Below are 69,963 nucleotides of genomic sequence, written 5' to 3'. Positions count from 1 at the left end.
TTCCTGGGCTGCAACACCAACACCGTCAGAGAGGTGGACGGTGGGACCAAGGAGGGGTTAGATTGGTTATTAGGGAAAATTCCTTCCCCAAAACAGTGGTCAAGCCCTAGCACACGCTGCCTGGGGCAGTGGTGGAGTCCCCATTCCTGGAGGGATTTAACACACATGTAGATCTGGCACTTGCGTTAGCGGTGGGCTTGGCAGTGCTAGAGGAATGGTTGGACTGAATGGTCTTGGAGGACTTTTCCAACCTTAAAAATTCTATGACTCTATGAAAAGTACTTGCAGGGAACCTTCTGGTCCAGTGATGATGTTTCGGGGTGTTTTCCATCCAGCACTCCTGTCCTTGTTGGAGACTAGCCATGCCAAGGAACTCTTTTGGTTTTCACTAGTGGAAAGAGTCACACCTGTGCCCTGGGGACACCCAGACATGTGGAAAGCACTTTCTGCTCCTGGAAATTTCAGGCTAAGCCCTAGACCAGTTGTATTGCTTAATACCAAAGCAGTTTTACTGCAGAGAGTCACAGGTGTTTGCTTGTGGCTTATTATGACAAGGAAGGCTCATCCTCCGGATTTATGAGCAAGTCGGCTCCTTGGAAGAGCTGAGTTAAGCAATGCTCAGCTAGGTAAGAAATATTTATGTCCTGCTTTGTGGTGGTTATGTCACTTGCTTTTTGTCTTTCTACTTTCTTAATTAAGGACAGAACAATAACTACTTATGGAGGGCTAAAAATCTTCTGCTTAAATAAGAGAGGAATCATAGATTTCTACTCAGGACGAACTGGAAGAGATGCATCTCCTTGCTGAGTGTAGATAAAATAGAATCTGTGACTTAAAATCACTGAATCACAGAACAATTTAGGTTGGAAAATTCTCTAAGTTCATAGAGTCCACCCATTCCACCAGTACTGCCAAGGTCACCACTAACCCATGTCCCCAAGTGCCACATCCACATGTCTGTTAAATCCCTCCAGGAACAGGGACTCCGCCACTGCCCTGGGCAGCCTGTTCCAGGGCTTGACAACTCTTCTGGGGAATAATTTTTTGCTAGTTTCCAGCTTAAACTTGCCCTGGCACAACTTGCAGCCTTTTCCTCTGATCCTGTCTCTTGTTCCCTGTGAGAACAGACTGACCATCTCCTAGCTCCATCCTCCTGACAGAAGTTGTATAGAGCAAGAAGGTGTCCATCCCCCCTCAGCCTCCTCTTTCCTGTTTTAGGGAAGATCAGTCTCTGAACTCGCTAACCAGTACGTGACATGCCCAAACACTGAGCCCTGATCTCTATATCTTATATCCTGATACCTTAGTCGGTCTTATTTCCTAACAACTCAGGCATTCACAAACTTATGGGCCATGATAAAGCTCCAACTACATTCCCCTTGGCTTTTCCCTTTCAGTTATATATAGTTTCATTTATTTAATCTCCTATGGTTTGCATTTAGTCTGGGAATATCAGGTTCCTTTAAGCCCTCAATAAGTCATCTCTGTAATACCTCTGTCAGTGGCCATTGTGACTCAGTGGAGCAATGTCTCTCTCAGAGTATGAGGAACCTGTAAGCTCAGAGTCATGGAACTTTGGGTTTTTCAAGTCACCAGGCTTTGCGAGTCAGCATGGTAGGGCATGCCCATGAGACTTCACAGGCTGCACATGGACACTGGCCACGATCCAGGATCAGCACTAAAAAAGTGTAACACAGAGGATCTGCAGGAAGAAATGCAAGGAACAATGCAGTGGCTCATACAGGATGCCAGGATACTTCATAGTTGGCAGGAGCAGCTGGCCATAGCTACCTGTGGACTTCCTTGTTGTAGCGGGTTGAGTTCGAAACCGGGCGGAAACACCAATTAAATGTAGTGGTTTTGGTTCAAAATATTCATTACTTATTTATTTTCCTTCTGTGAGATAAGAATTAGGAGAAAAGCAAAGCAGGCACAAACCTTAAACAGTTGCAGTACAATGAAAGAGTTTTATTACTAATAGAATTAAAAGTAAAGAGAAAATAACAAAACAAAATTAAAGCAAATCCCCCCCCCCCTTTCCAGCACTTCTCTCCTTTTACCCAACTCACACAAAGGATAACAGAACATGGGATGTTAGTCAGTGTTCCAGTTCTTGAAAAGTCTCTCTCTTATGCTTAAGGAAAAAAGGGTTTTCCTTCAGTTGCACATGGTTCCCAAACTGCCACTAACAGCAGATCCGCCCGGAAACAATCAATCTGCTGTGTGTAGAACATCTCTCCCATGAAAAATCTCACAGTTCCTTCACACTACAAAACATGGGCCATCACATGGGGTTATTCATCTTTTTAAGGATAAGTTATTTTGGCCTGCACACAAAGGCTTTTCTTCACCACAAGTCTCTAACAGCCTCTTACTACTTCTATATAGCCTGGCATAGGCACTCTTCACAATCTTCACAGGCACACGAAGATACTCCATCCCCCCATGTTCTTCAAATGGATTAAAGAGACAAACAGTTTGTGGTATTACAGTTTCTTACCACGGCATGTAAGAAGGTTTCTTTTAAGCTGCGTGCCAGAATCGCGGCACCGCCCTCTTTTCTCCCGTCGCCATTTCCAGCTCCGTCCCACGTGACTCACTTCTCTTTCTCTCTGGCTCTGAAGCCGCCATGTTGAAGGGTGCTCTTGTTCAGGCTTTACGGTGGGGAAAGCCTCGGTCCCTCTGTGCTGCTTGGCTGCGTGGTGTCCTCTTCAGTTCAGCACGAAGTGTGCTGGCTGCAGACAGGAGGCTCTGCCAGCTCCCGTTGACTCCGCTGGCTCCGCATGGAGAGGAGAGGGACCCGCCTGTCCCCAGAAGCTGCGCTGGATGGGTTTAGCTGTGAGCAGTCTATGGCTGGTTTTAGCTGCCTGCGGCTCTCGGACAGTCCCCCCCAAGCGACCCAGGGTCCGTGCCGCGGCATTGGGAAAGGGGGAAAGGGGCAGTGGCTCCGGCCCGGCCCAGCGGGGCCGGGAGGCTCGGAGCCCCCCCACCTCCCAGCAAGCGAGCTCCGACAAAAAGGGGAAGTCCCACCTTTCTGTGCGGTTTAAATATGTAAATTGTGAGAAGCGTAATTGGTCTTAAAGACTGTCCATCAACTCAGGGTCAACCCAATACACTTGTTGAAATCCCACCACTTATAGATCCTATGGAACTTAGTGCTCCAGCAGAAAAGCTATAAGCACTCTTCAGATCACTGCTCCTCTCTTCCAATCATAGACAATCCCCTTTTATTTACCCTAAAGCCTCTCAGTCATTCATATGTACTCCTAGAGTTAATTTACCCTCCAATGGGAAAAATTGTCAGAAGGAAACTGAATGTACCATCTTGGTAGTTGCCCAGTGGATTCTCTGAGTTCTATTCCTTCCTGACCCATCACTCCTTCAGTAGTAAGGTTCTCCTCCTTTGTACTACCCCAAACCTATGTGATACCATTGCACCAAGCTTGGTCTTTGTCCCTCTCCAGCTCTGAGTGAGAGCGTGGGTGTGAGAGAAGCTCATGTCTGCCGGGTGGGAATTTTGGTTTGGGGTTTTTTTTAATGCAAATTATTTCAAATTTTACTCCCCCTTCTACCTGGTACAAAATCACTTCTTCTGAAATCTGGCTGTGTTATGCCAGTGATTTTCATTAAAGAATTTCATGTCCTTTAGAACACTTGATTTATTGGTCAAATTTTCTTTTTATGGATTTCAATTATTCTCTTTATGCAGCACTCTGATATGGAATTGCTTTGGCTCCTGTCCCATTTGGCCTCAAAACACTCTCACAACATACACGAATCGTAAGCAAAATTGGCAAGGAAGACAAGAACACCCCAGGGCAGAACCTTGTGAACCCACCAGGCAGAAGCTGTGCATGATTATAAAATGATTTAAGATGTGGGAGGCTGTGAATACAAATATTGCTGCTAGCAAGACTTTTTCTTGCTTCCTTCCAGTCCCGTGAGATACTTTTCTCTCTCACGGAAGATATTTGTAGAGTTCTATAAACTATGAACACCTGCGACCTTGCAAAGCCTTGTTTATAGTACAGTAGAAAAATATTTTGACAACGGTGTTTCAGGATTTCAGCCAATCACCCCAAGGGATGGCTGATCCTTTGACCAATTAGACTATGAAGAAAAAAGTATATAAAAGAGTTGTAAAATAATTAAATAAATCAATCTTGCTGCACAATTCCTGCCTGTTGGATCTCTCTTCTCCTCCCTACCACTGAGGGACACCGTGATAGGAGGCTACTAAAACTCCCCTTTAAATTGTCACCTGCAGCGTTGTCATGTTTCTCTTGTCTCTGGTGATAGATATTAGGAATGGGAGCAATTGGTGCCAAGACATCTCCTGCAGAGTGGAGCGAGTGCCTGGAACAGCCAGAGTGAATAGAACTTTCCTGCATCTCACTGGAGTAGTGTGGAGCTGAACAACCTGCTGCAAGTGTGGTTTGACTCTGGCTTTGGAGATGGAGTCTCACCTACCTTTAGCCTGTGGAGGGCTGTGAGCCCTTGATGCAGGAGCCCTCTGCACTCCCTTGGAGAGAGGCCTGAGGCCCAAAAGAATCTCCCCAGAGATAAGCAACCTTTCTCTGGGTCACGGTGACAAAAAGAGCCACTCCCAACATGCCTTGCTTCTTTACGGTAATAGCCTGTACCCTGTTGGCTAATTGGTTTCTACCCCACCCTCTGCCTTCCCCATATAACCTCTGCTTCTACTCCTGAAGAGAGGGAGGTCTTGTCTCTGGCCTCCCCTTCACAGGGGCTGCTGGACAATAAAGGCTACCTCTGTGGAACTGCCATAAGAGGCTCCTGTCTCTCTGTCCCCAAGTTTTGCCTGGGTGATTTCACAAAGAGCCGAATCAAAAAGAGCTGATATCACTTGTAGCAGAGAAGTTGCTACACTTGCTGAAATAACCTGTCACCCAGGGAAGTTGCTAAAGCCCCTGGAAAAGCCTTTCCCTGGTGAGACACTTTCTCTAGGAAGGTCGCAACACACCGGGTTGTCCACCACCGGACCCCAAGCTGATATTAGCCCATGAAGCAGATGCCCAGGGTCCCTCTATAATGGGGGAAAAAGGCTTCTAAGGAGATGTGGGGCTCCTACGTGATTTTTTTCTCCATTTTCACTTCATTTCAGCTTTTATCAGTGACCTCCTGAGAGCAATGGGATGAGCTGCCATCCCCTTCCTCTAACTCTCGTCAGTGATTAACAAGGAGTTAGGTGCCTACCTTTGAGATGGCTACCACTGTATGGGGTGTTTTCCCTAAATAAACTCACTGTCCATTCCTATAAGGTCATGAGCTTTGCCATGCCATTCTCACAATGCTATAGCATTATTTCCTAAAAGAATGGATGGATATGTGTGTACAGGGTGTGGGGGAGAATATGTACAGCAGCATGTGATGAGATGTCAGCTGGTGGTCTGAGAAAAGAAGCCAATCCACCTTTGTCATCAGATTGTCATGCAGAAAAAAGCTCTTGCAGCATAAACATCTGCTCACATCATCATTGCCAGTCATCTTGCTCTTCATGCCATCACAAAATGCAGGAGAAACTGTCAAAACTGTCCCTGGATGGTCTCCAATAGCTTGACTGAAAGGTGCCCTGGCTTCATGTGAGGACGCCAGGAGAAGAAGGTTGATCAGGTACCTTATTAATCAGCTTCCAAAACATCCCAGTTATTGCACAGGAGATGCTTGGAGCTATTCCTTGCCTCCACACCAGTGGATCCCAGCATGGAGAGGACAGGGAACCACTGCTCTGCTCAAAGTCAGTAATGATTTTGGGTGCTGCAAAATACTGGTATTGCTCCGGTTTGTACTGCACCATGGTGCCTTTAGCATCATCATACTATCACAGACTGGTTTGGGTTGGAAGAGACCTTAAAGCTCATCCAGCCATGTGGAGGGACACTTTTGACTAGACCAGGTTACTCCAAGCCCTGTCCAACACTTCCAGGGATGGATTAGCCACAGCTTCTCTGGGGAATCTGTGACAGTGCCTCACCACCCTCAGAGGGAGGAATTTCTTCCTAATAATAAACTTTTTGGCAGGATTGTGCCCCAGACTGATACAATCTGATGCTGTATGACACCAATGTCCTTGGCCAGCCCCCTTGTCCCACGATGTGGCATCACACTTGGCCACGCCGTTTTCCCAGAGGTGGCTGGAGAAGAAATTCCTCCTTCCTGCCATGGTGGCTGTAATTTAAAAACAGAAATATTTTTATTTAACTTCCATCCTCTCTCAGAGAGGTTTGCAGCCAGCACATCAATTACACTGATTAGAACTAATGGATTTTACTTGATGATGTGTAGGTACAAAAATGCTGCTAGCAAGGATTTTCTTGCTATTTTCTAAGCCCATGAGAGACTTTTCGCTCTCACAGAAGATGTAGCAGAGTTATGTAAACAACCAAATACCTGCAGCCTTGAAAAGTCTTGTTTATAGTACAGTAGAAAAGTATTTTGACAATGGATGTTTTAGGATTTTAGCCAATCACCCCAAGGGGTGGCTGATCCTTTGTCCAATTAGACTATGGAGAAAAAAGTCTATAAAAGAGTTTGTAAAATAATTAAATAAATCAATCTGGCTGCACAATTCCTGCCTGCTGGATCTTCTCTCCTCTCCTCCCTATGGCTGCAGAACATGGTAATATACCCTAGGGTTGCAATAATAATAATGCTTTTCCATTGTTGATTCCTGAATGTGAATGAGCAGCCATGCTTCAAGATACAGATAACCATATATTTCACCGAGATGCTAAGCAATTTTTTTTAACGCTGCAGCTTCTGACACCATCCAGCTCTGCATGGTATCTGCAGAGCAGCAAAATCTCCTGATGCTGCAAAACCTCACAAGGCAGTTTTGTCCATGACTTTTGTTATAAATAAAGATGATTAATGCATGACTGAGCATTTCCATGTGGCATGAGCCCAGGCCTGCTGCATATGAGGGACACTCAAAAAGAGGCTCAAAAGCCCTTCGTGCGCATGCCAATCCTCAGTCCCCAAATAGGTGCAAGATGCTGTGCAAATCCCTGTGTGATGGCACTGCTGAATGCAGAGCTAGGACATGGATTAGCTCCAGACTGGGAGCTGCTGCAATGGATTCATGCAGGCTTGCACCCTCCAGCAACACACTAATATCTCAGAATCACAGAAACACAGAATGGTCTGGGTTGGAAGGGACATCAAAGATCATCTTATTCCACTCCCCTACGATGGGCAGGGACACCTTCCACTAGACCAGGTTGCTCCAAGCCCTGGCCAACCTGGCCTTGAACACTTCCAGGGATGGGGCAGCCACAGCTTCTCTGGGCAACCTGTGCCAAGGCCTCAGCACCCTCACAAGGAAGAATTTCTCCCTGATATCCCTTCTAACCCTGCTCTTTAGTAGTGGGAAGCCATTATCTTTTGTTCTGTCACTCCAGGTCCTTGTCCAAAGTCCCTCTCCAGCTCCCTTAGAGCCTCTTTAGGGACTGGCAGGGGCTCTAAGGTCTCCCCAGAGCCTTCTCTTGTCCAGTCTGAATACCCTCAGCTCTCCCAGCCTGTCTCCAGAACAGATGGGCTTCAGCCCTGTGATCATCTGAGTGGCCTCCTCTGGACTCATTGCAACAGGTCCACATCATTCTTCCCACAAAACTTCCCTGTTATATTAAGAACAACTCATTTCACTAACAGCTCTCAGTGCAACAAATTCTGAAACAGCAACACAGATGTACTTCGAAAGGTTTTCTGCAGGACAGTCCACAAACATGTGTGGGGCCTCTGTGGGCAACAGTTCTCAGACCAAGATGGGGTTCACATTCTCAAAAATCACCATGGCAGCTTTCAGATAAATGAAATTACTGAGAGTATTTAAAAAGAAACACAATCTTGAACTTCACCAGCCAGCAAGCTTGATCCCATTGCAATCTTTTGATTGCACATCTTCCTTGCAGACCTTGGGTCACCATCATAAGGTCATTCTTTTCCAATTTTCCTTGTTCCTGTTTCCATACATATATTACTTTTTTTTGTTATACCGTAGTCCATTCAATGCACAAGCTGTTTGCCATTAACCTGTAGTGTGCATGGAAACACAGAGCTGGGGTCTGACAACAGCAGTTTTGGGATGACTCTACCATCTTTGCTGCTTGAAAACAACCAGGGGGTGTTGGTTGAGAGTAGGTAAACATGAGCCCAGGTGTGCCCAGACAGGCAAGAGGCCAAGGGCACTTCGCCTGTGTCAGCAATGGTGTGTCCAAAAGGACCAGTGACACTTTACCGTGCCATAAATCAAGTCCCTCCGGATGGGAAAGAATTTACTGAAAGTCTTTGCAAGGAGTTTCAAAGATAAGCTGAGACTTTTCCTTTAGTTTCAATGCTTGCAGATGGTTGTTTATTAAGTCTTATCAGAGGAACAGAGCCACTAGCGTGACCCCGGTACAGCATAGAAGGAAGAAAAGTAGGAGTGAGTCTAATTATCAAGATTTACACAGCCTTTTAAAGATATTTTAACCAATAGTTACTAAAAACCTACATTATTTTCACTTTCCTGCCAATTATTCAGTAACATGGCTAGGAACTGCGGAATTTTCTATCCAATCATTCCAAACTACTTTTACTGCAGAACATGGAGTAGTAGAAGAAGAAAAAGAAGGTTTAGAAAACAACAACAATTCTCCATTTTGATATTTTTTACTCTTATCTATGTACTACAAAGAGAAGGCCAAAACCTCTAAAATTTTCACCCTGTGACAATCTTACATAGTAGTCTATCACCTAATTCACACCACCATATTTTCTAGTTCTTTTCTGACTGTTGGTCATTTTTTCCAAGGTTTGAAGCTAAAACAGTGTTGTTCAGGTGGGAAGAACCCTTAAAAACAGGCAGAGAAATATTCTCGGCACTCTGGGTTCCCACAGACCAGGGCAGTGACCATCCCCCTGTGCTGGACCCTGCTGAGGCATCTTCAGTCCTGGGGGCAGTTCTGGGCTCCTCACTCTGATAAGTACATTGAGGGGCTGGACCATGTCCAAAGAAGAGAACAGAGCTGGAGAAGGGTCTGGAACATGAGGAGCAGCTGAGGGATATGGGGGTGGTTCAACCTGGAGAAAAGGAGGCTCAGGGGAACCTTCTCACTTTCTTCAACTCCTGTGGCAGGACTTCCCCCCTACCACAGAAGAGCTTATCTGCTCTGTCCATCAGCTGGTGCGATAACTCCGGACATTCTCCCCCTCACATGAATTGATGAGCTAACCCAGGCCAGCTTGCCTAGTGTTGGGGTTTTAGTTTAGTCTTAGTTTTTTCCTGTTAAAGGAATTTTCTCCCATATGCATGCTGCTAGGGGACAAATAGCTGTACTTAAGAAAAGCAAAAAGGGGAGTGGGGCGGGCCTGGCTACTCCTTTGTCTACACCTGGGTGTGGGGTCAGTTCGCTCTGAGCGTCCGGAGAGAGAAGCTGCAGAGAAAGGAGCTGCTGCTTCTTTCTTTTTGGCCGTTCTTTCTTCCTGCTGGAAACAACGCCGGGACCCCAAAAGCCGCTTTCCCTGCCCTGCTGGAGACCGAGCTGTGGCTGCCCTGCTCCGCTGCTGCTTCGAGCTTTCGCTACGCTGTAGCCCTGCTCGCCCTGCCTGCCTGGGCCTCCATGGGTTTTTCCCATCTGGATACATCTCGTCTGCCACCCGGGATTTGCGTTCGTCCCTGCCGCTCCAGCCTGCCGCTCCAGCCTGCCGTTCTAGCCTGCCATTCCAGCCTGCTGCTCCAGCCTGCCGTTCCAGCCTGCCGTTCCAGCCTGCTGTTCTTGAGAGTCCGGGATCGGCTGCCCAGGGGTTTGTGAAGCCTTTGTTCCATCCTTCCCCGGGATCCCCGGAGCACCGGTGCCGTGTGCTTCCCGAGCTCGCTCCGGAGCGCCCCCTGCAGCCGCGGAGGAACCATCGCACCTGCCCTGCTCACCGGGAGCCGCCAGCGCCCCTGCCGGCTGCAAGTGGAACTGCACCCGAGGGGAAAGGGCCTGACAGCCGAGAAGGCTGGGACTGGGTTTGTGATTGTTTGCTGTTACTGCCATAGTTGTTGTTGTTTTGTTTGACTGGTTATATACATATATATAGAGAGACAGTAAAGAACTGTTATTCCTATTTCCCACATCTTTGCCTAAAGGCCCTTGATTTCAAAATATAATAACTTGGAGGGAAAAGGGGTTATATCTGCCACTTCAAGGGGGGCCTCTGCCTTCCTTAGCAGACACCTGTCTTTCAAAACCAAGACACCTAGCTGGTGAGTTATTTCTCTCACTGGCACCAGGGGTGGAATTCCCAATAAACAACTGGCCTTGAGAACAAGATGTGAGGAGATAAGCTGGAATTCCTAACTGAGAGATACTTCACTTTACTATAAAAGAGGCAGAAGCCTCCTACACACACCTTGGAAATGTGTAGGACTTCTTCTCCAAGTATGGAGGCAAATTCCATGGATACTTTCCCAAAAACTGAAGGAAAGAATTCTATGTGTACTCCATCATCAGTATGGAAAGTTACATTGAATCCTAATCTGTACTATTTCTTATCTAGCTGTAATATAGGTACCTTTTTATCGTGCACTGTATTTTATCTACTAGTAGTTCTTTTTGTTTTTTCCTGTGTAGTAGGTAGTCTGTTTAAAGTCTTATGTCTGTTAATTTTGTGTCTATTCAATAAATAATTCATTTTGCAATAGACCTAATCCGCCATTATTAAGAACTTGCGAACGAGAGCGATCTGGGGTGCAGACCGCCCCAAACAGAGTTACTGCCAGAAATCTTAGTCAAAGGCAGGACTTGTCTAAGCTTGTCTCCATTCGTAACAGTGCCTTGGAAGGAGGCTGGAGCCAGGAGGAGGTTGGGCTCTGCTCCCAGGTAACAAGAGACAGAACAAGAGGAAATGGCCTCAAGTTGCACCAGGGGAGGTTTAGATTGGATACTCTTCACGGACAGGGTTGTCAAGCCCTGGTAAAGACTGCACAAGGCAGTGGTGAAGTCCCCATCCTCGGAGGAATTTAAAAGCCATGTATATGTGGCATTTGGGACATGTTTACTGGTGGCCTTGGCAGTGCTGACGGAATGGTTGGACTCAGTGATCTTAGGGGACTTTTCCCACCTCTGTGATTCTGTGATTCTATTTCAAAACCCAGCCTAAGCAGAGATGAGCACATCTATCGTGGATGCACAGGAGCACACTGCGGACCTTCAAAGCTGATACACAGTGCATTGATGCCCCAGAACACTATGGCTTGGGTCCCAACTTGGGAAATACTGAGGAGCTTCCTAAATCTTTAATTATAATCCTCACTTTTAATAGCACTGGATGTAATAGCAGGAATGATATAAATCTGGAAGACAAAGCAATGTCTGTGTATAGGCATCTCTAGTTGATATTTATTTATTTTCTTTCCAAAGGCGGCTCTTTGAACCATCCATCCCCAGCACTGAGTGCTCCAATACCATCCATAAAATGAGTTTCCACAATTTGCCTACAGGTAAGAATGAAATTAAGCCATTCCAGGCAAAGTCAAGCAAAGAAAAAAACCAAACCCAAGCCCAAAATCCTCAGGGCCTAAGAATCAGTAAGGGGATGCAAAGCGTTGTACTAGAGAAACAATCCCCACAGGGATGCTCCTGCCTGTCACTGCACTCCCAGCAGCTGCAGTCACTGATGAGGGGGAAATGCTTTTTCTCTTTGTAATTCAGCATTTGGGTGTGTGGATTTCACTGGTTTTATTGGAGTTCTGCTCCTGGTAGAAATGCTGGCAGTGCCTCAAGGCTGACAAAGACTGGAGGGCTTCAAGTGTGGATGCGATTTGAGTGCAAATGGACTTTATTGGCATCAGGGAATAAAAAGAAAGATGCAGGGAAGAATGGAGGGGTTGAGGGAGTGATGGAGGGACAGTGGGAGAATGGGATGGAGGGATGAAGGGATGGAAATAGAGAGGGATGGAGGGATGAATGGAAAGATGGAGGTATGGAGTGATAGAGCGATGGAGGAATGAAGGGAATGGAGAAACAGAGGGAGGAATGGAGAGAGGGAGGAATGGAGGGATTGATGGCAGGATGGAGGAATGGAGGGATGGAGGAAGGGATGAAGGAAGGGTTGGAGGGCTGGCATGATGGGGAGAAGGTGGAGGCAAGGCTAGAAAGGAGGGTGGGATTTGGGGCTGTGAATCCACCCTGGGAATCAGATTTCAGAGGAAGCTGTCAGCAGGAGATAGCTGGGGGGTGTTTTGGTTTGGGTTTGCAACTGAAAAAGAGGTAAAAGGAAAGAATAAAACGTATATGCGTGTATGTGTGTGTGTGTGTGTGGCTGCACATACCTGTGCATACAGATGGGCAGCTCGCATATGTGTACATGTGCGACCAAGTATCTGTGCATGAGTGTATGCACATGGGAACACACATGCATTTCTATGTATGTGTGCATATGCGTGCATCTGGTCACGTGCACATGTGTACAGCATGTGCACATTTGTGAGATTGGATGTGTGTGGGCATCTGTGTGTATGTGCACATGTGTGCATGCATGTGCTTTTAGGCATGTGCTTGTGCATTCAAATGTGCATATGCAGCAGTGCACATATGTGGACAGACACGTCTAGCTGTGTGTGTGTTCATATGTGTGTGCATGTTCATATTTATGTCTGTGTGCATGTATGTGCTTGCACATGTGAATGCAGGTGTGCACATTGTGCATGTGTGAGCACGGGGGTGCATTTTCACAGTTGTTCATGTGCATATTTGCACGTGTCTACGGGGGTGAGTGCATGTGTACAGGTTTGAGTATATACGCAGGTGTGTAGATTTGTTTGCACGTGTGTGCAGTTGTGTGTGTACACATGTGTGCACATTTGTGTGTACAAATGTCTGTGTGCACTGCATGTACACTTACATGAGAACCTGTATTTGTGAATGTGATTTCTGTGTTTTTGCATGTCCATGTGTCTGTGTGCAAATGTGTGTATTTGTGTGTGAGTTCACATGTGTGTGCATGTGCACATATGCCTGTGCAGGTGTGTGTACAGAAGTGTGTCTTGCCTGTGTGTTTGCATTCCTGTGCATGCATGTGTGTAGGTGTGAGTGTGCACCCCTCTGTGTGAATGTACACGTGCACGTGTGCAAGTGTGTCTGCTCACGTCTTTCCATGTGCATGAACACAAGCATGGACATGGGCATGTGCATGGGCACGTGTTGCACGTGTGTGGCTGAGCATGTGTGTGCATGCAAATGTGCATGTCTTGTATACATGTGTGCAGGTGCGTGTGACCATGCATTCATGTGCATGAACACATGAGCACCTTGCACATATGTGTGCAGGTATGTGACCAAGCATTTGTGTGTGTGCACACACGCATGGGCATTCCTTGCATGTTTGTGCTCTGGTATGTGTCCATGGAGTTGTGTGCACACATACATGGGCACATCTCCACATGCGTGTGCAAGTGTGTGTGACTGTGCAGGTGTATGTGTGCACCCAAACGTGTGCATCTCTCATGTATGTGTGCAGGTGTGTGTGACCACATATGCATGTGTTTGCACACATGGGCACCTTGCACATATGTGTACAGGTGTGTGACCAAGCATGGAGATGTGTTGATACATGCATGTATGTGACTTGCCCATGTGTGTACAGGTGTGTGACCATGCATGTGTGCACCCACACAGAAGTGTGTGCTGGGTTTGCATGTCTGGCATATGTGTGTGCAGGTGTGTGATTGTGCACGTGTGTGTGTCCAGGTGTGTATGAAGTATGCAGGTCTGTCCACACATGGGCCACATGGGTGTGTCTTCTCGTGTGTGTTCAGGTGTGCAGCTGTGCAGGTCTGTGGCAGTGCAGGTGTGTGCACACACACATGGTCATGTCTTACATATGTATGTGCAGGTGTACATGTGTGTGTAGGCCTGGGATCAAGCGTATGTGTGCACACATGTCTGAGTGCGTTTCACGTGTGTTTGCAAGTGTGTGTGGCCGTGCAGGTCTGTGCACACACATAGCCATGTCTCACGTGTGTGTGCAGCTGTGTGGCTGTGCAGGTGTGGGCACACACATAGCCATGTATCACACGTGTGTGTAGGTGCATTGATGTGCAGATGTGTTGCGCGTGTGCGTGCCTTGCCCCTGTGCGTGTGCAAGCCCCGCCCCCACGCCCCGCCCACCTGGGGCGGGGCGGAGCGCTGAGCTCGGTGCGGAGAGCAGTGCGGTGTTCGGAGCGCGGAGCGGTCGTTCCCGGCGCGGGGCCGCCATGGCGTGGCCCTGCATCACCCGTGCGTGCTGCATCGCCCGCTTCTGGAACCAGCTGGACAAGGCGGACATCGCCGTCCCCCTCGTTTTCACCAAATACTCGGAGGCCACCGAGCATCCCGCCGCCCCCGCGCCCCCGCCGCGCCCCGCGGCCCCCATCGAGACCCAGCCCGGCGGCGAGGCGGCGGCGGGGGCCGCAGGGGGTGAGCCGGCTCCCGGTCCCGCCCGGCCCGGCCCGGCCCCGCACGCCTCTCCCCCGGCCGACTCGGTCATGCGGCACGACTACAAGCCTTGGAAGGTGCAGCGGCCGGAGCCGAGCTGCAAGCCCAAGAGTGAGTACCAGCCCTCGGACACTCCCTTCGAGAAGGAGACGCAGTACCAGAAGGATTTCCGTGCCTGGCCTATCCCCAAGAGGGGCGATCATCCCTGGATCCCCAAACCGGGACCTTCCCCCGTCCTGGCCCCGGACCGCGATCCCCCGGAGAAACCGGCTCAGGAGAAGCGGCGGAAGGTGCACCTCGCTCCCGAAAAGAAGGAGGAACACCCCGAGGTGGAGGATGAGCATCCCAAAACAGTGCGGCCTGGGGATGGGAGAGAGAAGGGTCGGAAGAAGGTGGAGGAGGCGGGTGGGCAGCCGGCGGAGCCGAGTAGAGGCCGGGCGGCTGCCGATGCTGTCAACAGGCAGATCAAAGAGGAGGTGGCGGCGGGGGTCAGTTCGTCCTACAGGTGAGAGGGCATCTCCCCCTGCCTCCCATCCATCTAGATCCCCAACCTGCCGGCCCCTTGCCAGCTCTTATCCAGTCCCCCTTTGCGCATCCCCAGAGGAGCATCCCACCTTGGGAGTGAGGCTGTGAAACATTCCAGGGGGGCTTGCAGATTTCCTGCCGGGGGGGAGGTATCCTTAAATTCCTCATTTCTCTGAGGATCGATGATGGGGCAGTAGGTACTGTGCAGGTAGTGAATACATGAACACTTTTTGTCGGGGGTTTGGCAGCAGGTTTGAGTTTCTCTGTGTCCCCCTCCCTCCACTGCATTCCAAAATTCAGACACCCACCACCTTGGATTTCCACACGGGTGATGTTTGGGGTCACCTCCTTAGGATGTGCAAGTCGCCTCTGGTCCTTTCCAAGCACATCCTTGGCTGCCATGCTGCAACCAACCCCCCGGCATCGCAGGGGTCCCATGCACGAGTGGGGTGCCCCACACACAGGAGCGTCCCAGGAAGCATCCCAGGCTGGCCCACCCTCAAGACAAAGCATCCCGGGGGTGGGGGATGTGCCAGGATGAGGAACACGCATCCTAGGCCGCTTGGGTGGGGCAGCCTTCAGATGCTGCCATGTTTTAACGCAGCACAGCAGGGGATGACACATCCTTCTGTCCCCCCCCCCCCCCCCCCCCCCACCTCCCCAACCAACTAGAAATGGATGCCTTTATTTCAGCTCAGCAGTAGACCTTGTTTGGGATTCAGAGCATGAAACTCATTGCAGTGAGCTGCTGCTGTTTTTTCTCTCCGTGTCAAGGGGTTCAATGTGTTGGGAATGCAAAAACAAAAGTGATGGGGTGGTTGTCCTGCATGTACGTTTGCAAGGAGGGTTTGCTGCAGTTGTGTTTTCCAGCACTTTCTTTGGCAGAGCCCACCGCTGCTGAGACCAAAGTGGAGGTGGCAGAGAGCAAAGCTGGGGGTTGCGGTGACAAAAGTGTGATGGCAGCCTTTTTGCTTTTCCCTATAGCTGTGTGAATGCTGAGGTGTTCATGGCTTTGAATGATTTATTTTCCTCGTTGGGGAGATTTAGAGGTGACACCTGGCCATCAAACAGGTAGTACATTCATGCATATTTAAGATGAAGCTGGGACTTGACTCCTCTGTTCCACTGGTGGCACAGCAAAGCTGACAGTCATCTGCTTTCCCCCCTTCCTGAGTGGGAAACAGTTGAAGCAGTAAGATCTTGATTTTTGCTGTCATTTGGCATCAGCTCTAGCTCTCACTGGCTGATGCTGGAGGCTCAGGTGCATCCAGGTGTGATGGTGGTGCTTGGCTGAGACACAAGAAAATGGCCAGGGATTTTTGGGGGCTCTGTTTTGCAGGGGTGGAGAGTGTGGGGAAAGGGGTTTCCAGGAGTAACATAGCCCTTAAATCTGCTGTGATCTGAGAGACTCAGCTTTTTGTCTGCTCACTTTGCAAGGTCTGTGTTCATGCTGGAGATGGCAGAGCTAAAGCAGAAAGCTCTCCTGGAACTGGAGAGCCCTTGTGTTGCTTCTCTTCCGCTGCTACAAAAGATAATTAGACTTACTTGCATATTTAAATACAGATAGCTCAGCTTCCTATCCCTCCAGTCTGCTCCAACAAATTCCTAAGGCACTGGGCTAGGATTCCTCCCCAAGGCTGGGTCAGCTGGGATGTTAAACCTAAGGAGAGCTAGAAGGATTCAGCTTTCTTTGTGTTGCTTGTTGGCTTTCACGATACTCTTAGGGCTTTTCTTTCCACTTGGGAAAGTGTTCTCCCACTTCCATGTTTTTCTTCCCTTGCCGCATATTGCAGGAGAAATGTTTGCTCTGACGCTCAGCCCTAAAACATAAGCACCTCTTCATTAATGCATAAGTGATGTTTTGGCTAATTGTTCTCTTTTCTGTTCCAATTAGGCATCTTATAAGTGTTGTTTATTGTTTGGGTTCTTTTTAAAAACCAAATTCTCCAAATCTTTATTACTGCCAAGAACCTGGCTGCTGACATACTGAGTGGGTATTGAACATCTCCAAGGATGGAGACTCCACAGTGTATTGGGACAACCTTGTGGGCCGTGCAGCAGCCCAAAATTACCTCCTAATGACTTCTTGCTAGAGAGGAGCAAGGACGGCTCACATGGGGCTTTTCTTCCTTGTGCATGGATGAAGGCTCCCCATCAGCAGAGAGTCAGGGGGAGATTTCCTTACAGTCCTCTGCCACTGCTGCAAATCAGTGTCTCCAAGGTTGGGAAACAATTCCTTGGTGAAATCAAAAGAGCAGACCAGCAATAGTTTTTAAGCTCGCTCTGTCCCACTGGGTATTATTTCCATGTGAGGAATACCTGAGAGCATGGGATAGAGTAAGCAACTCACCCAAGGTCATGGGGGAAGTCCATGCTAAAGGGACTTTTTAACCTCTGTATACTAAGACAGATAAGTATCACAAAGACCATGTGCCTGTGATCTCCTCCCAGGTCTGCCCAGAGTTAGAGAGCAGAGGTGGTACCAGATGGTAATGTCCATGGAAGATGGAGGTTCCTCCCAGCCAGATGGATGAATGATTTGTTTGTATTAGCATTTGAGCCAGAAGCCTTCGGTGAGGCCAGAGTGGCAGGACTGTGGATGTCTGCCAGAGACTGCCTGTGCCCAGGGATCCTACAGAATAAATAGGATTTATTTCCAATATTTCTAGTATTTCTTTATCTTATTCATAGTATTTACATTATTTATATTGATATATTTATTAACAATAATTTATTAACTATTCACTTATACATGGGATTTATTTATGTACTTATTCCCACTGCTTTCACTGGGTGTGGCTTGGCGTGACACAGGTTCCAGCACTGAGGGACTTCTTGTCTCATTTTCCCTCCCCAGCACATGAGCTGCCCAAGTTTACAGGTAACCAAGGCAGGTTACATCTCCTTCACCCCCCCTCTTCCCTGTGGTCCTGCTTCTCAGGGTGGTCCATGGACCCTGAGGGACCAAGGACCAGAGAATCCTTCAGTCAGGTCAGCTTGAAAAGCTGCTGGTGGTGGATGGAGCTGTTTCTTGTTCAATTTGTGATGTGGTGGCATCATTGAGGGCTTTATCTGTATTGGGTAAGGGGATTTCTGCCCCTGAACTTCTGGACAGGATGGGCAGAGCACTTCTCCCTGCTACACCAAAGGCTGGACTTGACCCTGGGGGTTTGGGACCAGAGAGAGCAGGCGACAAAATGTGCAGACAGTGGCATTTGCTGGTGGATGTGAAACAATTAGAAGCACATTTGGCAAAAATAAAAGAAGGAATGAATGAATGCTTTCCCTTTTTATTTGGAAATTGTGGAAAAATGCCAGAATTAGTTGTTTCTTGGGTGTTTTTCCCCCCCTTCTCCTTTGTCTTACATTCTGCCTTCTCTTGTTACCTTTATTCCCTGAAGAAAAAAGATACAAAAGGGAAAGGAACCACTTACCCCCCTTTGTAAGGTGTCCAAATGAGTACTAAGAAAATGCATTTACCCCTGAGAAGTAATATTGCGAAACCAGATTTTTTTTTTACCAAACCAATTATTTTTTCCATCCCACCAACTTCCTTTCCTAGCAGAGGAAACAAAACAATAAAGGCTTCAATGGAAAATTTTGGACTGCCTCTTGTATTAATGAATTGCCTGTTGCTAATGTTCTGTCATTCATCTCAAACCCTGGAGGTACTAAAGATGTGGAGCAAATGAAGATTTGTAGTAGCTATAGAGATGAATGAGTCAGCACTGGAGACTTGCTGTGTGGTTTTCAGAGATACAGCAGAGATAATTTAGGGAGGGATGCCCACACAGGAAGGCTGGACCAAGATACACACGGGCAGGAAATTCATACTTCTCCTTGTTCTGGAGACAGGCTGGGAGAGCTGGGGATGTTCAGACTGGACAAGAGAAGGCTCTGGGGATACCTTTAGGCCGGTGTCTAAAGGAGCTGCAAGAGCCAGAGAGGGACTTTGAGCAAGGGCCTGGAGGGGCAGAACAAGGGGGAATGGCTTCCCACTGCCAGAGGGCTGGGTTAGATGGGATATCGGGTAGAAATTCTTCTCTGTGAGGGTGCTGAGGCCCTAGCACAGGTTGCCCAGAGAAGCTGTGGCTGCCTCATCCCTCGAAGTGTTCAAGGCCAGGTTGGCCACGGCTTGGAGCAACCTGGTCTAGTGGAAGGTGTCTCTGCCAATGGCAGGGGGTCAGAACAAGATGAGCTTTAAGGTCCCTTCCAACCCAAGCCGTTCTGTGTTTCTGTGATTTTATCTAACCTATTCTTGAAAATCTCCAGTGGAGGACATTTCCCATCTTGGTGAGAATGCTAATAGCACTGCTTATGCTGTAAGATGGGAAATTTTCCATTGCCTTCTGAAATTTCTGATCAGATCTGTAGGCTATGTCTGTACTAGTAAATTAGAGTCCCAGGACATGTTTCTGGGTGTGGAAACATCATGTTCACTCTAGTGCTTGGAACTGTCTCTAGCCCTCTTCTCACACTGAGTTTGGTAGCACCCACTCCCAAGCTAAGAACTTATCCCTACAAGCAGTTTGGATGCAACCACCTTGGTTTTAGAGGTTAAAGAGGTTTAATAGCATGACTGAGGGCTATCCCAGACTCCACTGCCAGAGAACATTCCTTGGGAGATACCATTCTCCAAATCCTTGTTGTTTCAGCTATGAGAGCGTTTATTAAAGTAACCGCGTAGGCAGATGGGTCCGATTTTCTTCTCAGGTGGAAGGAAAGGGGCAGAATGTTTTCTCTATCCAGAAAAGGCTGTTCAGAGAGGTGTTTGGCAGCTTTGGCTAAGGCTGAGCTCTGTCTCAGGGGTCACTTGATGCATACCTTTAGTAGCAGGAGGAGACAAGACGTCTGCTGAGACGACAGGGACTGGCTGCCCGAGTAACTAATGACCCTGGTGTTCACTAAGACACAAAGAGCATGGAGATGGATGATGCAGGCTGTGTTGGTTTTGCATGGCCTAGTTTTTGGTAGTGGGGGGGAGGGTGGAAGCCACAGAGGTGGCTTCTGTGAGAAGCTGCTAGAAACTTCCACTGTGTCTGGCAGAGCCAATCCCTGATGGCTCTGAAGATGGACATGCTGCTGGCCAAGGTTGGGCCAGTTAGAGATGGTGGTAACGCCTCTGTGATAATGTATTTAAGAAGAAGACCAAAAACAAAGTGGGGCACAGTTTTTTTCTAGCCAGAGAAGAGGAGGAGGTGAGAACATGTGAGGGAAACATGGAGACACCAAGGTCAGTGGAGAATAAGGGGGAGGAGGTGCTGCAGGTGCCAGAGACGAGATTCCTCTGCAGGCCGTGGTGATGACCATGGTGAAGCAGCTGTCCCCCTGCAGCACATGAGGATCCGCGGGGGATGCAGAGATCCACCCACAGCCCGTGGGGGAGGTGCCCATGCCAGAGCAGGTGGATGCCTGGAGGAGGCTGTGATCCACTGGGAGACTGGGTGGAGAGAGAGAGGGCCCCTGCTTCCAGGCTGGAGCAGCCTGTCCTTGGAGGACTGCACCCCGTGGAAGAGTGACCAACACCGCAGCAGTTTTGGGAGGACTGTCTGCCCATGGGAGGGACTCCCGTTGCAGCAGTTCTGGGAGGACTGCTGCTCGTGAGATTGGAACCATGCTGGAAAATTTCATGGAGAACTGTCTCCTGTGGAAAGGGACTCCATGGCATAGCAGGGGAAGGACTTCTCTCCCTGAGCAGTGGAAGAAGATCTTGGGTGATGAACTGACCAAAGCCCCCACCCCCCATCTCCCTGCACTGTCGGTGGGAAGGAGGGAGGGGTTGGGGAAAAAAGGTGTTTATAAGGGCTATTTTACTTCTCATTATCCCCCTCTGGCTTTGTTATTAATAAATTCACTTTGTACTTCTAAGTTGAGCCTGTTTTGCCCTTGGAGTGTTTTCTCCCAGACCTTACCTCAACTCATGAACCCTTTAATTTTTTTTCTCTCCTCTGCCCAGTTGTAGCAGGGGAGGGTGAGTGAGTAGTTGTTGTGGGTGCCTGGCATTTGGCCAGTGTCAAACGACAACATGCAGGCAGAGAGCTATTCTACCATGCTCTTGATTTCCTCTGGATATAGTCCATCAGCTGAGAAAGACTGGTGGTGTCTCCAAGCTTGGGACACTGGGGGGTAGGTAGCTCCAAGCTGGAGTATGTGGCAGTGTATTCCCTGCAATCAGTTTAAGGTGGACAACATCCAGCCCCAAAAGCCAACGGGGAGGTTCTCAGCAGTGTAGGCAAGACTGAATTTTGCTGCTTTGACTGTGTGCAAGCTGGAACTGGTCTGTGCATGCCTTAGGACTGGGTGGAGCAGGAGGAAGCGGTGGAAGTGGCATTCAGGTGATGGAGTCAACATACTTGAGAACCTGTTCATCTGCTTTTGCTCAGCTGGGTCACCTCAGAGAGACCTTTAGGCACATAGGGCTGAATGGGACCCTCTGAACCTTGAAGTGCAATTATCTGGTTTGTTATTTAGTCTTTATGAGTAACACCCAAGGCTCTGTCTCAGAAATGCAGAATTTTTAGCTGCATTATGCCAGCAGGAAGGCTGTGCCAAGACCTCAGTCTTTGATAATTTGCAACTCATTTCCAGTCTGGATCAATGGAGAGGTTGTAGTTTGCTGTTTTATTTGGTTTATTTCTCTCTTTTTTTTTTTTTTCTGTTTTATTGGCATACTTAGTGACTTTCTCCTGTCCAAATGTCACTGCTCAGTGTCTCCAAGTACAGTATCCACATTGTTTGGCTCTGTAGCTAGGAAGTAAAAATTTTTACTTCCTGGGTATCAGCCTTTTCTCTCTATCTCTTCCTAGATGAAATCTGTTTCTTAAACGGAGATGCAGACTATTGCCCTTTGGAGATGAGGTCCCCATTTCTACTGAAGACTCATGAGCCATATTTGTGGGCATCATGGATTCATTATGGATCCCTCATTTACTCTTTGATAACAAGGATGTCCATACTGTTCTCCTTCTTAGGCAGTCACACGCCATAGCAAAAAATCCTGGTGATTAGTACCAAGCCTAGAATTAACTAATAATTTTCATTCCATTTTCAACATGGCAGTCAAGGTCAATCCCCTCCTTCTTCTGTGATTTCCCGATCCTCCTGCACATTGGTGCTGCATATTACATTGTGTCATTAGGAGGTCCCATCAGTGTTGCCCTACTTTTTTTGTGCCAAAGTCAACCTTAAAAATATTAAACACTGCTAACCTCCTTCTGGGCTGCTGCTCAGCCTTCCAACACTCATCACTGTCATTTTCCCTGCCTGGTTTTCCATTCTGCTAATGTTCATGTTCACTGGCTTAATTAAGAATTTCCCACATGGCCCTGGATAAAATGCTTTGCTGAAACCCAATAGTTTTCCACATTTCTTTTGTCTGTTAAGTCAGTTATCATGTCAAAGGACATGTCAAACATCTCTCCTCCTCCCCTTCCACACACTTCTGTGTCTGGTGAGACCACCGGCTTCTTTGGGATGCAGGAGCTGATGCTGTAGGGCAGATGCCACTTTGACTTGGTGACTTCAAGTCACCACTGTAACACAAAGAGTAAATAAAGAGGAGAGCGATCAACTACAACTAATTTAGATTATCTATCCTTTCTTTTTCAAATAAATCAGTAAGATCTGTTATAAATTTGTCTCCTCTCACATTCAGAGACCTTTCCTTTTCCTGTCTCCTACCAGCTAAAAAGGCTTTCTAAGTACTTCTGCACTCAATCTTGCATCAATCTCACTGTTCTTTGCTCTGAGCTGAATGTATTTACATATATATATGTACATATATATATTCATATGGTGTTTTCAGCTAAGCCTTGCCCAATTGGGCAGAAGAGCATGGATGCTCTTCTGCTACCATGATCAGCACCAGCCAGGAGGGAAAGGGCCATTTTAGGGAAGTTTTATAGGATGGAAGTTTTAATTCTCATGATGTAAAACTCAGTATTCTGGATATCCTTCCAATGTCATTCATATATATATATGTATTATTATATAAAGGACATTGGAAGGAGATATATATATTTGTAATTATATATTATTTATTTTCTAGATTAATATATTTTATATACTAATATTTTATATCATATGTTTATATACATGTGTATCTATTTTTATATATTATTAAAATACTATACACAAAAACTGGGCTGTTCACCAAGTTAATCCTTTAGCCTCCAACTCCTATCTCCTCCCCAAATCCAGCACTTCAAGTGTTCTATTGCAAGCACATTTTGCTTTCTATTAATAACTGCTTTATTTGGATTAATAGCTCATTATATGGCAAACTTTTCTTTCAGTTAGTAATTTCTTTTTGATCAAAAATTGCCTCCAGCTGTGGGGACCCCACAGCACTTTGCACACACAGTGTGCATATGGAGAGACTATTGCTGCTTTGGTGAGTTGGCTGCAAGCTGTGCTGTCAACACTACGGAATAGGAGGTTTTGGTGCTGAGAAGGCAGGGAGGCTGTTATTCTTAAAAAAAAATTATAAATGTTTTAAAAATTTTAATTTAAAAATAAAATTTTACATTTTTAAGAATTAATTTTAAAATCCAATTTAATTTTAAAATTTTTTAAGTTTTAATTTTAAACTATTTTTCAGTTGTTTGATAGTTTTGGTTTGGGTTTTTGTGGGTGGCTGGGTGGGTTTTGTGTGGTTGGTTTGTTTTTTGGTGGAGCTGTGATTCAGCCTGCAGGCGAGAATATTGCATGGAGACCTCACAGCACCTTGCAGTGTCTGAAGGGGCCTACAAGAAGCCAGAGGGGCACTATTCATCAGGAACTGTAGTGACAAGACAAGGTGGAATGAGTTCAAACTGAAGTAGAGGAAATTTGGGTAAGATATTGAGAAGAAGTTCCTCCCTGTGAGGGTGGTGAGGCCCTGCACAGGTTGCCCAGAGAAGCTGTAGCTGCCCCATGCCTGGAAGTGTTCAAGGCCAGGTTGGACAGGGTTTTGGTCTAGTGGAAGGTGTCCCTGCCTGTGGCAGGGGGTCAGAACAAGATGATTTTTAAGGTCCCTCCCATTCCAAGACATTCTGGGATTAAATAATTTGATTGATTAGTATATAGCTTCACTACAGAAGGCCACTAGTTTTTTTAAGACCATCACCTTCTATTTTTTTCCCCTTTCTGAGCAGCAAAGAACCCACACAGTGTCACACATATTTAACCCTTTTAAAACACAAGAAAAGAAAAGCAGCAACCAAGCACCATTAATCAGGCACCAGCAACCTTGCAAAGTATTCCAGTGAGAAATCTGTTTTCTAAGACAGCATCTGCAAGGCTGGGCAGATAAACACCCTGTGAGAGCTAACAGTGTCTTTGTGCTGGATGAATGGGAAAAGGAGAGGTTATCCAGATGCCGGAGAAGGAAATTCTTCAGACCTGACAGCTGAGCTTCAGGCTCCCTCCCAAATTTCACTTTGCCTTTCACCCTGAAGGAGGCTGCGTGTCTGCTCTTGTGCAGGGAGCTTTGCCTGAAAGGAATCAGCATCACACACTGATGGGCTGGAAACACAGGCAGGGGTGTGAACCCTGACTGGGCCCATTCCCAGGTTTAGGCAGCAGTCGGGCTGTTGGTTGGTTTATTGGACGAGACCTTAAAGGAAAATTTGCAGATGCCCTCAGGATACCATTTCACTGCACAGGTGGCTCCTCTCCCTTCTCACATCCATTTTGACTGTGTAGTTCCATCACCGTGAGCCTCAGCAGGAAGCTGAAAAGACCCTTGGTATCTTGCAAACTCTTTTGCAGCCTGAGCCACACTTCCACCAGTGCATCAGAGCAGACTATCAGTGAAGTTCCTAAAACTAGGGAGGGAACTAGCTGACAAGGCCTGATTATTCCAGTGTGCTGGATTTGTGGACACCAGCATGCTGGGTTGCAGATTGGGACTTTGAACATGTTTTGTGCTCTTGTTACTTGGATATAGATGGATGTGCAGAAGATCTGAGATGACGGAAGAAAGGTGGGATTGGAGGTTGCCCATGAAAAGTATGAAAGCCCTGGGTTGGGTTTGCCATGGCTGGGTGATAGCCCCCAGCCAGGTACCCTGTGTATCCAGGGGATGAAGGCACCGGTCTCAGCCAAGCAATAGAGCTTGTTAGAGTCAGTAGCTATGGTAACTCAGAGAGGATTCCCAGAGAGGGATGTGTTGGCAAGCAGCCCTGTGGAGGGAGGACACAAGGAAAACCATGTGTTCGCTTTGGGGAACTGGGATGGGTTTTGACAGCATCATCATGCAGAGAGCAGTGAAGGTGGTGTTGAAAGTTGCAGTGATTGAGCCTTCCTTAGTGTGTAAAAGCTTTTGACAGCATAGCAGCAGAGCAGGATCACATAATCACAGGGACCTTTAAGCTCATCCAGTTCCACCCCATGCCATGGGCAGGGACACCTTCCACTAGATAAGGTTGCTCCAAGCCCCATCCAACCTGGCCTTGAACACTTCCAGGGATGAGGCAGCCACAACTTTCTTTAAGGGGAGAGGTGATTTCCTGGTGTCTCATAGAAATTCTCCCTTGGCTCTGTGTAACCCACAAGGCTGAGAGGGTCTGCAGCATTTGGCTGGTGTGAACTCTGGGATGACACAGGACAGGTTGTTTCAGCCATTGACTGTCTGTAGCATCTCCAGCAAGCCAGCCAACCTTCAGAGGAGATATAAAGGTCCATTGCTTGATCCTGACTCCAGAGCATGGGATGAATTGAATGTGTTCTTGAGATTCTCCCCAGCCCCGTTTCCCAAGACTCCCTTTCTTGCTTGTTCTAGGACTGCAGATTAACTTGGCATGCTGATCCTTGTACATGGAGGATTTTCATCCTCCCAAGAGAGATTTTTATGACCAGTTGCAATTTGTCTCCCTGGCTGCTCTGAGAATTGGAAACCCTCAGAAAACACAGGCACATTTGTTGCCTTAGAAGGTGGTTTTCTAGTTGGTTTTCTGCTGGTACCTCTAGTCATTGAAGTCTTGGCAATACTTTCGTTAAGTGTTTGCAAAGCCCAGCTCTTGGAGTTAAGTAGTTTGGAGAAGCCCTCAGCTTCCTCTAGAACAAGGATCTTGCAGGGTTGTGCAATATCCAAAGCTGGCAGTGAACAACTGAAAACTCAACATACTGTGGTTGTGAGTTGTAGCCAGGTGTGTCTGTCCAGCCCTTCTTATCTCAATCTTTGGTCTTCCAGTGGATCTTAATGTCTAGTAGTCCATCAGTGGTGACATACGTATCATCATCTTTTTCACACCCTCTTGGGCAGTAGGGGTGTATTACCGCAGGCCTGGTTCCTATGGTATATCACCGTGTCCTGCAGCCATAGGGAGAGGAGGAGAGAAGATCCAGCAGGCAGGCATTGTGCAGCAAGATGGATTTATTTAATTATTTTACAAACTCTTTATAGACTTTTTTCTTCATAGTCTAATTGGACAAAGGACCAACCACCCCTTGGGGGTGATTGGCCTAAATCCTAAAACATCCATTGTCAAAATATTTTCTACTATACCATAAACAAGACTTTTCAAGGTTGCAGGTGGCTTGGTTGTTTACATTCCCTGCTACCTCTTCTGTGAGAGAGGAAAATCTCTCATGGACTTAGAAAATAGTAAGAAAATCCTCACTAACAGCATTTTTGTACCTACAATTCCCCCTTTTTGTTTTATAAGATAACAACTCTACTATTAATCCTAAATAGAAATCTACATCAGCTATTAATTCTAAATATGTCCTTAAGGCTTTAACTATCTGACTCCATAACAAGAAATTTAAAGTTCAGTCTCTGCTTGTGGAAGGACCATCCCAGTCTCTGCTTGTAGAAGGACCATCTGCCTGATGGTTGCCATCTTGGCCATCATCAGAAGAGTCATTAGGCTGATGATCTACATTCTGGTCGCCATTTGGGTGGTTGGCGTTCTGGTCATCATTTGGAGGTTGCCTGTTCTGCCTCTGGTGCCGTAGGTCAGGGCGAACGCATTTTGAAGGTTGCCACCGTACCCCAGTATCTGTGGAAAAGCAAGCATACCTGTGACCCCAAACGATAAGCTCATGCGGGCCTTCCCACTGGTTAGTGAGTAAATTCCGTACCCAGACTTTTGCCCGGGGCAGCTGTGTCTCGCCTGAAGACTGCAATGAGAGAAAATGATTCAGAATAACAGGATTATTTGAATTTTGTGGTACTGTAAGGTGATTAATTGTATACAAAGCTTTTGCTAGTCGGCTCTGTGGGGTTTCTCCATGCATTCCCCTTTTCTGTTTGTCCAAAACACGCTTCAAGGTACCATGAGTGCGTTCAACAATGGCTTGGCCAGTAGGAGAATGTGAGATACCAAAGGTATGGTCTACACCCCATAGGTGTAAAAACTGCCACGTCTTCTCCGAGGCGTAGGCAGGACCATTATCGGTTTTCACAGAAGCTGGCATGCCCAGGACTGAGAAAGCCAATTTCCAATGGGCAATGACATCACGTCCCTTCTCTCCAGTGTGAGCAGAAGCCCACATAGCCGAGGAGAAAGTGTCAATAGACACGTGCACATATTTCAGCCGACCAAATTCTGGGATGTGAGTTACATCCGTTTGCCAAATCTGCAAGGCTTTTAGCCCTCTGGGGTTTACCCCCACTGGCAAAGGCGCAGCGAGTCCATGACAGTCAGCACAAGCGCTGACAATGTCGCGCGCCTCGGTTGGCGTTAAATGAAACTGCTTCTGCAGGGTATGTGCACTTTGATGGAAGAAACCGTGCGATGCCTTGGCTTGTGCAATTTTGTGAGGCTGAGGCCCTACCCACGCAGGGTTGGCCAGCATGTCAGCCCTGGCACTGCCTTCTGTTAGAAACCCTGGTAAATTGGTGTGGCTTCGAATGTGCAGAATGTAATACGGATGCACTCGAGCCTGAATTGCAGACCACAAGGTTTGCAACAGTGAAAACAGAGCCGCATTGTTCACCTCCTTCAGAAGTGAACAATCTAAGTGTTGGGTGATATCTGCTACAAAAGCAGAGTCAGTAACCAAATTCAAAGGTTCCTGTGAGAATCGCTGAAAAGCCCTTAATTCAACTAACTGAGCAGAGTCTGACTCGGATTGGTGTGTTAATCAACCACTGCAAAGGCAGTATAGGATACTGTGCGCCCTTACGCACAGTGACCCCTGCTAAAAATTTGTCCCAATCCATATGCCCCAAGCTGCCAACACATCCCGTCCCCAAAGGTTAAGGGAAGTGGTAGCAACATAAGGCCTAATCGTAGCTGTGTGCCCCTCTGAATCTTTCACCACCACAAGCCGTTCGCTTAAATAGCTCTGTGTGGTTCCTCCTAATCCTGCGATGGCCGATCCCACCAGGACTAAAGGCCATGAGGGAGGCCATGCAGAGAAGGAGATGACAGTTACATCAGCACCTGTATCAATCAAACCTCGAAGCTGAATCCGGGGTGGACGGGCGTTCGGCAGGATCAGGGTACATGTCATCTGTGGCCTTTGGTCAGAGATGTCTGCAGTCCAGAAGGCCTGCGGAAGTCCCGTAGATCCACTGCCGTTATCTTCGTGAGTTTGTTCTATCCTGGGGACACAAGACTTAAAAGGCACTAATTTAGCAAGGCAGGTCTTTTCAGGAATAGTTACAGGGGGTTTTTGCGTGGAGACCATAGCGCAAATCTGACCTTTAAAGTCAGCATCAATAACTCCTGAGTGCACTAAGATTCCTTGATGGGCAACGTCAGGTTTTCCCACCAGCATCGCACTGGATCCCTGGGCTAAGGGTCCATATGCATCCAAGGGAACCTTATAAATACCGCTAGAGTCTAAGACGACTGCGGCTGTGGTGTGGACGTCAAAACCGTCTGATCCCTGGGTGCCGTCTGGTCCCTGGGTGCCGTCTCTAGCGTGGCTGGGTAGGCCTGTGCCTGTACCTGTGCCACTCTCTGGGGGAGCGACTGCAACGGAGAGCAATTCCCCCTCCTTGCACCCCGGCGGAAGTTTCCCGGCAACGGCCAACCATTGGCATGAGTCTGGGATCTACAGTAGTCCGAGCAATGCCCTGGCCTGCCATACCTCTTGCACTGGGGGATCGGTGTGTTCTCTTTTTGGCTCGGCTTAGGCTGCTTCCGTTTCTTCACCTGTTTTGGTTGCTTTGGTTCACGACCAGAAGATGCGTGAACAAGCTGCAGGAACGCAGCCAAAGCAGACCTTCTCTGGTTCCCAGATCCCACCTTAGCACAGGCTTCGACCATGTCTGTTACCTCAGGATCCCCTGGTAAGGCATCTATGATTTTTCTGCACTCTTCATTTGCATTATCTCTCACTAACTGCCTTAACAACATCTGTCTTAACCCGTCATCCTCAACCTGCTTCTCGAGAGAAGCAGCGACTTTCTCTACAAAAGAGAGGAATGACTCTGATTTCCCTTGAACTATTTCAGTATATCGCTTTCTGGGTGCTGACAACTCTATGGTTTTCAACAGGGCAGCCATGCTGCCCTGTTGTGCTTGCTGCAGGACGCTAGAGGACAAGTTACCCTGTAGACTGGGATCAGAGAAGGGACCAGTCCCCATCAAAGCATCCATTCCTGCTGTCCGTCTAGAATCAGCAGCAGGTAGCTGCATATTTGCTAATGCAGCTTTGCCGGCCAGCTTTCTCCAGGTTTTTTCAAAAACTGTAAATTGTACAGGTTGAAATAGAATTTGACCTAAGTGTCTGATATCAAATGGAGAAAGCAAATCTGTATTTATCACCCTTATTATCTGCATAACCTCAGCAGAACCTAGCCCATATTGTGCCACCTTGGATTGGAGGTCCTGGGCAACTTTCCAAGCAATTACCTCATGCTTGTCATGCTCCCCTGAATCTGGGAGAGCCTTATACACTGGGAAAGCTTGGATCTCTTTTGGGGAACCAGTACCATCCGGAACTACTGGCACAGCCTGCGGATGGAGTGTAACAGCTCCCCAGTTACCCCCAGAATCCTCAGATCTATTTGGCATTCCAAGGGTTTCTAATAACCTCCAGTCACCCTCCTCCAATGCTCGCATCTTAACTGACTCTAAGAAGCGATTGTAATGGGTCGGACACACTGTTACCGTGCAGTTCTGAAAGGTCCAGGGGCGAGCCCGGCGCAGCCATTTTCTTCGCCGCACGGCTACAGCCGCCTGACGACCTGGGGCCAGAACCTCATCTGCCTCACTGCCTGACGAGGAATCATCAGGCAAAGGCAACTCTGCGGTGCTGGGAGTGAACAGAAATGGACGGATAGGGGCACTTTGGTTAAGTTCGCTAGAGGCAGAACAGACAGTACAGACTGCAGGTGGCTGCGCGGCAGTTTGGACAGCAGTTTCTTTACGGGATGCTGTCTCGGCCGGTCCCGACTGAACCGGTACTGGAGCTGCAGCCGCCGTCTCTGGGGCTGCGGCCGCACTTGGCGCCGCGCTTGCCTCCTGCACTGCGGCTGCGTTCGGCGCAGTCGCCGCTTCCACTGCTGTTTCTCGCTCCCCGGCCGCGCTTAGCGCCGCTGCCCCCGCAGCTGTTTCGTGCTCCCCGGCCGCGCTCGGCACCGCTGCCCGCGGCTGTTTCGCACTCCCCGGCCGTGCCCGGCGCCGCCGTCTCTGGCCGCGTCTCCGCAGCCGCCGCTTCCGGGTTTTCCCGTGGCAGCGCTGCTTCCGGTTTCACCGCTGGCCGCACCGTTTCCTGGCTCGGAGCCGCGGCTCCCGCGGCCAGCGCGGGCTCGGCGCGCCCCGCACGGCAGGGTGCCTCGGGCATCCGCCGCTCTAGCAGGCTGAGCAGGTCCTCCATCCTTCGGGATAGGTTCGGTAATTCTGTCAGCAAAGGCAGATGCTGTATTAAAAGGTCAATGGCTCGGTTCTGCGACTGCGCAGAACAGTCCAGCGCCAGGGAGGGCAGCGGACCATAACCAGGCAGTCTCGGGGCAGGCACGCCCGGCGCTACGCCGGCTAAGAAGTTAGATCCAGGTGCATACGCAACCAAGCTAGGAGCCGCTCTGGGGGTCCCGTTGGCTAAGCCGCTGATTTGCAGCCCTGGATAAGCCGTGGCTGCCGTCCAGCCGAACGGCAAGGCAGGCTGTGCACCCTGCCTCTGCCCTGACCCCACCGCCTCTGGCGGCGCGGGGTTCCTGGGGCTGTGGAGTCCTGCGATTGCACAGGGTGAGCCGGCGCAGGCTCTGCCTGTGGAGCCGGGGGGGGGTTTTCCGAATCCACCATCATTTTCCCCGGAAGCCCAGTCAGCGGGGCCCCCCTCGGACATTCTTCCATCACTCATCACCGAGATAGGCGATCCAGCCCTGCTATCACAGTCAAGGTCTGTCAGCAGGATAAATAACGACCACCAGGTTTTGTATAATTCTAACGCTGCTGGGTCCCCAGTCGGGAGCTCGTGTCGGACAGCACAGCCAAGTTCCTGCCATAAGGCAAAGTCCAGGGCAGTATCTCTGTCCATGGAAATCCCTTTTAAAGTAGCCCAGTCTAATAATTCCCGAACTGAGTTTTGAGGAATGGAGGTGTGCAATATGCTAAACACACCTTTCCAGACCAGTACGACAGCGTCAGTTTGTGAGCTGCTGTTCGCCATTTCTCAGTCCTGTCGGACCTCCCGGTAGGGGAACAACGTACCTCTAGAGAAATTCAGCTTGGCTCGCAGCAGCAGGACACGTCAGAGAGTGCAGATCACATCGGGCAGCACCAAATATTACCGCAGGCCTGGTTCCTACGGTATATCACCGTGTCCCACAGCCATAGGGAGGAGGAGGAGGAGAGAAGATCCAGCAGGCAGGAATTGTGCAGCAAGATGGATTTATTTAATTATTTTACAAACTCTTTTATAGACTTTTTTCTTCATAGTCTAATTGGACAAAGGACCAGCCACCCCTTGGGGGTGATTGGCCTAAATCCTAAAACATCCATTGTCAAAATATTTTCTACTATACCATAAACAAGACTTTTCAAGGTTGCAGGTGGCTTGGTTGTTTACATTCCCTGCTACCTCTTCTGTGAGAGAGAAATATCTCTCACGGACTTAGAAAATAGCAAGAAAACCCTCGCTAGCAGCATTTTTGTACCTACAGGGGTGCTCCAAGGAGTTAGTCCTGGGATCTAGTAGCCAGGCTTCGGACTATATCACATTGATGTTTGATAGGGAAATTGGGTGGGAAGTCATACTGGATGATTGTGTAAAATTGGTCTTTTCATGTCAGACTTAGGACAGGATGCAAAATAGGAGGAAACAGAGGCTTGTCTTGCAGTTATGGCCTGGGAAGAGTGAAGATGTCTGAAGGTGGTGCACTGCTGTACCTCACTTTCATACCTGTGTTGCTCTAATGAGGGGAGGTGGAAGCACTGAAATAGAGGCTGTATTTAGTTTTAAGGTCTCAAAACACTTGCCAGCAATTCCGATTTAACCTGGTCCCCAGTCTGGATTTCGGCAGATACTACATTCCAGCCCACAGGAGTATTGCTGGGTACTAGACCAGAGCCTGGCAGTGTCCAGGTTCAGGACTATGCCCTTGATATAGAAACTGCATGGATGTGCTATGCAGACGGGGAAATGAGGGGAATCACCATGACCCCAATATTTGTGCACACTCTATCCCCTCTTTGCTGTGTGGAGACATCCCTTGGAAAGCTGCACAGGTGCTGGAGATGTGTTCAGGCTTCCACAGGAACAAATGATCAAGGATATTCTACTTATGAAATATTATAGGATATTACTGTATAATGTTCAGTGTAAGATCTTGTGGAAGAAGATATTAATTTACAAAATACATAAAAAACTAGCTTTTTCCTCTTTTTTCTTTGATTTCACTCATTTAAACCCACCCTGCAGGTAGAGAGATGTCCATGTTCAGGTGATCTGACAAGGATCACTAGTGGACAGCCTGAGGGACACCAGCTTTCGAGTTCTTATGTCATTCCTTGGTTTTTTCTCAGCTGATGACTACAAACTCAGTTTTGGGCAGGTCTTTCATATCACTTAGGGGTTATTTATTTCAGATTCATCCTTGAATAGCCCATCAATAGGACTCTCTGATGCTGAACACTTCTAGGGATGGGGCAGCCGTAGCTGCTCTGGGCAACCTGTGCCAGGGCCATACAAGGAAGAATTTCTTCCCAACATCCCATCTAACCCTGCCCCCTGGCAGTGGGAAGCCATTCCCCCTTGTCCTGTTCATCCAGATTCTTGTCCAAAGTCCCTCTCCAGCTCTCTTGGAGCCTCTCTAGGTGTAGGATTCCTTAAATATCCCACAGGCAATTTAAATATATAGCACTATGTTCCTCCTGTAATTCTAACTGATACCTTATTACAGGTAAGAGATTTGTAAGGGCAGAATGTGGCATTAGGACTCTCCCACCTGAGGGCCTGTCCAGAGCCGTATTTCATCTATGTAATCTTGTGCTGAGCCCTTCACTTATGTTTGGCTAAATCATTTTGCATGAATTGGAATTCAAAGAGATCTTGACATATTGAAGAAATAGTTTGAAACAAAGAAGTGGCAGTTTAGGAGAGGTGAGGGCAGGGAATGACAGAGAGGTAGGGATCAGCAGTGGTGCCAGTGCATATGGGAACAGCTGGTGGAGGAACAGTTCTGCAGGGAATCACAAATCACATGTCAGTAATGTTATTTCATCTAAAAAACAATAAATTAACAACAAAAGCACTCAAAAATAAATACTTTGGGGCAAGTAATGTACTGAGATATATGGAGAGGATGTGATATCTTTCCACATTAGTCAAGACTCATGTAGATTTTTTTTGTTCAGGTTTTGATTTTGTACTTGAGCAGTCATGGATCAGAGAAGGTTCTGAGGACACCCATTAGAGAGGCCAGGAGTGCAGCAGACATGGTCGTTGCAGGAAGCTGGAAAGTATGGAATGGTTTTGGAAGAGAGAAATGGATTATTATCTTTGCATCTATGAAATGTAACAGTGGGTTAGGATGCTCAAACGTGCTGTTGTCACAGCCAAGAGGAGCAAAACTTGGATGTCAAAAGTTAAAAATGTATTAAGTGCATTCCTGGAGAAAGTCCAAGGGATATGGCGTACCTCTGGAGATGCCAGGAGGATATCTCCACAGTCCTTCTCTGTGAATCTAGGAGAAAAGAAGTCACTATCACTCATTCTTTGCATTGATTTTTTTGTCTGCAGTGACCTTGGTGCTGCTAGCTTTTTTTTATGCTCACCAGGGCACAGGTTGGATCAAGCAATTAGAGTTTTAATAAAAGCTGCCTGGGTGTATCCATGGTGACATTTGATTTCTATTATTTTGATGGCTTCTGCTGATCATCAGTCATTGTCCCACTGCCCTCTCTCCTCCCTGCCATGTTCTTCATCCTCTAGCCCATGTTGGGGTCCAACTGTTGGGAGTCTTACCCCATGTTGTTGGACCTTGTGTATCTTTGCAACCAAGACGAAATAACCTGTTAGTGGGCTCACAGCCTCCTCACATTCATGGTGCCTTGAAATCAAAAGCGTCATTTCTTGACAGCAGAGCTTAATATGGGACCACTGAACCTGCCCTGCCTGGCTGGAAAACGTTTTGTGGTGTTCAGAAAGTGTGTGGATGTAGCTCTTGGGGTCATGGGTTAGTGGTGGGCTTGGCAGTGCTGGGTTAATGGTTGGACTTGATGATCATAGAGGTAATTTCCAATATAAATGATTTTATGACTCTATGACTCAAGAGCAGGCTTCATGTAGCTGTTGCAGATATCAATGGAAAACACCCTATTCAGGGCAAGATCAGGATTTGACCCAACAAAGCAAGAATGACCCCATTTAACTGCTTTAGCAGAGGAAATCCAACGTGACCGCTTCCAAGCAATCATTTCCCCCATCTTCCTTTGGGTTGATTTTTCTCTTGCCTAGCATGTTAGTTTGGGGGTTTTTGCAATGCAAAATTGAATTATTACTTAATATAAACATTTTATGAACTGCTGCAGGAGGTGAATTATTTATGGGAGGGGAAGGAGTGCTTTTTCTGAACCTTTCTGCTCTGTCACTTGCAATAAATATCAGTCTAAGAGTGTGTTTAAAGCTTGCATGCTCTGCCTGGGAGATGAGAACTCTGCCTTTTTCCATCATCTCTTCTCTCAATTAAATACCTGCTGCATATGTTTGTCCCTAGCATGTTTTATTTTTCGATTAAGCTTGGAACAACTTCAAAGGAAGAAGTATTTGCAGATCACCTCATTTTCAAATGAGATAAATTATTAAACCCAGCAGGATACAAATGGCTTGGAGAGGCTGTAAACATTTGCTGTGTGGAAAAAGTGCATTGTAACAACAAATCCTCCTTCTAGTTCTTCACAGAAGACTTATAAAAGTGGTGCTTTTAATTTTTAGTTCCTAAATTTACTGCCTGGGAGCTTTGTTTTCTTAAGGAAAGGGATTGCTGGGCACCCTTTTGTGTGCTGGCAGCTGGGTTTGGCAGGTAGGTCTGGCATGGGTGGTGAATGTGGAGAGCATGCAGTGGAGGAGTATTTTTATTCAGTTCTATGTTAATGATACCTTTCTTGGAAAGTGGGTTTCCATGATCCAAATATATTTTTAAGGCTATTTACAGCCGCATTACAATGGCACCATCCTCTAGACCAGGTGAGGCACCATCCTCTGGCCACATGAGCATCAGTGCAGCACTGTCTCAAAGCAAGTGGCCCATTTTGCAACCTCCTCTGAATGTTTCAGGCTGGGCCTGGAGGTGCCAAAAGACCCCAGGACATCCCTGCATTATAATATCCCATCAGCTTCGCAAATCATGACAACTCAAGATGCTCCCCAAAATGGGAATAGGCTCTGAGTCTCTTGAGTGTTTCTGGGGTTTTGTCCCATCCTGTGCAGCTCTCCAGGCTTTGTTTCCTGCACACAACATGTCTAGAGCCCCTTTGCTGGCACAGGTAGCTGTGCACATAGCCTGGGATTTTCTTTCTCATGCGTGTGTGAATGGTGTGTCTCCCTGATATTTTTGGTGTGCTCAGCACCATGCTTTTGATGGAGCACAGTGGGGCCCTCTGAACATGAGCACCTTTGATATAAAGACATAATCCATTTGGTCTGAGCTTTGTTTTCAGAGCTTCACACTCCTTGCAAACACTGAAGGAGCCCTTGAAAATAACCAGTTAATTATAAAACAACCTTCTTCCATAACATGCTTTCTCACCGTTTTCCATATAAAGCTTTCCTACAGTCATCCTTACCCCTTTATATTTCACTGTGACGGCTTTGGTGTGGACAGTGTGGTACCTGCAGATACCATGAGCTGCTTCATTCTCTCATATCAGTCCTCCTTTTTAAGTAATTAGGAGGAGATTTCACAATAGAGCCATCTGTTCCAGTGCCTTCTGCTGTCTCTTCCCCATACTCCCCCGACACAGCTTTGGTGGTCCCAGTATTTACAGATTTGGTACCATGGGACTAATCCAGTTCGTAAAGAGCTGGAGTCTGTGAGTCCTCCCCATAACATGATTGATGCTTAAGTGATCCTGGCAGTTTCCCAAGCTTGGGGTGGAAAAATGCAGACCATTCTATCATTTCCTGCAATTCTTCTAACTTTTGTGCCTCCCTCTGGCAGGGATCACTTCTAAAGAAAGATATGTTACCTGGAAGTGGAATGAACTGAGTATTACATGTTAAAAGTGATAAACTTTAATGACCCTTATTCTGCTCCCCATTACACCAACACAGTCCCAGTGACTTGTGCTGGTGTGTTGTATGGTTTCCTAAAAGGATGCATGGGCATTTTAAGCTTTGTCTCTTCCCAAAGCTTTCCCACCTCCCAGTTCTCCCATACTGTTCTCTGAAACTGTCTGCTCATCCCACTTTAGTCACAGAGTCGCAGAAGGGTTTGGGTTGGAAGAGACCTTAGAAGACCACCCAGTTCCATGCCCCCTGCCATGGACAGGGATACCTTCGACTAGACCAGGTTACTCCAAGCCACATCCAGCTTGGCCTTGAACACTTCAGGGATGGGGCAGTGACAGCTGCTCTGGGCAACCTGTGCCAGGGCCTTACCACCCTCACAAGGAGGAATTTCTTCCCAATATCTAATCTAAATCATCCTTCTTTCAGTTTAAACCCCTTCTGCCTTGTCCTAGACTTTCATGGTGCTTTTTACAACAACCTTCCTCATACCAAGGGTGATTTCAATGGAATAATCCACATTTCCTCTCCAGTAATTCCATGTATGTTATGCAAACACTGCACCTTAATGTCTACAGCACAAACCAATTTTATAACTGGATTTTGCAGTCTTTGCAATAGCACAGTATTTAAGGGTAAAGATGGGAGGGGAAATTAAACTCAGCCTTTCTCTTAGGTTAGTAATCCTTTACTTTAAGATCTTTGCTCAAACCTCAGCTCTCTTCTTTCATCTACTTAGATCACACCCAGATCTGTTATGGTTTTTCTAGTTGAAAAGAATTACAGTCTCTTAATTTCAACAACAGAAACATTCAATGGGGGCATTGCGCAGGAAAGCATAAACTGACAAGCAGAATTCAGTCAAAGCCAGTGACTGGCTTGACACTTTTGAATGTTAAAAAATACTTTAGATTCATTATAAATATGTATAAAATTTTGTAAAGAAATAGGACAAGCTCAAATACACACAACACACAAGCATGGCAGAGGCGGGCGATCGGACCAAATGTAGGTTAATCTGCATTCATCCACATCTGTATTGCATTATTCAAGGCTGTGTTGTTGTCACACTGCCTATGTTGTGTGTAGCATGTCTCACTATTCCTGACTTGTGTTACACACTTGGAACATGGTTCAAAATGGGGAAATGCAGCTAATCAAGCTGCAAAAATGTTTGCTGTGGAATATTCATTGTGTTGCACCTGGTGCCCCAGTGGCTGGATTCAAGGGTTTTCTGCCAGAGTAGTTCTTGCAAAAAATATCTGCAACAGTATTTTTATTACTATGCATTTTATACAGTATGTATAAATGTTTATATTGTATATATTAAAATTTATGTATTTTACTAGTATTATGCTTTTTTAAAATTACTTTATTTGTATTTATCCCCATAAACCATGACCTGATCTGGGCAAGCTGATCTAGTTGAAAATATCCCTGCTCATTTCAGGGAAGGTGGACTATATGATCTTTCCCTTCCAACCTGAACAATACCATGATTCTATGATTTTAAACCTCTGCACAATGGGAGTGCCACTAGAAGATGTGCCTCGAGGATGGATAAAGCATCATGGATTTGAATTCTCTTTCCATTTCGAAGAATATGATATTATGGATCCAAGGCATATATAAATACAAGAAGTTGTGATTATATGTCTGTATTTTACTTTATACACTAAAATGGGATAAAATTGGGTGTCTTTGGACCCTAAGCATGTGTGTGTGCTTTGCTTTCACAGGAGGTACTTTTGGCTTGGAGGCTCTGAGATGTCAAAGATGTTAAGATCACTTAGGTGGTACCTGGTTGTTAAAACAACCCCAAGTTCAGTGATCAAACAGAAAACAAGAGGCTATCCTGGTTGCTTGGTCTCTGAGCCGAGCTGCAGGCTTGTCCATCCTGTAGGCATCCATTGGCATGAGAGCAATTAGAGCTGTGATCTCACATCAGCATCTCCCTCAGCTCTGCAGGGTCACTGAAGGTGGAGGCAGGAATGCCAGACCACTGCAGAGTTAGATGATAAATTCACCTGTCACGAGCAGTATGGACAGAAGAAGTAGGTGGTATTCAAAACTCTCTTTGCATTGGACTTTCAGCAGTGTGTCACTGCTCCAGCCCAGTGCCACGAAAAACTTAATTACCACAGGGTCAAGGCTCTGGGGAGACGTTAGAGCCTCTTCTAGTACTTAAAAGGGCTTCAACAGACACAGAGAGGGACTTTGGACAAGGGGTGACAGGACGAGGGGGAATGCCTTTACACTGACAGAAGGCAGGGTTAGGTGGGATATTGGGAAGAAATTCCTTCCTGTGAGGGTGGTGAGGCCCTGGCAGAGGTTGCCCAGAGAAGCTGTGGCTGCCCCATGCCTGGAAGTGTTCAAAGCCATGTGGAATGGGGCTTGGAGCAACCTGGTCTAGTGGAAGGTGTCCCTGCCCATGGCAGGGGGCTGGAACAAGATGGTCTTTAATGTCCCTTCCAACCCAAACCATTCTGCAATTCAATTGATATTCTGGGTGCTAACTTTGCCATGGGACTTGGTTTACTGCTTCTTTGTTTAGTGCTTAAGGTCCTTGTTCCTCAATGTCTCCGCCATGAATATTCATGGAGATCCCTATCCATTACCTCCCTTTTCCTCTTATTTGCCTTGTTGCCACCTCGGACATGTAAACTATTTGAAACCAGGTGACTAGTTCTTCTGTGAAAGCCCATACTGGAATTGCTTTCATATATTAACTGAAACTCAGATTGCGATGTCTCAGTTTTGAGACAAATTTAGGAGAAGACACCCCTCTAATGAGTCGTCTCCTCTAAAAGGGTTCCCTTTCCACCAATAGGAAATGAATATTAATGGCTGAAAGTAAAAAAACCCTCAAACCCAATATTTTATTAACAAACAGAATGCCCACAAGGCAAGGGGGGAAAAAAGTAAATAACTGCTAAATATTAAACTTTCAGACCTTACCCACACACACACACTGAAACAAAAACCCAAAATGCCAAGGAAAATACCCGCTCACGACATGCAGTACAAAATGGCGCCGGCTTCTCTCTCAGGGGAAAAAACCAAACAGGAGCTTCACACAGCAGTTTGAGCAGCAGATGAAAATTCGGTGACTCTCTGGCGCTAACCTCCTCTCCACAGCAGACGAAGCAGCTGGGCTGGAGCCTCTTGCTGTGCTTTCTCTCCCCGTCTTGGCTTCCCGAAGTTTGGGGGCTGGAACGGAGCGATCCGTCTCCCAGCGCCGCCAGTTGCGCTTCTCTGGTCTCAGTCTACCAGCTGTTCAGTTCACTTCAAAGGCAGCTGAAAGATTGCTGCTGCAGATTCTCTAAGGCCAGGGAAGGAAAAAGATTCTCTCCTGGGCCAACAGAACCAAGCTAGCCATGCAAAACCAAACCGCACAGGCCCATGGAACGCCTGGGTAGTAAGGCTTTGGACAAACCAGCCGAAGAGCTCAAAGCTCCCCCCTCCCCAGCCCCGCACACACCCGATCCCGGGCCTTAAAGATACAACAACCATTTTTGGGCGTAAAGCAGAGGATCATGGAATAGACGATCATCATAAATCACTACAAGACATGTGATTAACTAATTTCTCCATTTTTCATGTGTACAGTTAAATTAGGACACCTGCACAATCAGCATTTAAAGGATATTGAGATACAGTCATATAGTAGCTACTGTAGTGAGGAGCAAATAATATTGCCCAAATCATCAATGGAGTGGCAAAACAATATAGCAGCTATTTAATTTTCACCATCTTCCTTCTTTACCCACTTTACTGGTTAATCTATTTCTACTCCCACGTGAGCAATTACACTGTCATGCAGACTAGAAATGAAATCGAAGAGCAACACTGAGGAAGAAGGGAAGTAATGATTCCCTGCAGGGAGCAGCAAAATACAGCAAGTCGAATTATATTGCTGCATCAGAAAAGCTACTTCTTGTCAAACAGTGATGTCCTGACCTTTCTCCAGGGAGACCCATCCTTCTGTATCCATGATTTGGATGATAATTGAAGAAATTCAGACAAAATCTTACTGGTGGTCACAAGCACCAGCCATCTCCATCTTTTGCCTCAAGGACAAACTTCGCAGTTCCCATGCAGTATCACATATTGGAGAAGGGCCAGGATTTAGGAAACAGGAGCTGACAATGGGCTCAAGCAGCTTCACAGCAGACCTTCCCATAAAGTCTCGGCAGGAGGGGGTATCCCCAGCAGTCCCTGCCCAGCACTATGAGAGTAAATGGACTTAATGAACTCCCCCCCTAGCAGTGTGAATGGACACTGGCACAGGTTTCCCAGAGAAGCTGTGGCAGTCCCATCCGTGAAAGTGTTCAAGGCCAGGCTGTGTGGGACTTCTGGCAACCTGGTATAGTGGAAGGTTGTAGTGGGTTGAGTTCGAAACCGGGCAGAAACACCAATTAAGTGTAGTGGTTTTGGTTCAAAATATTCATTACTTACTTATTTTCCTTCTGTGAGGTAAGAATTAGGAGAAAGCAGGCACAAACCTTAAACAGTTGCAGTACAATGAAAGAGTTTTATTACTAATAGAATTAAAAGTAAAGAGAAATAACAAGAAATTAAAGCAAATCCCTCCCCCCCCCCCCCCCCCCCCTTCCAGCACTTCTCTCCTTTTACCCAACTCACACAAAGGATAACAGAACATGGGATGTTAGTCAGTGTTCCAGTTCTTGAAAAGTCTCTCTCTTATGCTTAAGGAAAAAAGGGTTTTCCTTCAGTTGCACATGGTTCCCAAACTGCCACCAACAGCAGACCCGCCCGGAAACAATCAATCTGCTGTGTGTAGAACATCTCTTCCATGAAAAATCTCACAGTTCCTTCACACTGCAAGACATAGTCCATCACATGGGGTTATTAATCTTTTTAAGGATAAGTTATTTTTGGCCTGCACACGAAGGCTTTCTTCGCCACAAGTCTCTAAGAAGCCTCTCACTGCTTCTATATAGCCTGGCATAGGCACTCTTCACAATCTTCACAGGCCACACGTTGATTCTCCACCCCCCCATGTTCTTCAAATGGATTAAAGAGACAAACAGTTTGTGGTATTACAGTTTCTTACCAGGGCATGCAAGAAGTTTTTTTAAGCTGCGCGCCAGAATTGCGGCACCGCCCTCTTTTCTCCTGTCGCCATTTCCAGCTTCGTCTCACATGGCTCACTTTCTCTTCCTCTCTGACTCTGAAGCTGCCATGTTGAAGAGTGTTCTTGTTCAGGCTTTATGGTAGAAAAAGCCTCGGTCCCTTTGTGCTGCTGGCTGCATGGTGTCTTCTTCAGTTCAGCACGAAGTGTGCTGGCTGCAGACAGGAGGCTCTGCCGGCTCCCGTTGACTCCGCCGGCTCCGCATGGAGAGGAGAGGGACCCGCCTGTCCCCAGAAGCCGCGCTGGATGGGTTTAGCTGTGAGCAGTCCATGGCTGGTTTTAGCTGCCTGCGGCTCTTGGACAGTCCCCCCCCCAGCGACCCAGGGTCCGTGCCGCGGCATTGGGAAAGGGGGGAAGGGGCAGTGGCCCCAGCCTGGCCCGGCGGGGCCGGGACGCTCGGAGCCCCCCGCACCGTCCAGCAGGCAAGCTGGGACAAAAGGGAAATCGCGCCTTTCCATGCGGTTTAAATATGTAAATTATGAGAAGCGTCATTAGTCTAAAAGACTGTCCATCAACTCAGGTTCAACCCACTACAAAGGTGTCCCTGCCCATGGCAGGGCAATTAAGAGTGACATGAGCTTTAAGGTCCCTTCAACCGTTCTAGTATTCGACGAATTTGGACCAGAGCTGTTGTCAGCGCTGCCAGTCAGTGAGATGCACTTGTCCTTCATCTCCTTGGGCAGTAGCTCTTCAATTCTTTAACCAACCATCTGTCCTGTCTTTGCTGAAAGGTGATGCCTTTGGCTTCTCTCCCCATCCTGCTGCTGGATCTCTGTCAAAGACTGATGACACTATGAGTTCGTGAAATGCAATTGCTTCATTTGGCCTAACAATCTTCATTTTCCTATGTGTTCATTAGCACATCTTGCTGCACCAGATTCCCCTCTTACAAGTCACATCGTGGATTCACATGTAGCTTTTGCAGTATGAAGCTCGATTCAGGAAGTTGTTTATTGTCCATATTTACATCTATGGAGCAGCTAAGGGCCACTATGCATGTGCTGAAGTTTTTTGATGAACTGAAATAAGGCATTTTTAGTTCATCTGCAGTTTCTGTCTTCAGACACTTTAAATGAGGTGCTGAAAACATCTCTCTGCCAAGAATCCCACTAGAACCAAAGGCTCACAAGGCCATCAGATAAGGGTTGTCCAGCCTTGGCACAGGCTGCCCAGGGCAGTGGTAGAGTCCCCCTCCCTGGAGGGATTTAACAGATAGATTTAACAGGGCCAGGTAGATATGGCACTTGGAAACATGGGTTAGTGGTGGACTTGGCAGTGCTGGAGGACTGGTTGGACTCAATGATCTTAGAAGGCTTTGTCTTTCTTAAAGATTCAGTGATTCATTGTGCCCTTTTTGCATGGGGATGAGCAGAGGCAGGCAGCTGACAGTTTCTCTGCATCCCATTGGATATTTGAATTAGTTCATTGCATTCACCATGAATTGCACTAAAAAATCTCTGCACTTAGAGAGGAGAAGAATTTCCAATGCTATGTTGTCTTTGCAATTTCTTCCACTTTTCCCAACATGAAGGTTTCTTCTCAAGGGTTTTTATCCCTGGGACCCTAATAGATGAGCCTACTTAATTCACATGTCTATATTTCTGTGCAGTTGTGTGTGTTGTCTTGAACAGAGAGTCATATATGTGATGCTCTTTGGCCCAGCAAACTCTCAAAAGAGCACTTTGGCTCTGTTATGGATCAAGTGAGAGTGTTAGACAAGCCCTGCCTTAGGTTGAGATTTTTGGCAGCAGCTTTACTCAGGTGACCTCCACCTAAAAAGCTCTGTCTTGCAAGTTCTTAAGAATGGCCAATCAGGTCTATTATAAAATTAGTTATTTATTGAATAGACAGGAGATTAGCAGACAAAAGGCCTTAAACAGAGTTACTTACTACACAGGATAAAACAAAGAACCACTACTAGATTACATAAAACAGTGCATTATATAAATGTATCTATATTATAGCTAGCAAAGAAATTCCTAGGTTAGGAATCAATGTAATTTACCACCAATTGATGAGGTGGTACATAAAGTCCTTTCACTCAACCCCCAGGAGAGTAACCATGAAAGTCAGCATCCCGATTTCAGGAGAAGACTCCACACATTCTGAGGAATGTGCAGAAGATTTCTGCTTTGTGAAAATATGGTGTAGCTTTTATAGTTTGTAAAGTGAAATGCCTGTCAGTCAGAAATTTCAGCTTATTTTCCCACATCTGCTTCCGCAGCAAGACGTTTACTGTCAGCTGAAAGCATCAATCCTATGGCACCAAAATAACTCACAAGGCAAAACTGTCTTTCACCAGGGCTTATGTGGTGCTCTGAAGCAAGATGCCCTGAGTTATTGTGCCTGCTAACAAACAACAGATAAGCTTTCCTGTGGCAGGGGCAGAAGTCCTGCTACAGGCTCTCCTCATGCTCTTCAGGTTCCTGCAGCCTATCCAGATCAGCCTGTGGCAACACTTTTCCCAATCCTACAGCACTCTGTCGATAAATATGCTGTTGTGTCAAAGCATCCATGCTGTGAACTGCTTTGTTTGTTTGTGTGGCAGATTTTAGTCATTTGTCCTTTTGGAGGACATGGGGGCTGAGTTGCTGCTCCTAGACCAACCCACTGGAGAATAGACATACAGGCATTTAAAGGGGATGTTGGCAGAACTTTGACCTGATCCTGACCCATTTTCCAGGGGTGAACATGACATTTGCAGATGGATTACTTCTGCAAGCAAGCTCAGGCTGTGATCGCCCTGGGAGCTTTTCCAGCAGGCTGGATGGGCTGGCTTCGTTGTTGACACCAATATCGAGTTTATCATCTGTACACGCTTGAGCCTATGTGGAGACAGCATGAAAACTACTATATGGAATGGCCAGCATGTGTCCCTTTCTTAGCAGGACCCATAAGCTTATAATATGCAGGGAAGTTCAGAGTGGTATAAACTGGAAGATTTCCACAAGGTGGTGATTCACACCAGGAGGTCTCAGTATTGTTTAGTTTAACCTCTCTCCAGATCCTCAGATACACCTTTTCCTGGTTTCTGGGATTTCTGCTGTGGGATCTCCCAGTGTTATGCTCCCCAGAGTCCATGCTGCTCCCTTTGGCAGGTGTTTAGCTGCCAGGGTGTAGGGATGGCTTTGGGCTCCTGGGCTGTTGCAGGTGCTGATAGATATCTTTTATGAGGCTCAGACTATGCTCTCCCTGTGGCTGGGCAGCACAAGGAACTGAGTGCAGGGGAAGCTGGAGAGCAGATATAACGTGAAGGCAGTAGTGGAAAGAAGGAAACAATCTGGGGGGTGCTGGTGTTTACCCCGAGGTTCACAAAGTTGATTTTGTGTGACAAAGCTGCCTAGATGAGTCTGAGTGTGAGGATTTATCTCACCCTTTTGCATCATACATGCACCTCTACACACTGGCTGGGCTGTTACTCATAGAGTTACTCACCCACAGCTATGTTTCTCACTCAGCTCTTTGGCCTTCTGCAGTGTTCACCATCACCTTCAGTCCTGGTTTTGTGATGTTTTAGTCATGACAACCTGCACAGTAATTCTTCCTTCTTGAAAGCCCACATTCCATGTTCCTCAGGTATAGGAGAAAGTTTCACGAAGGATGTCTGCACTTCAGGCGGCTCCCTTGAAAGCTGTTTATTGCATAGGCGAAGTTACAGCATTTCAGGGAGTGGGTATCCAGAGCCAGCCCTACAGCTGCCAGCTACAGCTTGTAGGCATACCTGAAGCCGCTTTCTATTCACGTTACAAAGCATTATATACTTTTCTTTGCAGAGTATCTTAATACATAACAACCAATAAGCACCATACACAATACCTTTACATTTGCCTATAGCCTATCATAACTACTACCATCACCATATTATAGTCATTATTACCCAATCACAAGAGTAAGTAAGTTACAATTTAAGCTTACAACGGAAAATTCTCAAACCTCTCTTTTTCTTCCTACATCGACATTTCTTGTTTGCCTGCCATATCTCTCTTTTTGGTAAAGACATGTTTTCTATTTACTTATGCTCTTCTTGAGACTTATTTACTTGGTGAAAAACATGTCTTTGTTTGTAGTCACATACCTTTGTCCTACTCCTAAAAATCTCCTTCCAACTCATCTCCAACCTTTGCCTTCTCAGTTACTCAGCGATCAGTGTTTCAGCAAAACATCTTTTACTCTATATCAAAACTTGCTTCCATTTCTACCTCATCCCCAGTTTCTACATTCAGAGATCTTTCTGTCAAGCCTACTTATCTGTGAAACTTTCTTACCAAACTTTCATCCTCCCTAACACTCAGGCAACGCAATATCCATGATTAAATGGTTGGATCACAGAATCACAGACTAGTTTGGGTCAGAAGGGACCTTAAAGATCATCTTGTTCCAGCCCCCTGCCATTGGCAGGGACACCTTCCCCTAGACCAGGTTGCTCCAAGCCATGGCCAACCTGGCCTTGAACACTTCCAGGCATAGGGCAGTCACAGCTTCTCTGGGCAACCAATGACAGGACCTCAGCACCCTCACAGCCAAGAATTTTTGCCCAATATCCCATCTAACCCTGCTCTCTGTCAGCGGAAAGCCATTCCCCTTGTCCTTTCACTCCAGGCCCTTGTCTAAAGTTGCTCTCCAGCTCTCTTGGAGTCTCTTTAAGTACTGGCAGGGGCTCTTAAGGTCTCCTGGAGCCTTCTCCAGGTGAAAACCCTCAGCTCTCCAGCTTGTCTCCAGAGCAGAGGGATTCCAGCCCTCACAGCATCTCTGTTGCCTCCTCTAAACTCATTCCAACAGCTCCAGTGTCTTGGGGTGCAGGTGACATGTTGCAGTAAAATGTCAGGCTGTCAGCAGAAGCAAGGAATCACTCCAGCCCAGAAGTTAAGGTTTATTTCTCTGGGAGGCAAGAGCACATTGCACTGTTTACTATGACATGAGGGACCTCAGCATGGGCCAGCATTCCTTTGATGCTGGAAATGAGTTAGAGGGCAGGTTTTGGCTCTTTCAGAGCAGAACTATTGATCAGGCTGTCTTTAAAATCAGTTGTGTTTGCAGGAGGATGCACCTGTTTATGCTGAGTCCAAATGTATTTCTTCCTGTTCACATTAGCAAAGAGAACAGCTTTAGGATCGAAACACAAGCCTGCTCCTCATCTGAGCAATCCTTTCTGAGCTGAATTTGCCTGGAATCCATGTAGTCCAGCGTCTTCGGCCAATCACAGCCAGAACCAGACAACCCCAGGGAGGTTGGAGGAGATTCCTACATCATGGAATAACTCCTGCTTTGGCCCGTGGTTGTTTTTTGGGAGCAGTTAAATGCTGAAGACAACTCTGAATACTCCCAATATCCATCTAAATAGCCATGACTGAATTAAATCTCATTATATACTGAAGTTCAGTGTCCTCCTTTAGCACTGAGCTCAACCAGCCATTATCATGGATTTGGGTTTCCCACTATTTCATTTCACCAAACATCTCTTTTCCTGCTTTAAGAGCTGGAGAATACTTAAGAGCAAGTGACACTGTATTCCAGGAAGGCAAAATAATTTGAAAATCCCAGACATATTTTCTACTTAGTTTGGCCCAAATGTATCTTCTTTTCATTGCTGTTTTGTTTAGAGAAACATTAAAGAGAAATCTGACGTTCTGAAATACTCCTTGTGAAGCACTTTGATGTTTTGCATCATAAGAGGATTCATAGTCTTTGGTGTTGTCCTGAGTAGAATAAGGAAAAAAATATGGGATGGTAAAGAATTAAAGAAACTGAAAAAGAAAATTAAATTTTCATTTTAGAATTAATTAAATGCTTCAGGCCTAACATTTTGTAAAGTATCTTCTTTTTCAGTGAAAAATCTGAATATTTTTCTTTTTTCATCGAGATGTACTTTTCCAGATTAAGCTAGAAATATCCCTCCTGTGCAGGACTCCACCATGAAGTCCCCCATCTCCTTTTTCTGCATTATTCATTATTTCGTATGTGTGCATCAAGAAGAGGGAATTGGCCTGGCTCAGTGCCAGCAGAGCTAGTGTCAGCAGAATACATTGAACACCCTGTGCTGTTGCTGAGCAAATGTAGCCTCTCTTTAAAGTTCTTCATAGAAGGTGGAAGCCTTGAAGTGGTTAAACCTTGCCCTGTCCTGTTGTGCCTTCCCCCTTTTGACTTTCCTTTGACATCAGTAGATAAAGGCAATCCATGCCTACATGGGGCTTTGACAAGCATCTCCAGAGTCAGCTGGGAGCTCATTTCAACCCCAATGCACCCTGGCTGGGCTGAAAGAGGGTATTTATGTCACCTTCATCTGCCACCACCTTCAGCAATCCTCAGTCAAGGGGAAAATGCAATTAAAACAAGCAGGGTGGATGAAACCTCACTCAAGAGCAGTGTTGTGTTCACTGATACATGTGGAGAGCAGGCTTGGCTTTAATGGATATAGATCAGGCCACTACCTCCCGAGGCTACTGTCATCTGATAAGATCTGCTGCCTATACATTTGTAAGGCATCTGCCCTGTCCTGTACAGCCTTATGTTCTCATCAGGTCTGTAGATGGATAAACTCTCTTTAACCTCACTGGGAAATTTTCGTGTTGAACTTGGCTTGCTAAAGGTCATCTGATGCCTCATACTCTTTTTCACTGAGTTTTATTTCAAGTTCCATTTCAGGTCAGCACTGCGTTCCGTGTAGATTCTAATTATTCTTTCTAAGGCTGGGACCAGAACAAGGCAGAAAATCAGGAGACCTGTAATTTTCTGCTATTTCAGTTCAACCCTCCATTTCATGCCAAGAGAGCAGTTCTTAAAATCTTCCTCAGCAAAATTAAGAGCATTTAAAATCCCTTCGATTAAGAATTTCAGAGCTGGACAAAGCTGTGCCTGTTGGCTACATCCAGACTGGAGCTGGTGCGTGGTTCATATTTGCTGCTTGAGCAAAGGTTTAAGTGAGCTGTGAGACCGACCTCTTTTAGGATGGGTTCTAGCACGTTCCTTGAATACTTCAAGAGCTAATTTGATGTGCAGAATTCTGCAAAGCTCCAGACACCACTATGACCTGGTGTTCTGAAAATAGGGGGAAAGCAATATTTTCAGGGCTTGTTTGAGATTGCCTAAGGAATTTGTAACTTTTGGGCACCTTCCCCACAAACTGGTATTGGAATGTTAAACAATAATGAGGGATGTCTCAGAATGACAGGATCTTTCTCCAAACCAGCATAAGGTTTAGTGTTACAGGAGCAACCAATATGGTACCTTAGAGTACAGATATTTTTACTATACCCAGAATAAAAAATTTTTAAAAAAACCCTCTTAAAGCTGCTAAATTTCCTCTCACTTCTTTGCTGCATATAAGAAGTTTTTAAATGTATAACACAACATCTCTGAGTGACATAAAGATCCTGGTGAATCAGGCCAGTTCCAGATGATAGACTCACAGAATGGTTTGGGTTGGAAAGGACCTTAAAGACCATCCAGTTCCAACCCCCTGTCCTGCAGGGATACCTTCCACTAGACCGAGTTGCTCCAAGTCCTGTCCAACCTGGCCTTGAACCCTTCCAGCAATGGGGCATTGCACAGGAAGTACAGTGCAACTGCCTTAAAAGAGTGTAGCTGTACCATGCACTGTTTGGACAACACTACGTCATGGTGACATCAAACAGTATCAGACACATTTGATTGAGAGTCATCAGACTTGGAAGGGGGATTTAGGTTACCTTCCTGAGACATCCCCTTCATCTTTACAAGCAATAGAGATGCAGGCCCCAAGCAGGGCACCTGCCTCCTCATTCATACTCTGCGTTAGGAAATTCCCTCTTCCTGACACTCAAATATGGTGATCCACACTCGTGGCTACAATTTTGGCCCATTGTAACTGATGCTTTTCCAAGTAATTGTTGGGTTGGATTCAGGAGCTGGCATATTCCAAGGGCACTTCCCAATAAGTTGTTTTCCCTCACTCATCTGTGGTGGAGATGAAGAGACTTAGGAATTAGTTCTAATTAACCATATTGAGTTACTGGGCACTGATGACAGAGAATAGCCTGTGTTTATTCTAGTAACACTTACTTAATGTGTTGCCTGAATATCATAAATAGACTTTGAGACCAGCCTGTTGCGCCAGCTGTAGCTGTAATAAATGGTGGAGATTCTCTCCTCCTTCTGCTGTCTCTGTGTGCTCTGGATGGCAGATGTGGAGAACTGGACACATTGGATGTTTCAGTGGTCTAGTGGGAAGTGTCCCTGCCCATCGTGGCAGGGCAGTTGGAACAACATGAGCTTATAAGTCCCTTTCAACTTAAACCAGTCTGATTCTGTGTATGTGGTAACAACAGGGAGTGGCTGGTCCATTCCAGGTGTGGTAGGACTCCATATGAATGTGGCCCATGCACTCTCACATACTTAAAGGGACCGTTCATAGTGTAACAGCTGGTGATGTTAAAACATTTGCCTGAAAAGGATTTAGATTTAGATTTAGAATATAAACACAGAATCACAGAATGGTTGGGGTTGCAAAGGACGTTTAGAAGTCATCTTATTCCAACCCTCCTGCCATGGGCAGGAACAACTTCCACTCGACCAGGTTGCTCCAAGCCCCATCCAACCTGGTCTCGAATTCTTCCAGGGATGGGGCAGCCACAGCTTCTCTGGGCCACCCATTATTTCTAGATGTGCACTGAATCCACGTGGCATACTGGTATTTAGAATTTGTTTGTCAACAAAGTATGGGATTTCTACATCAATAGCCTTCTATCCTCCATCTCCAGAGGTTGTGGCTGAGCTACTCCAGAGCTGATAGACACAGTGCATCAGTGCGCATCCACCTAAGAATGGCTGTTATTCCATTCTTTGCGTGCAAAGCCTCATCTTGGGAGACATAATGTAGTCAAGGGTCAAGTCCGATCACCAAGAACAGTGGAGCTGAGTACTCACAGAATTGTTACATTTGCATTCAGACCAGCAAAGCAGGGTGGAGACAAGCAGTCTCATTTTTCAGTTAGATGAGACTTGTTGCATTAACAGCCAAGCTCTATTGCAGAAATCATTCCCTGACAGCCCACAGGGAGTACAAGGCTTTTCTGTGCCTTTTCTGCCAAGATCACAGGGGCTTGGGGGAAAAGCCTGTCACTTCCTGCATGTTTATGTTTGCATAATACAGCTGCTAATAAAGTTGCCAGGCTCTACAAATACAGTCATGCTGCTTCAGAACTGACTTCTGTATAAACCAGCATTCTTTGAGCAGCAGATTGGATAAATCCTGGTTTGTGTTCCACCTTTAAAGTCCACTCCCTGCATCCGCAGTACAACAGCTTTCATCCTTTGTCTGTGGTTGACCTGATGACCAGTAGTGGCTGGTTGTTCAGCTGTCCTGACACTGAGTGAGAAATGTGAATTTTACCTCTTTCCCTCAGCTGCAGAACACTGTTTGGACGTTCCCCATGTGCCCATTCACTGATCTTGAGGAAAGGTATTGTGATTTTAACCTTTGAGATTTCTACTTCTGCCTCAAATACAATAGAAAATAGCTAATTGGTTCTGAAGTTGTTAGGAAAGAAATCTTAAGGACAGATAGATATGGGCAGAGAAAATTAGTCCACCATTTTATTTATTTATTTCCGTATATTGAAAATGTCAGGAAAATTAATCCACAAACACCAGAGGTTTGTGTCCAAAAAAGAGACAGAGGAGTCCTGTTACTTTATTCGAATAAAGGGAGAGGCCATGGGGCATTCCCCTGGGGTCTCTCAAATTGTTAGAGGATGCAGCCTCCTTTCTATCCTAATTTCCCAGCCGCATTTCCCTCTCTTTTTCCCCATTGGCTGAGGTACTTGGGAGGTACAGACTTCCCGAATCGCCTAATACAGACCCCCTTCTAATGCATACCCACCCTTTTTCTTTTCCTATGGAATTTATGGTTCTTCCTATTGCTTCTTTCATCTCTCGGTATCTATCTTTACCTATCAGCAAACCCACAGTTTGTTTGTGTGAAAGATGAGGTTCACTCTCCTGTTAAGATTTAAAAGTTTAATAAAAGGACAATAAGGGACAAAGATAATAAAGCAAAATTCGCGGCTCCGGGTGCCTTGGCACTCAGCCAAGAGCACAGCTGTTTTTTCGGAGACACCCTTTACATACCTGTCCTATTGCATCAGCCTAGTGCATATTCATAATCAATTATGCATATTCAAACTTTTCCTTAAACTAGTTCACATGTTCCAGGACGTTTGGCATGGCTCTTCCTTGGGTCCGCCCTTTTAGAGCATGCGCATTTCTTGGTTGTACTTTTAGTCAGTTTTTATTATCATCCTCAGAGTGGGCTTTGGTCCATGGTTTCTGCGGTAGTTGCTGATAGTTGGCGTGTCAGTAGCAGGGGTCTTTGACACACGTTGGTTGGATGTTATCCAACCAAGCAGACAGTTCAATTACCAACAAGCATAACTATATTAGCTATTTCACTATTATGTCTTTATAACGAAGCTGCTTTAACATTATACATATAGCATCTATTTGTAACAAAGCTATTTTTACATATAGTATGTATTTGTAGAAAGCCACTATTATAATATATATCACAATAATAAAGCTACTTTAACATCACTCATTTTAACATTTGCAGAAAGCCAATATTATAACATTTATCTATCACAGTTTGTAAAGACAAATCCCTCTCACTCCTTTCATCAATCAGTGGAAATCCTCCCATTGTTTCTTTCACCTCTCAGTATCTAGCTTTTACCTATCAGCAGACCCACAGTTTGTAAAGACAAATCTATCTCATTCCTTTCAAAAATACATAGTCTACTTTGGAACACAAGTGGATCCTAGAAAGACACCTCTTATCTTCTGATGAGTTTAAGATGAACTTTGTCATTCTGTCTTGGTTTGAGACAATTTAAAGGAGAACGCTCTGGAATGAGTTGTCTGCCTTTATAGGTTCTAACAATCCCTTTCCACCAATAAGGAACATATATGAGTAGGTAACTGAAAAAGTAACAGTTTACTAACAAGCAGAACAGCAACAGGCAAAAATAACCTGCTAGATACAAAATTGCTAAATCTCATAGACTCCCCCCAGAACAAAAAGACACCCAAAAATGCCAGGGACACACACACGCACACACCCACCAAGATGGGCGCTCCACAGCCGAGCTTGTGGTTTGAAGGACAAAGGGAAAGGTAGTATCAGTCTTTCCCCCACCCCCCCTGCTCTTCCTCCACGACAACTAGAGCTCCAACTTGTATTCTCTGGGTCAAGGGGCTAGAACTCGCGGAAGGACTTCGCCTTACTTGCAGCAAGAGACGACAGGGCAGGTAAGGCAGGGTGACTGGGCTAGGACAACTCATGGTGTTCTGTCTTCAGCCAGGACAACAGATGACCTTTTGCAGCCTAGCATCCCTGCCTGAGCATCCTCTGATGACATGCGCATGTCCATACTTAAGCTTTCCTTATCCTCTGGGCTCAATCCAGTTGCTTATCTTCATAAAAGTGAAACCGAGTATCTCCATTCCCGTTTGTCAAATTTGGTAGAAGCTGATTAAGATGTTCAAAAGTATTACGGGAAGGGATTGACTGGCAGCCCACTTACACAGAGCTCATTTCCCCAGTGTTGGGGGTTAGGTTTTCTTTTTTTTTTCTTTAGGGAATTTTCCTCCATTTGTTGTCATAGAGATGGTGAATGGACGTCGATTTAAAAGACAAAAGATGTAGCCAGGGCTTTGGCATATCATTAGAATGGTTCTGGGGGAGGGGGAGAAGCAGTGTGATGGTTGGCAGTTTCTTAGCTGGGGGTGGGTCAGTCTTTGCCTCGCTTGGAGGGTTGTGGGTTGTGGGTTTTGGTGCTGGACTTCTCCTGCCCAGGGGGACTCGCTGCTACAGCTGAGCCTTCCTTGCCATTTCTCCTTGCCGTTGGAGATCACTGCTCGCAGAAGCGGCCGTTGGACTTTCGGCACCCGCCGTGTCTGGGAGAAAGACGATCCACCATCTGCATGGGCGCCTCAGGGGAAAACGTGGCCCCTGTCTCCTCCCTCTCTCCGGAGGGAGCACCTCGCGGCTGCTTACTGGAGCCTCGGCTGCTACTGCCGTCGCCAGGACACCCTCGGGACACGTGAGAGCCAGGGAAAAACCGAAACACCCCCCACCTTCTCTCACCATTACGCCCTGGGGAGACTCACAGCTTGCTTCGGCCGCCCTCTGCTTCACCAGGAGCCAACAGCGCCCACTGCCGGTTGTGATCGTACCTACACCAAAGGGGAAATCGCTTGATGGGCAGAGAAAGGCTGTTATTGGGGATTTTTTTCTGTTTTGGTGGTGGTAGTGGTGTCATTGTTGTTTGTCTGCGTTGTTTTTATACATATTTATATATATATATTCTAGTAAAGAATTGTTACTCCTTTTCCTTTATTTTTGCCTGAAAGCCCCATAATTTCAAAGTTATAATAGTGAGGAGGGAGTCGTCTTTCCCATTCCAGGAAGGTTCCCACCTTCCTTGGCAGACACCTGTCTTTTAAACCAGGACACCTAGTAATCCAGGCTGAAAATGAGTAATACAACCCAAAAGTGGTTAAGTGGAACAGGCAGGAGGGGCAGGGTCTGTAACTTAAAAGGGTTAATGCCTTGGAAGTCCTGAAATTAAGACAAGAGCTTGGAGCAACCTGGTCTGGTGGAAGGTGTCTCTGCCCATGGCAGGGGGTTGTAACGAGATGAGCTTTAAGGTCCTGGCCAACTCAAACCATTCTGCAATTCTGTGATTTCCCAGGAAAGTTCACCCCCCAGAGGGTTTGTATCAGCACTGTTAGGACAGATCCTGGCTTCCACTGGAGTTTAGATCCTTAAAACACTCTCTTGATCTGTGTCTGAGTACAACCTCCTAAGATAGCAACACATTTAGGGTTTCTCCTTCCCCATTCTCAGGTGAATGGTGATTTTCAGAGAGAAATTGAAATGGTTTGCTTCAAACCTGGAAGGTTGTTGATGTTGCATTGGGAAGAACTACAAAAAGCAAGAGAAGGAAGCCGTGGATGGGAACCAGAATGTGTCCAGAAGACAGTGATCCACACTTTCAACTGTGTTTGGGGCTTTTTCTACCAGAAGTTGCAGCTCAGTCCAAAAGAAATGAAAGATGGTGTTATTTCTTCCCTGTAATTCAGGAATCCGCTATCAGTTAATAGAGAGAAGCTGTAGTTTTCAATGTATCTGATAAACTGTGCATTCCCTGCTCTGCTTGAGTTTACCTCTAAGTTGGTTTTGTGTTAATTAGTTATGTTAGTCTTAATTATTTATCTGTTAGTATGGAATTAACAAAACTGTTCTTTCTAATTTGGTGCAATATAGGTGGAATCATACAAATCTCTACTTACAGGTGTGGCTAAGGGGTGTCCAGGACTGGCTGATTTTAATAGACTGCGTTTCATTTGAATTTCTCATAATGCGTCAGTGGGTTTTGGATGAGGTAAAAAATGAATTGTTGGGAGCCAGTTTCTATGTAAACCTGATCGAATGGAAGCAAAATCCTTTCCACATAGACTTGGTTGAGCAGTGCAAGACTCCATTCCCATGTTATCACTGCTCTCCTGTTGGTTTAATTCCTGAAGCCTTTTCCTTTTTGATCTTCAGAAATGAGTTCAGACCCTGGATAGACGTCAAGCCTGTGAAAGCGATAAAAGCGAAGCCCCAGTACAAACCGCCAGAGGAGAAAATGACCCATGAAACCAGTTACAGTGCTCAGTTCAAGGGGGAAACCAGTAAGCCTTCCCCAGCTGATAACAAATACCTGGAACGCAGAAGGATACGCACTCTCTACAGCGAACCCTACAAAGAACCTCCAAAGGTGAGAAACACGGCAGAAGGGACCCAGGGCCATCACTGTTCCTGGTGGCACATGTCCAACACAGTAAGGCTGGGCTGAACACTGCATGCTCTCGCTCCCCTTATGTGGCATCCTCATTCCAACCAACAGGTGCATTTCATGATCCACCTTGGAGATGGTGGTGAATAAAAAACTAAACATGTCCCAGCCACATACACTGCCAGCCCAGAAAGCCAACAGGGTCCTGGGTTGATCCCACAGCGTGGACAGGGAGGTCAGGGAGGGTATTCTGCTTCGCTGTCCTGTTCTGCCCCTCTGCTCGAGACCCCACCTTTAGTGCTGCCTCCAGCTCTGGGGTCCTCAGCACAGGAAGAACATGGATCTGTTGGACTGAGTCCAGAGGAGGCCATGGAGACGCTCCAAGAGATGGAGCACCTCTGTTATGGAGACAGGCTGGGAGAGCTGAGGGTGTTCAGTCTGGAGAAGGCTCTGGAGAGACCTTAGGGTCCCTCTCAGTGCCTAACAGGGCTCCGGGGGAGCTGGAGAGGGACTTCCGTCAAGGGCCTGGAGGGACAGTCGAGGGAGAATGGCTTCCCACTGCCAGAGGGCAGGGTTAGAATGGATATTGGGAAGAAATTCTTGGCTGTAAGGGTGGTGTGGCCCTGGCACAGGTTTCCCAGAGCAGCTGTGGCTGCCCCATCCCTGGAATTGTCCAATGCTAGGTTTGAGGGAGCTTGGAGCAACCTGGTCTATTAGGAAGTGTCCCAGCCCATGCAGAGGGTGGGGAATGAGATGGTCTTTAAGGACTCTTCCAACCCAAACCCATAATTCTATGGGCTCTAGGACTTGAGACACTTCTGAGACAATAGTGCTATACGTCAAATTGTATAGAAGTGAGCATAGGGCCGAGATGAAGAGGTTTTTCAGTTTTCATTTCCTATGTGATTATCCAGGCAGCTTTTTCTTTCTCCCTCCAAAACTATAGCAGCCCCATATTACATTTTATGCCAGGAGCCAGACATCTGCTGTTAATTCAGAGCATTCCTCAGATTTTGACAGTATGCACTTCTGGCTTTGATCAGATCAAGAACATATGTTGAGAAGGGCCTGAGCTGAAATGTCATCCAGCCGTTTTTTCTAAGAGCAGCAGAGGATCTACATATAAAAAGTCTGTGAAGTTTTAAACATAGGACCATACGTTGTTCCCTGAGTTGATGAGTGCTTAGATGTGTGAGGACTGAGAGAGATTGCAGGGAGAGCATGTAGGAGATGGAGGCTTCTGTTCTCCCTTAATTTTGGTAACAGTCCTTCCTGTTTTGGGGCTGTAGAAACAAGACATTGTTGTGGAATTTTCTCATGTGCCAATCCGAGTTTTGCACCTCACGTATCCCAAAGTAATTTTCCTCCATTTTGGGAATCTGTTAAGGACAAACAAACAGAGGAGTCCTCTCCTGCAAGATGGAGAGGGACAACTATAACTAGCAGCCTCTTTGTCCTGAGCATCATTTCTCTGCTTCCAGTCCAGAGAGAGACAATCCTCTGTGGCTTTGTAAAACCCCTCGTGAAGTCAGAGAAAGATGCAGAAATTGATAAAATTACTGATAATATTCCCTCTCTGATTCACCCTGCTCTATCCTGATCTGGATACAATGGACTCTGCTGGCTCCAGGGGCACTGTGACTTCAGGGCATCCTGAAAGGAGCTGGCCATTTGCAACTCAGCATAAGCCCAGCTCCTCCCCTGCCTTTGTGGCAGGGCAGAGCTGAGCAGATAAGTAACATTTGTGCTGTTTAAGATCTAAATCCTGTTTTCCACCTGTCCTTGTGTCTCTCCTTCTCTCTCTCTCTTTCTTCATCTCTGTGTTGTTGTTTTGCCTATCGCCCTCCATGCAGGTGGAAAAGCCTAGCATAAAGCCTTCCAAACCAAAAAAGACCACAACAAGCCATAAACCCCTGAAAAAGGCCAAAGACAAGCAGATTGCATCTGGCCGGGCTGCCAAGAAAAAGAGCGCCGAGACCTCCAACACTGCAAAGCCAGAGGATAAGGAGAAAAGTAAAGAGATGAACAATAAACTGGCTGAGGCAAAAGAGTAAATGTTACTGCACTTTCCTTTATTTCTCATTTTTTCCTTTTCTTTCTTCCTTTGTTCCTTTTTTTTTTTTTTGCCCCTTTGATTAAATAAAGGCCACAAAATTAATTAGAGGCTTCTAATCTGCTTTTTGTTCTGATTGTATTAGAAGCTTTTCTGTTTTATTTCCGAGGAGGATTAAGAAATCCTTGTTTCTGAGGTCAGGTTGTTCTGCTTTGCCTGCACAACATGGCTCTGCACAGAGTGAGGGATGTGGGAATGCATAAGCAGGGTCCTAAGAGATGAAGGTAATGGATCAGCAGTGATTACATCCAACAGCTTGTCCCTTTCCTCGGGCTTGGTTCTTCAGTGCTTTGACAGCATCAAAGTGCCCATTGAGCCATGCAGGGGCTGTGCTCGCATCCCATGAGGTCCTTTTGGGTTGGCCATTGTTGTGTCATCTCCCACTGGTGTCAATGGGTAAAGGGTTTTCGAGGCAGAGAGGATCAGGTTAATTCGTGCTGCCATGGATCTGCTGTAAATCCAACAAAATCAGTGGTGTGGCCAAGAACAATTTCCCCTGGTGACACTGATGGGAATTCTGCTCCAAGAAGCAAAGGGTAAGGAGAAGGAAGTAAGGAGCCGAATCGTCCCCAGCGGTAGCTGGGAGTAGGTCTAGCTGCATCAAGGCAACTTCACTCATCAACACTACTTGAAGTCCTTGATTTAAAAAAAAGTGAGTGAGGGAAGGTGCAGTGAGCAGTGTAGACTTTCTAAGCACACAGCAGGTTAGACTATTATCAGCAGGTTGTTCTTCCCTATTGTTTCCCCTAAGTTATGGATCTTTTTAATTATTCCTGTTTTGTTTTGAATCTTGGTCTGCTTTCTTCACTTCTGGGGTGCCAACAGAGCTAGGTTTCAGAAAGTGGTTAGTTTGCAGGTGTGACCTTCCAAGGGGTAGAAAGAAATGTGTCATCAAGGATGGCTAGAGCTGTCAGCCCCCGTTGCATTTATTCTTCCAGCTGTTCATGTTCATGTTGGCTCATGAGCATCCCAAGAGGGCCATAAAAATGTTGCTGGGATCCCTAGACTCCCTCCAGATAAGATCTCAGGGTTTCAATCATATTTACTGTGCTCTTACTCTAGGAAATCCCCACGACTAGTTTGGAAGCCCTAAACACAGCAGGACCATTTGTCAGTGAGTATGATCTGGCCCAACAGACTGGCATTGCATGCCACAGAATCTGGGTCACTGGATCAGTGGGAGAGTTGTGGTCCCAATCCAAATTTATGTGCCTAACTTCTGGATTGGGTCCTAAATACATGAGGATTAATCTTCATCTCACCAAATAGAGCTGTTAAACTCTCCCATAGCGGAGTGGCTGCAAGTTATGATACAGGGTTCTTGTTACTTATTCTTGCAGCTCCAAATTTTCTCTAATATAGAGTCCACCTTGAAACTTCCAGAGGACAGTTGGGAAGCATGAAGACAGAGATGGGAAATAGAGTAGGGAGGTGGTGTGTTACTGCAGAGGTGGTGGAATAAGGAAAGTCTTACTGCTAGGGGTATTATAGAGATATCTAGCAGATAGTGAAACTATCTAGCAGAAAAATGGATGGGTTGGGAGAGTGAGGAGTCCTGATTTTGGGGTTTCATCCCATTAGAATTGGGTCTTTTGGAAACATAAATGAGTGGTGGGCTACAAGGTTGAGTGAAAATTTCCAATGAGGAGGAAAGGTCTGTGATATACAGATAGTGACATTTGCTGGCCTTAGTAATGAATAAATGCCAAGTTCAGTGTATCATGTGATGTGTCCTGTTTGCCTTGCGCTAACAGCCTAAACCTTTGAGTATCAGTAAGTGTAGTGTTCTGAATTCAGTGGTGTAATTCCAAGCTTAGCTTGTGTGCTAGAACTGTGTGCTATGAGCTAGTCAGGTTGTGTATGTGGAAATACATATATTCATATATAGAAATATATATATATATTTAAACCTCCACTGCTTAGGAGGAAACCAGGGAAAATCCTCCAGGAAGTAAAACAGTGGAAATCTTTGTGAATGTAGTGCTTTTTTTTTTTTTTTTTGATGTGCATGCCTCATGGAGACACTGATCTGTCCATACTGATCATTGCTTTTCTGAGTGCTCAGAAGCCCCTGCAACATTGCTCAGCTCTGTCACCAGAGCAGCTCAGCAAAAGGCTTGTGTTGAGCTGGTAGAGATGTGCTGCTCGCAGCTCTTCCTACCTGTCACATAAGGGACAACTGGCCAGAGAAGATGAGCTCCCAAGACTTTGTGTGATTCCTTAGCTTTTAAGATGCTTCATGTATCTTCACACTCCTCAGTAACATCCTTTCCTATCACAGGATGTAGCATCATCTATGAAGATATGTCACAGCAGGCAGAACACATCAGGAAGGCAGTAGACAGTTCAAATAGCTCAACACAACAGTCTTACATAAGGACAGACCATGCAAAACAATTCTCCCTATTATTTTTCAGCCCTAAGCTTCACATTTGAAGACACCACACTTGCCACTGTTTCACTTGGAATTCAATGGGAATTTAGCCCTTGACTTCAAGGTGAACTAAATTTTGCCCAGGGAACACCACTGAGATGCTCAGACCACCTAATCCAAGCATCTCCATGGCTCTGGATGAACTGCTGATCATCCAACATCTTCGGGATGGTTTCTCCTCAGTGAAGAGCATCCATCACATTGTTTGAAACATACATGGTGAGTGGTCAGAATATAGCTTTATGTTTCCATAATACATGAAGCTCTTTGGTGTCAGGGAGCTTGGCACTAGAAGACCTTTAAGGTCCCTTTCAACTCAAGCCATTCCATGAGCTCACTACAAAGCTAGGTATAAAGTGTTAGCCAGTGGTTTTAATTCCCTCTCTAGTGAAGGAACTTTCCAAGGGCCATTGAGCTGCCTATTTTTAACACCTGTCTTTGGGTGGGATGAATGGTCCTTGAAAGGTTTTCTTTGCAGAAAGAGCCTGGGAGACTGGTAAGGCCCGGATACCTCCCTCTCAGACAGCAGCAAAATAGGGATAGAAATCCTGGCCTGTGTTCCATGTGTACCAGATCTGCAGCATGCATCCAAGCACACACACATATCCAAGCACACAGGCTGGCATTGCATTGAATACCAGGAACTGCAGCAGAGGCAAGCCTCAGGGTGAAATCCTGCATTGCTCTACCTTCCACAGACTCTATGCCCATCCAACCCACTCAGGTTTGTCAGAAAGGAGACCAAATCTCTAACATTTCAAGTTCACTTTGGGCTCTGAGCTTGTCAATCCCACTGGGAAATAGTGCTCTGCTGTTCTGTGTTTCCAGCTACCACAATGCTGATTGTGTTCCACTGCTATTTGTAATATGTTTTACTTTTCTTGTAAAAAGAAAAAAGAAATGTTTTGCTTTTTACCCTGTGATTGCTTGCTATTCCCATGCTATTGCTTGCTTTTGCATTTTCACTGTATTGTACTGTTACTCCTTTCTGCAAAATGGTGCTAATTTCTGACTGAGCTCCTGTTTTCTGACTGCTTCGCACACCGATCACTTGCTTCTTCATTTGCAGCATAGCCAGTGCTGCATTTGCAGCACAGCCTGGCGCCCATGAATTCCACAAACTCTTGCCTCTTGGAGGCAGATAGGAAGTGTCTAATTAATATTTTGTGGCCTGGGTTTGGTTGCATATCACAAATTGTCTCTTGTAAACATGTGAAGCACACCTCCTTGTGGTGCTTTTTCATTGTTGGTATTCTGATGAAAGTCTCTCTCTCTCTCTCACACACACACACACACACGTTAATGTACAGCCAATTGATTGTGACGTGCTTGTGATCTTCGCTTGCTCAAAGGGTTCTTTTTCCAATGATAAATAAATGCTGAAGACAAATACCACCTCCTTGATCTTGTTTTCTCAATCAGAAGCACAGTTAAGTGAAAGAAATGCCCATCCAACCAAAATGAGGCTTGTGTTTCTTAGAGTTGTCACTTTCATACCTGCTGTAGGGACAGCTGGGATGGCACAGTCTGACTCCCTTTAGGTGGCTGCTAACCTCAGACCAGTCTGGCATAAGCACTAAACATTTGCAAATGCAAAGATGGACAGTGAAGTCATGTGGACGGAGCAAGTTTTCTTTTATTTTCTATATAAAATACCTTTAAGTAGAGGGTCTGTGCAGTGCCTTGCTCATGTCCACCTTGTACTGGCTCAGGGAGCAGAGACCAACTCCACTGAGAGCTGGAAGGAGGGTAGATTATGTTAATCATTGGTAGATCCAATGTTAATTACATTTTTTTCAACTGCCTACAGGTTTTGTTTTCTCCCTGAACCAAACCTGAACAACCTGGTCTACTGGAAGGTGTCCCTGCCCATGGCAGAAGATTAGAACTAATTGAGCTTTAACGTCCCTTCCAGCCCGAACCTTTCTATTCTGTGAAAAACACCTGAAAGGCCAATGAGAGCGGTCACGGGGCTATAAATCCTCTGAAAGGCGGTGGCAAGTTCTTGGGTTGAGCACTTTCAGTGCACTGCAAACCCAGCCACTGCTGAACAAGTGCTTGGCAGAGTCTGTAGAAATGTAAAACAGTGGTTTTATATTAATGAAAGCATTGGCTATCAGGAGAAAATGATACTTGAGAAGAAAGCAGGACTGAGGGCACAATTTTATTTTAAATTGTGAACCCTAATCTTAGCTTAATCTCTTTTTTTCTTTTAATTAGCCTGCAATTCAAATTTTAATCATGTTTTCTCCTTTAATGGATATCCCCACCAACCTGAAGAAAATTACTGTATTTTTGAGCAACCTGGTCTAGTGGAATGTGTCTCTTCCCATGGCAGGGGGTTTGGAACTAGATGGTCTTTCAAGTCCCTTCCAACCCAAACCATTCCATGGTTCTATGATTTTGAAAACTCTGCTCCACCATAACTCTGTTGACATCCATGGACCACCAAACCTTTTCTGCCTTCCTGTTGCTAAGGGTGCTATTTCTCATCCCTGCCTGGTTTACAAATCACTTTCTGAATTTATTCCATCTGTGACCACATGCTAGTAACAGTCCTGCTTTCTGATGTCCACTGTATCACCCTGCCTTCCTGCACCCTTCCCCACCAGCTTCATCCATTCATCAATCACACCTACCTATATGATTTGCTGAGTGTTTCACCTGGGCTGTAGGTCTCAGGATTTATCATTTCACTCTCTACAGCTGGTATCAGAGAAAATGCTCATTTTTAAAAGACTGGTTATTATTGGGGCTTATCTGGGACAACCCTGATGGGCAACAAAGTCCTTCTCCCATGACACAAAGGTAGAGGGTCTTTTCCATGCTGCAGTCTGGATAGGTAATCCATCTGCTCCCCTGCAGCTGCCCAGAGTGAATGCTGGAAAACATGCCTTTGCTGCCCTGTTGTTCTTTGTGCGTTTGGGCTTTGCAAGGCTGAGTGAGTTCAAAGGGGCAGGATGCATTTCAAGGGGACAGTAGGACCTATTGGGCTGATGGAAGGCCTGGACTCCCTGGTCTTTAACCATCACTTTCTGAACCCACTGGTGCTGACTGACTCCTTAATCTTTGCCAAGTCACTAGTGACTGGCACTGCCCATCTCTCTCCAAGGGCTGTGCCGGGAGGGCTTTACTGAAAATAAAGTGTTTTGTCTTACAGGAGCATTTAGTGTGGAGGTGTGGAGGAACTGGCTGGAGGAAAAATGTCTTAATTGTCAATGTTGGTGTCTGGGTGAAGTGAACAAGGAGGGGAGACAATAAACTGAATTTTGAAAGTTGAGTCCGCTTCTCAAATACTTAATTACAGAGCATCTTAGAGGTCTTTTCCAGCCTAAATAATTCTGTGATTTGAGAGTGGCTTTGCAGAGGTGTCGCTCTGACTGCCATGAGCAGTCTCCTGAGGAGTTGTCTCCATGCTTCCAATTTTAATGAGCTGCTTTTAAATACATTGTGTTCACTCATCTAGGATCCTTGTGCATGGGTGGATGAAAAAGTTTTCCTTGACACTCTCCATCCTTCCACTCCAGCTTGGGCACAGAACTGAGCTCCCTTTGAAAACCTCAGTTGTCATTTTTACATCCCTGACTGGTAAAAGGATGTTTCATCAGCTGACATATCAGCCCTTATACAAATACAACCTCTTCTGTCATGATATTCTTTTGGTTTAGGGTTTATTTAGAGATGTGCCAGTGCAGGAGAGAAAGGGACTTTTAAAGAAGATGCTTCTGACATAGCTTGTACCTCCCAACATCCAAGGAATAACAACCATCCCTAGTGACATCAGATCAAGAAGAGGAGCCATACAGGAAGAAGAAATCCCCTGGTATACACATGATGATATGGATGTGCTCAGCTCTAAGAACAGTATCTTTTCCACATTTGGAAAATATTGTGATGTTCATACATGGGCTTCTGCTCTGCCTTGTTCCAGCAGTGTCATGGTAAGTTTGATCCAGCTGGGGAATTGGCAACTCACTTCCATTTGCCCATATTCGCTTGAGCTTTCTGGGTCGGGAGCAATTCCACTAATGCCACTGGGTCTACTTCCAAGCTCAGGGATGTGTGATGAGGGGTAACACAGCTCTGAGTACTTCAGGACTGGTGGTCTGTCACTAACTCTGAATTGCTTATAAATACTCTTAATTTCTGTTGCAGGGTGCCTTGGGAATAACTCCCTAATCCTGTCTGTCATGTGGAGGACATGTGAGGCAAGAATAAAAGAAAATCGTACTACTGGACTGAAGGCATCTTTATGCTTTCTAAAATGCCAGCTTGCCCTTCAGGCAGTCTATTCCATGGAAGTCAATGACAAGGACCAACCACCAGAAAAATGATGGATGGGAGTAGTGGCAGATCTTAGTGATATGTGAGAGCCCTGAGAATGATAACTGTGCTTTCAATATGTTCAGTGGTGTGAGAGATGGGAAGGGGAAAGCATTTCTGAACCCTCCTTGTTGTCCTCCGCCTACTCCAACCTAGCCTGTGGCGTGCAACAGCCCCAAGCCCTCAAACAAAGCTGGATCTTGCCCTACCTACTTGGAGAGACTGGTGTGTCCTCCCTAGCTCTGAGAGAGGTCTGGAGAACTGGGTCACAGCAAAGTGTGAGGAGCACTCTGCATGGAACATGGTAGAGGGAATCTCCCACATTGATGGGTGTTAGATGGGTCTGTTCTTGTCAGTTAATAACACCCATGAGCACTTGGTTCCAATACCAGATGGTCAAGGTAGGGAAATCCTGAGGGCAGCCCCTGGACATTGGACTGACCTGCTCCTTGGCCTGGTTCAGGATTTAGTACCCAACTGAAGACAAGTTCAGCTGTAGCCACCCTGTTTGTACCCAAGAGATTTGCCCAGAGAAGCTGTGGCTGCCCCATCCCTGGAAGTGTTCAAGGCCAGGTGGGACTGGAGCTGGAGCAACCTGTTCTAGTGTAAGGTGTCCCTGTCCATGGCAGGGAGGTTGGAACAAGAGGATCTTGAAGATCCTTCCCACCCAAATAATTCTGTGATCCTGCAGAGACACAACCCCCCAGAGTACCTTGAATTTAATGGAACAGATAGTGCTTTGGAGCCACAGGACAGTGAATGTCTTTGCCTCCCTTGCCCTTGCTCCCTCCCCTCTCCCCAAGGTTCATTGCTGATCAGAGATCTCTCACTGTTGGCTCCTTCTCTTGCAGTCTGCAATGCCCTCACCTCCCTGTCTGACCCCATTTGCCCACCACACCACCATTCCTTCTTGCCTTCAAAATAATTTTCCCTCCATCCTCTCTGCCAGCTTTTCTGTGTCTCTCCCACAGCTGCTTCTCCAATCCTTTGCTTTCTCCCACCTCTCCCCCTCCAGCACCTTTCCCCTCCACATCACCCCAAATACCAAGCTCCATCAAGGACCTTCTCCTTCCCATCCCGCCCCCAGTTACTGTCTCATGTCCTGTCTCTCTTGGACTGTAAGCCTTTTTCTTTGCCTGTACTATGTGATATCACTCACTACTTGGAATAAATGATACCTCACCTACCAACTGCCCCTTCTCTCTCTCTCCTTTCTTGGTGTGACTTCACTATATGTGTCTGGAAGTGCATTGTGTGTCTGTTCTGGTAGCCAGTCAAGCAGTTGGCCTTGCTTTTGCAGATCTGTCTGTCTTTTGGGATGACACTGCTCATGCTTTTGTCCTCTGGTACCTTTGTTTTTTTCTTTACAGCCACAGGGACAAGCTTTGTTGTCAGTGTAGGAACCTGGCATATTCAGAGCTGCAGGATCTTCTCCCAGCTGTTGAATCTGTCCAGCTGCTTTTCTCCCAGCTTCATGCAGAGATGTCCTGTGCTGCCAGGTGGCTCAACAAATGCAGCAGCTGAGGAGAATGAAGGAGAAGTCTTGTAGCCTGGAGCAGAAGCAGCTGATGGTAAAGGAATGACATTCCCTTGTAACAGAAAGCAGTGGGCAGAGATGTGTCAGTGCAAATCCAAGCAGATACATCTCTCAGGAGAAGCAGCAAAAGCTGGCTTAGCATGTTTCAGAGATGGATCCCCAGAAGGCTTCTTGTGGCTCAGAAGGTGCTGTGGACATCTGTTTCCTCCATCCCAGGCGAGGACTAAACCTGCCCGTGGTCCCTTCTACCTGTGAGTACAGCAAGGACCAGTTGTGAGTCAGTCTCAGATGGCTCCTTGCTGCCTCCTTGTCCTAATGTATGGCCACAAAGTGCTAGTTTGGTCTGTGCTGGCTGAAGCTGTTGGTGCACATGGAGATGGTGCTTCTTCCCAGGTGCTCCATACAAATATGGAAAGTTGTAGGAGCAGCTCAGTTCCTCTACCCTTACAGTGACCCTCACTGCCTGTGGTGTGACATCAGCCTGCCAGAAAGCAAAGGAGACTCTTGATCATGCTGAGTGAGCTCAGAGCATGGTCACCAGTCTGGTTTCATGGGCCATCTGCAGGAGTTAGGTCTGAGGACCTAATGAGAGGCAAAACTGAAGCAGTTTGGTGGACGTGGATGGGAGAGGGATCAAGCAGTGCTCGGTCCCCTGGGCTTCCTTCAGTGCCTGTTCCTGTCCCATCATGCCTGCATGAGCCGACAGAAGAGATGAAATGTGTGGAGAGCTAAAATCCTCAGTGAGGAGCCTGAAAATGCCATCTAGGACAAGCAAGAATTGCAGCTGGGTTGTGCCTGACATCTCCAGGATATAGGAATTTCAGTGTGGGTGCTGGAAAGAGGCATTGGTAAAGAGGATCAATCTCTTGATATAGGTGATATCCTGCATCCTTTCCTATGTGCCACCATGACTTTCTTCCACCTGCCTTGCTTCCACAGTGCTGCTGCCTCCTCCTCCAAGTTGTAGATTCCACCATTCAAAAGCACTGAAAAAAATCTCAGCCACAGTTTTAAGGGCTGACTAGTATTTAGGACATGATTCCTCCATGCTGCTGAGGTCCTCATCTGACTTGGAGGTATGCAAAAGTTTTCTAACATCTAGATTTCTGCTAGCAGAGCTTTGTAAGAGCTTGCCTATCTGCTGCTTTGAACTCCGAAGGGCTGAGCTCCTTGTTGCTCACTGCACACCTACATCAGGCCAGATTTCACAACCAGGCACTTTCTTCTTCAGACCTTGCTGGCCCCAAACTGGTGCACATTTCCAGGTCTCACCCAACCTTTGCAAGAACAGCAACCCCTCTGCTTGCTGAGGGATAGAGCAAGGCTGAAATTCTGCATTTCCCTGATACAACTTAGAGCATTACCTCTACTGCTTGATGTGCCTTTTCCAAAGAATGCAGTTGAGACCAATTATATAGTACAATGTTAAGACCATTTTTGGGACAAAAAAGGTTTGTATTTTTGTTGCTGTTTTGTAAAGACAATAAACTTCAGTGCACAAAGGGCAACACAGCATTCAGAAGACAGAAGTGACTTGTCATAACCTCTCATAATCTAACTGGGAATTGCATTTGCCCAGAAATCAATGAGTTTCTATCTTCTGAGGAACATGAACCTGCCAATGTCCTCCTGGATAAGGGCACTAACCAAAAGGTGGGTTCCTCCACAGAATAGAGCTGTCTCCTCACCTGAATTCTCTGGGAAAGAAAGGACAAACTTCTCATGGTTTTTTCTTAAAAATGTTCCTTCAGCACCAAAGTTCTGTGCCTGAGGCTGTTTGCTGTTTCTGAGGCACTGGTAGAGGATTCCTGCTGCTTTTAGTTCTCCTAAAGGCAACTTTTAATTTTCCATGGGCCTATACAGACTCATAATAGCTCCCAAATATCTAAACTGCTTTGAACTAAAGTAATTTTGCAGAAGAGAATACAAGTCATCAGCTCATTTTGATACGAGGCCACTAAAACATCAAGATGTGAATTCATAGAGGAACAGGGATGAGATGTGAGCAGGTCCTCCACATCTCTGAGGAACAGGATAATAATTGCTGGAGCTGTCAGAGGGAAGTTTAGACCCCAAGTCACAAAATCCCAGCTCCATGTGGCTATACCAGGACCAACAAAGAGGAGATGGTGCTGTGTGTGCTCATGGTGGCCCATGAACATCCTTGGTTATTTCCAGACACCTCGTGCTTGCCTCTGAGAAATGAACTCCTGCTAAATTTCATACTCTTTCTGCACCTCTCTCAGACATAACAGAAGTAGAAATCTGTCACCTCCAATTAATCTCTTCTACATTTCTCACCTTCTCACATAATTAACCCAACAATTTGCCATCAGCAGCCCTCATGAGGGCAAAGATCTCCAAACTCTTTCCTCGCTTGTCTTAAACAAAGATAATTTACAAATGCTGCTGCTGCATGTGTGTTATGTTTCAGGATCAGACCTTCCTTTCAATTCTCCAATTTGCACACTCCCAGCTCACTCTTCCCAAGGCTGGTACCTAGGGCTAAACCTTGTTGTATAGCCCTGCAGAGTGCAACCAGGGCTTTGCTCTGCTGTGCATGCTCTGTTGTCTCTGAATACCAACTATTGGGGAAAATAATGTAATTACCTACCCCTCACACTCCTTCCAATTTAAAACAGGTTTGCACGGACAATCACACAGTTGTCTATATTCATGCAAAGAGGAAGCCAGGAGATGAGATGGGACACAGTCTCTTTTTCCTCCTCAGGTTCATAGCCTGAAATCCATGGCTGAAGGATGCACACAGTCATGGGAAAAGAGCCAGTAGATTAAAATGAAGAACATTCACTGCAGGCACCAGCATTTTGACTGTCTCAACAAGGAGGGATGACCCCAGTGCTGCTGAGATGGAAGAATTCCCCTGGTAACTCTAGCAAGGGCTCAGGAAAATGCTGGTGGATTAAAAACAGTTCATGTTGCTTCAGGGAGAGACGATTTTTGGCTTTTAAAGCTCTCTTCTGAAATGCAGGGTAGCAGCAAGAGCAGGGTTGGATACCAAGGAAGAGGTGGGATGGCTCTGGTGTTGACCCACCAGGATCTGGTTGAACCTGGATCATCATGTACGCACTGGCACAGGACAACCTGAGATCATGCCCCATAGTTCCTGCATCCTCTCTCACTAAATGAGGTGTGAAGATGTGCTGGGTATCTGGAGTAACTGTTGACAGCCTTCAGCCTGCAAGTGCAGGTGCCCTTGGGGCACCATTTCCACTGGCAAGGGTGTGCAGGCATCTCCAGCCTTCTCTAGAGACCAGGCAGGGGGTCCTGTCCTAGCAGATTCCTGTGCATCAGTAGTATGGACCCGGTCTACCCTGGGAGTGGGGCATCTTTACAAAGAGAAGCTGCTCTGCATTTTCCCCCTAATCCTTTGGTTTATGGTGCTGGGCTCACCTCATTCCCATAGGAACTCGTGGGCTGAAAGAACTCAGCAGATTTCCTACCAACCTCTGCCAACAGCTTCTGGCAGCAAATGTCTCTTTGTGGTAAGCAAAAAGGGCAGGGTGAGGGTGAGTATTTGAGAGAAAGCTGTCCTGCCAGGGCTCTTCACATTGTCCTGCCCCATGAGCCTCTCACATAGAGATGGTTTCGTGTCTCGTGTGTTCACGTGATCTTGTGTCTTGGTTGGGCTGATTTCATAGACCAAGAAAATGGTAACCTGCCACTCCATGGTGTCAGCCCCTCCTTCCCTCCTCTAACCTGGAACCATTCCCTGTACAAAAATGATGCAAGACTGGGGGATAAATGGGAATCTCCACAGTCCCTTGATGCAATCGCCATGTAAAGCTGCCCATTTTAAATCTTAGCAGGTTTCTTGTGCCTTGTCAACTGCTTTCTGCCTTTCTGCATCCTCACAGACCCATTCCCATCCATCCATGTCTCTCCTCATCCCTAGAGATCCTCCTCCTCTTTCCTAGTGAAGACTGATTCCCGTGTTCCCTACAGGTCTTTCCTTTCCCATCCCTCCCTCTGT

The 69,963-nt window shown here is 46.4% G+C and overlaps 1 protein-coding gene and 1 long non-coding RNA gene across 2 annotated transcripts; both read left to right on the top strand.

Annotated features, from left to right (window-relative positions):
* The first annotated feature begins 14,149 nt into the window (after nt 1–14,149).
* On the top strand, nt 14,150–61,504 carry MAP6 (microtubule associated protein 6). Its single transcript, XM_048293630.1, has 3 exons — nt 14,150–14,964; nt 55,331–55,544; nt 57,416–61,504. The coding sequence occupies exons 1-3, from the start codon at nt 14,240–14,242 to the stop codon at nt 57,614–57,616; spliced, it is 1,140 nt and encodes a 379-aa protein (XP_048149587.1). The 5' UTR covers nt 14,150–14,239; the 3' UTR covers nt 57,617–61,504.
* LOC125321212 lies at nt 14,971–18,586 on the top strand. The gene is made up of 2 exons (XR_007201482.1): nt 14,971–16,055; nt 17,436–18,586. It is a non-coding gene; the product is annotated as an uncharacterized LOC125321212 (long non-coding RNA).
* Nucleotides 61,505–69,963: the final 8,459 nt, after the last annotated feature.

Source organism: Corvus hawaiiensis, chromosome 2, assembly GCF_020740725.1.
Source record: "Corvus hawaiiensis isolate bCorHaw1 chromosome 2, bCorHaw1.pri.cur, whole genome shotgun sequence".
In the NCBI taxonomy this organism is placed as follows: Eukaryota; Metazoa; Chordata; class Aves; order Passeriformes; family Corvidae; genus Corvus; species Corvus hawaiiensis.
The sequence above is the reverse complement of the archived record's forward strand: the minus strand, read 5'-3'. Positions and strand labels throughout refer to the sequence as shown.

What these genes read in the sequence shown, in the direction of transcription:
- MAP6 (XM_048293630.1), top strand. Translation starts at nt 14,240, where the DNA reads ATGGCGTGGCCCTGCATCACCCGTGCGTGCTGCATCGCCCGCTTCTGG. An exon ending in GGGGTCAGTTCGTCCTACAG is followed by an intron (nt 14,965 to 55,330) that starts GTGAGAGGGCAT and finishes TTTGATCTTCAG; the next exon opens with AAATGAGTTCAGACCCTGGA. An exon ending in CCTACAAAGAACCTCCAAAG is followed by an intron (nt 55,545 to 57,415) that starts GTGAGAAACACG and finishes CCCTCCATGCAG; the next exon opens with GTGGAAAAGCCTAGCATAAA.